Raw genomic sequence first — 72,089 nt, 5'->3', positions numbered from 1 at the left:
CCTGAGTAGATGAAAATACTATCAACCGAGAGAGAGCATGGCTCGGTGGAAAGAGCCTGAGTTGTCAATCTAATATACCTAGTTCAAATCCCACTCCCCTACTCATTAATTGTATGGCCTTGGGTGAGTTATTGAAACTCAGGGCCCATTCGCCTAGATTTCTTCATCTGTGAAATGGCCACAGTAACAATTGTCAGTCTCTCAGGTTATTGTCAGATTAAATGTGAAAGTGTTTTTAAAGTACCTGGCCTGTTGTGACTTTGAAGAAACCAAAGAAAATGGATAATAGTGGTAGAAGAGAATGTAGGGACTTGGAGAATAAAGAATATAGATGGTTCTGATGAGGGACAGAAGCAGAAAAATGTTCACCATTAGCCCAGAAGGCTGACCTAGGTAGGGCCCACATAGTTCCGACAAGGATCAAATACGTACTGGTTGCTACATTCTTAAAGGGTCTTGTGACTGCCTGTATGTCTTACCAATAGTTAATATCAAGCTGGATGATAAGCACCAGAGAAATCTTGCCAAGTATTTTTAAAAGTAGAAATTCGAAGAAAATATCTATGATCTAGTACTCCCTGCATGTCCCTTCCCCCTAGAGCACTAAGCATGTAACGACCAGCTTTATACAGTGAATCTGCAGCTTTCTGCCCACAGGTCCTGTCCCCGCCCTACTGAAATAAACTTACTAAGTTGCTGGGTACAACATCTCAAGAATTCTCTTGCCGGTGCTCAACGGTCCCACAACAGTTTGAGGCAAATTGTGTTTAAGATGCCTGCATGAGAGTCCCCACAGTAACTTTTATTTTGGTATGCTTTTCTTTTTTTAAGAGACCTTGAGGTAGGAAAAGGAGTAGGGAAGAAGGGACTGCGATCTTGTTGCCCTTAGGGGAAACCGGAGGGCAGTGGTGCAGTTCTCAAGTATGACCGCAAGGTGGAGTCTGTTTTGTCTCAGAGAGTGTCACAGACCGTGGACTGACTGGGTGCAGTGTTGGTTAGCAAAACAGCCATAGAAGGTCTTCTCTGTGCTGGAGTCTGCCTTCCAGAAGCTCCCTGACATGTATGGTGAGGTCTGCCCCTTGGCAGGAAGCAGTGAGTTCCTGTTTGCACGCTTTACCCGATCAGGAAGGCTTTCCCTGCAGGATGGCCCCTGCTGTGTCTGACAGGTTCAGACTCAACAGCAAAACTTAGTTCCATAAGAGCTAGAACTTTTCTATTTCTGAAAATGCACTTAGGAAAAAGAGAACATTGAACAGAACTCAAGAGATTTCCTGGGGCTTTTTACTAAAGCTCATCCCCACTCTCTTTTTTCTCGCACACACACACATAAAATGAGGACATGGACACATTTGAACAGGGCAAATCTGACTAAAGGCACAGATCTTTCCTGCAGAGAATGCTGGGGGACAACAAACCTCTGCTAGCTAGACAAAATAAGATGCTGTATTAATAGGAATTACCCTGTTGTCAGCATTATTATTTTTGTTAAGATTTTATTTATTTATTTTTGAGAGAGCGAGAGAAAGAGAGCATGAGCAAGGGGAGAGGTAGAGGGAGAAGCAGACTCCCCCACTGAGCAGGGACCCCCAATGTGGGACTCCATCCCAGGCCCCTGGGACCATGACCTGAGCTGAAGGCTTGACGCTTAACCGACTGACCCACCCAGGTGTTGCTGCAACTTTAGTTTTAAATCCCATCCCCTTTAGTAATTCTTCCCCCTCACCTGCACCAAACCCTGCAAGCCTCATTACTTTTAAGTAAACAGAGGTCATAGCTTTAAATCATAACCGGTCTCAGTTTAGCCATTAAGATGTCAGTCCTAAGTATTCAGAACTCCAAATCTGATTCTATATCTTCTCCCCCTCCCTACAAGGGCGTGCTATGAGGTGTGTGTGTGTATGTTAGGGGGAGAAGTAATAAGCCTCCACCTGCTCCCAGCTCCAAGAACCCACCCCCACCCAGTGTTCTAACTCTGCTTTTGGACCGGTCCGGATTACAGGAGTCAGGGTTAGATGGGGCCAAGTATGTTTTGACCTGGTACTATGGTAGGAGGGCTTCATGCTCTCCAGGCCAGGAAGAGTTTAAAACTGATTTTTCTGGGGGCATCTGGGTGGCTCAGTCATTAAGTGTCTGCCTTCGGCTCAGGCCATGATCCCAGGGTCCTGGGATCAAGCTCCACATCGGGCTCCCTGCTCAGTGGGAAGCCTGCTTCTCCCTCTCCCACCACCTGCCCTCCGCTCGCTTGTGTTCCTGCTCTTGCTGTCTCTCTCTCTGTCACATAAATAAATAAAATCTTAAAAAAGAAAGAAAATGATGTGCATAATTAAAAAAACAGCTCATTTTCTCATGGGGTTCTCTTTCAAGAACCCTAATACTGCTGGCTTCACTTGAGTTCTCTCCACCTAGAAATGCAGCAGTTTCTTTGCTCCACACAGTCCCTAAAAATCTACTTTGACCTTCTCCTGTGCTCCTCCATTGTTCCTCTAGATGGGCCTTTTGCTGGCTGTCTAAGACAACCCCGCTGGCTCCATCTCTCTCGTTCAGCCACCATTATGTCCTTGAGACATACTCTTTTGTTCCATGCCCTGAGAAATGGGACGTGCAGGGGGTCACCCATCCTCCTTCCAAAGCAGCTCATCAGCCCACCTCTTGCCTGTAGATTTCCTGAGTGATGGGGAGACACTCATCCACTTGCCTCCAAAGCTGCAGGGGACACAGCCAGCCCTCCAAGACCTCTAGTTGACGCCCCTCTCACTCAGCCTGGGTGAGGACAGGCACAACCCCACTCCATCAGTCAGGGTCCAGTCCGGAGACAGAAACCACATCAATTATTTTAACCGAGAAAAGTTAACATAAGAGTTGTTAACTGGGCAAAACTGAAAGGCAAAAGAACAGTCAGGTTCCATGGACATAGCATCTGTAGGAAGCCACTACCACACCACTGCTGGGAGCAGTTGGAATTCTTTACTGTAGGAGTTTGTCGAGGGGCCCGTAGAGCTGAAACTCAGGTGTCTGGGGACAGGGTGCCAGCCAGATGGCTCTCCATGCCGAAGTGGGTGTGAGCAGCTACGTCAGAGAGAGGTGGGAAACTAAACTGCAATCAGCTGATGCCATTGGCATGAACTGTTGCTGCGAAAGTGAAGAAGCGTTGCCAGGGTGGTGGAGACCAGAGGAGTACACAGACAGGAAGGAAAAAGTCCTTTTGCTTCCCCTTGTGTCCTCCTCTGCTGCCCCCTACTGGCAGAGCTTATATGGAGCCGCAGGCCAGGGAGAGAGCCCCCCAGAACCATGAAATCTAGTGCGGAGGGTGGGTTCATAGCCGAGGGACTGCAGCTCAATGACTGCCAAACCCCTTCTTTATTACTCTAAAGAAATGCTGTGGAAATTCTCTCCTCGTTTCCAACCACGAGAACCCTCTGCCAGCCTCAGTCTGGGTAATTTGTCTAATAGATCTCAGCCCTCTGTTTTGAAAATCCTACAAATTAGTCTAACTCACTTACATTAGTACATTAGTACCCTAATCTATTGTATATTGATATCTCCATTGACACTTCTAAGGTAATATCCATTACAACAATAATAGCTAACATTTAATGGACATTTACTATGTACCAGGCAATGCTAAGAAATTCACATAGTAATTAATTCAATTAATTTTAATTAAGTTAAAATAATTTAATTATTAATAATTTAGTAATAAATTATTAAAATAAATAATCTCACCAATATTAAAATAGTTAATCTCACGAAGGTTTTATTATCAAATACTGTTATTGGCATTCATGTACTTTTTAAATCCCCATTGTATAGATGAAGAAACTGAGGTGCATAGAGATTAACTTGCTAAGGCTATAAAACTAGTCGGTGATGAAGCCAAAAGTTGAACCCAAATAGTCTGGTTCTGCAACTGGCCTTCTTTCCCCCCATACCTTCTTTTTGACTCTTCATGTCTTTCTATTCTTCTGCATGCTGTTCAGTGACCTTGGAGGCTAACCTGGATTACATTGGTGCACTCCTTTGCCCTCTGCCTTCCGCTTGGGGGTTTGGCCAGTGTGGAGCACCAGGAGAGCTCAGAGGATGGTTGGGAGTATTTATTAAAGTTCTGTCTCTGTTGGGGCTCACAACACATTGCTTTCAGCCCTCCCCTGTGAGGTAACCCTCTCCATACAGACCTTGCTGTCTGCATTCTGGTCATTACTCTCCCCAGAGGTCTAGAGTGGGAACAGTCCCAAGATGCTTCACTATTCTTGAGTTTTCCCTACATTTTGCCATGATTGTGGAATGAATATATATATATGTGTGTATATATATATATATATATATTTATTTATTTATTTATTTAAAGATTTTATCATTTTATTTATTTGAGAGAGAGAGCATGAGATAGGGGATGAGGGGGAGAGGCAGAGGGAAAGGGAAATGCAGACTCCATGCTGAGCAGGGAGCCCAATGCAGGACTCGATCCCAGGATCCTGGGATCATGACCCAAGCTGAATGCTGCCGCCTAACCGACTGAGCCACCCAGGCACCCCATATATATTTATATATATTCATTGCTCCTCAAATTGGCTGTAGCAGCTGTTTCCTGCTGGGACCTTGACAGGCTTTCACCTTGGACAGTAGCAAAATGTTTTGTAGCAGTCCCAAATCATACATTTTCAAACCACATTGCTCAAGGGAAGGGAGAAGTTCTTGTTTAGTGGTTTGAAAGTTTTAAAGAGCAAGGCAGCGGTGGTATAGGGGAACATAAGGACTAAGACATACCAATCAACTGCAGTGTGGACCTGATACAGATCCTAATTCAGATAAACCTTTTAAAAGTTATAACTTTTGGGGGGAGGCATGTTAATGATCAGAGACTGAGCAGGACTTTGCCAGCAATTTACAGTTGGCCCTTGAACAACGTGGGGGTTAGAGGCACCAACCCCCATGCAGTCGAAAATTCACATGTAACTTTGCCTTCCCCACAACTCAACACTAATAGCCTACTGTTGACTGGAAGTCTTCCTGATAACAAACAGTTGATTAATATGTATTTGGTATGTCATATATAGTACATACTATATTCTTACAATAAGCTGAAGAAAATATTAAGTAACAGAAAATATATTTACAGTACTCTACTGTATAGAAAAAAATCTGTATAGAAGTGGACCCATGCAGTTCAAACCCATGTTGTTCAAGGGTCAGCAGTGTTTAACACAGGTTCAGTGTGGGAATGTCACAAGCCAATAGCATACAGGATAATGTCTCAAGCCAGTAAATAACACACTCCAAACCAATGAGAGATTAATCACATAATTGTTCCAGACAAGGTAAGACAAACGGAGTAAAGTCTAAATTTAATTGTGGTATATGATTATGTTTAGTTGGTACTCAAGAGAGATGGTTTAACCAACTCAGGGCTGCAGTCCTGTTGCCAGTGCAAAAGTGAAAATCCCTGGTTGCTAGGGCGCGTTGCTGGGAACGCGGGCCAGAGGATCTTCTTTACGGCTGCTGCTCAGCTTTCACGACTGGAGGAAAGAGTCACCTTTAGGGCAGCCTTGATCCAGGTAGGAGCTGATCGCCCCAAGGTCTTCCGGGAGCTATTTACATTAGCAAAGTACAGCTGAACTCGGACAAACCCTCTCTGAGAGTCCTCACCGTCTCTCGCTCTCGCTATTTATAGACTAATTTGCCATAGTTGCTTCTTACATCTTTACTTATAAGCCCCAACAGGGCCCCCACCCCTGCACTGAGCTCCCCGGCTCTTCTCAGTGAGAACAGATGATACCATCCTGACACAACTTACCTCATATCAAAACAACTTAACTTCTAAGAACTTTTTTTGGGGGTCTTTGTCATAAGCAAGTGGATTAAAACAACTCAAGTCGTAGACAAGTAGAGTTGAAATCATATCAAACTAATACACATTGTAACTTTACAAAGCAAATGAAATTCAAACCGACCAGAGTTTGATTTTATTACATAATTACTGTTAATTTTTTAAGGCATGATAACGGAGCTTGGGGGATTTCTTTAAAGAGTCCTTACCTGGGGGCGGTTGGGTGGCTCAGTCGGTTAACCACTTAACCACCTTCGGCTCAGGTTGTGATCCCATGGTCCTGGGATCAAGACCCCCTGTCAGGCTGGGTTGAGCTCCCTTACTCAGTAAGGAGTTGGCTTCCCCACCCCGTGTATGCGCACTCTCACCCAAATAAAATCTTAAAAAAAAAAAAAAAAAAAGAAAAGAAAAAGAGTCCTTACTTGTTAAAGATATTATATACTGAAACATTCATGAATAAAATTATATGATGTCTGGGATTTGCTTCAAAATAATATAGGAGGGGGATGTGAGTGGATGTAGATGAAATGAGATTGAACAATGAGTGATGAATATATGGAGGTTCCTTACGCTATTCTATTACTTTAATGTGTATTTTATTTTTTTTTATTTTTTTTTTTAAAGATTTTATTTATTTATTTGACAGACAGATCACAAGTAAGCAGAGGGGCAGGCAGAGAGAGAAGGAAGGAAGCAGGCTCCCCGCCGAGCAGAGAGCCAGACGTGGGGCTCGATCCCAGGACGCTGGGATCATGACCCGAGCCGAAGGCAGCAGCCCCAACCCACCGAGCCACCCAGGCGCCCCTTTAATGTGTATTTTAAAGATTTTTTTTTATTTGACAGAAAGATCACAAGTAGGCAGAGAGGCAGGCAGAGAAAGGGGGGGAAGCAGGCTCCCCGCTGAGTAAAAAGCCTGATGTGGGGCTTCATCCAGGACCCTGACATCATGACCTGAGCTGAAGGCAGAGGCTTAACCCACTGAGCCTCCCAAGCGCCCCCTTTTCTGTGTATTAAAAAAAAAAAACTTTTATTATGGGAAATTTGAAAGAAAGGAAAGAACCCAAGGTAACAACAACTTAGCAATTGCTCCCCAGTCCCAGTACATCTAGCCCGTAGCCCATTAATGTGAAAAGATCAAACTAGTGATGAGGGAGCAGGAGGCTGGCTGAGGACAAAGCAAAAGCTGGCACCTTGCACCCCCTCTCCACCCGCTCCCCTCCCCTCGGTACTATAGGTGACATTCCTCAGGCACCCCTGACTGCCATAAATGAGAAACAAATAGTTAACTTGCAGAGATCACAATCCTGCAAGGCAGGAGTCTCCCTTGGTTTACAAATGTCCTTGAGATTTACAACAAAGAAGTTACCTTATCAATAGCCCAATTTCCAGAGGCACATAACTCAGTTCCTCAAGCCCTAACATCACCCTCCCCTCCATAAAAACTGAAGGAGGCTGAGATAGAAGGATAAGTAAATAAAGTTAAATTGCTTCTAAACCTAAATCTCACTAACAAGGACGCTTGATAGCAGGAATGCAACATTCCACCAGGAGACTCCCAATTGTCTTTATGTCAGTGCCTCATTAGAGGGAAAGCGGCCTTGACTGGATAGTAACAAGGACTTCAATATCCTGACAGTCTTCTTTACCCTGATAGCCCTTCTGAACACCCCCTTTGTCCTCACCTACCTAACTCCTGTGTATATAACCAACCACTCCTCACATCCCCGGGGCAGCTGCATCTCTGCCTGCCCACGGGTCCTGTCCCCGTGCTTTAATAAACCACCTTTTTGCACCAGAGACGTCTTAAGAATTCTTTCTTAGCCGTCGGCTCCGAACCTCACCCCACCGAACCTCACCCAGGTTCTAGAACTTCATCACTAGCAGTCTATTTGGCCAGTCAATATACAGTTTTCAAATTCTTCCTTAATAGAACATTTCAGGTACATTTACAATACATTTACACTTAATTAACATCCTATTAATTCTAATGGAAAGGAGATAGTCCAAATTTAATTAATCATTTATGACAACCAGAGAAGACCCTTTAAGTTAAATGCTAATTATTTTGGTTAAACGTTTTCCAAAATGTCTGTATCATTTCCCAGTAAGAAATTAGATTACTAACAATCGTTTTTCTTTTTAATTTTACAACTCATTGTCGTTGTTAGGAAAGCTCAGGCACTGAGCTTGCTGTAATTTAGCCTAGGGAGCTCTTTAATTATCTGGTGTTATTAGTGCTGAATCAAAAGCTCTGAGACTTCTTTCCTAGGTGGTGGTCTTCCCACGTTCTCTCCTCCTTGCGCCAGCCAGCGGGTCTGCTCCCCTCCGCCCCGCTCCCCCTCCACGTGATTGTACTCTGTTCTCTGCTGTCCCTTCTAAACTCCTCATGGCAGCCTGACAGGGTGCCCTGTGCACAGTAGGCACTCAATAACCACTTACTGAATTAGATTAAACCTGGGAAGAATTGAAGTTTGCCAGAGGAAATCAAATAATTAAGCTTATTAAACCATTAACCCTAATTTTAGATAAATCACTTAAGCTGCTGAGAACAGTTTGGGAATTCATACCTGAGTTCCAGATGGTTAAGTTTGCCAGGTATCTGGCTGCTAAATTAAGTGGGGGAGGGTATGGCTCTATTAGATATTAAAATATATGTCTGCAGGCATGCATAATTGCTGCTAATTTTCACCGCAGGAAGAACAAAAGTAGCAAATTGGTAAAGGAGTTGTTTCTACTTCTAATGTGAAGAATAGCCGCTGATTACTTAAGTACAACCTCTGTGTTCATTGTGTACAACCTCTGTGTTCATTGTAGATACAAGTGCATGAAAGTATTGTCTGTGACAATCCACTGAGTAGCTTATTGAAATTAAAACATTTTTATAAAAGAAGAGATATATTGACTAAAACAAAGAACTGGGTAAATTATGTGGAAAGAAAAACAACCCATAATCTTCATTTAATTGGTCTTGCCTACTAAAACATTTGATCTTTATGCAATACATCTTAAGTATATCTTTAGTAGGCACTTAATTATTTCTCACTTAATATGTTTTGCTCAGGCACAATACCTCGGAGTCCACCTAGATTCCCTTCAATCTCATCTCACATCCAATCCATCTGTAAATCCTACTGGCTCTACCTTCAAAATGCATCCAGAGGACTCCTGGGTGGCTCAGTTGGTTAAGCGACTGCCTTCAGCTCAGGTCATGATCTTGGAGTTCAGGATCGAGTCCCACATCGGGCTCCCTGCTCAGCAGGGAACCTGCTTCCCCTTCCCCCTCTGCCTGCTGCTCTGCCTACTCCTGATCTCTTTCTCTCTCTGTGTCAAATAAATAAATAAAATCTTAAAAAAAAAAATGCATCCAGAACCAGCCATCTCAACACATCTGCCATACCCCATCCAAGTCACCATTCCCCTCTCCTGAGTTTTGTTCTAGCTTCTTACCTGTTCTTCCAATGACAATCTGTTCTCCATCTATAGCCAAACTGATTATTTATAAGACAGCCTTCTCTCTTCCCTTAGTTCCCTCCAGCAGCTCCCATGACCCATCAGTCCTCATTGTGGTCTATTTGTCTATACAACCTGGCCCACACCTGCCTCTCAAACTCCTTTCCTCTACTCTTCCTCAGCTATTCTGCTCCAATCACATAGGCTTTCACGCTAGGTATTTGTTAAATGAATGAAATGCAATGGTTGCTGAATGAATGACACAATAATTACAATCAGCAAGTTAGTACAGCTGCTATGCTAGCCCTGCCCAGGGAGATGATCTTTTACCTAGATGGTCTAAACTGGTGGTTCTCGGATTACCTGACATCAGAATCACCTGGGGGAGGAGGGTTATTAAAACTCAATGGCTGGCCCCACCCCTAGTTTCTGATTCAGTGGGTTTGGGGTGGACCTAAAATCTGCATTTCTAGTAAGTTCCTAAGTGATGCTAATGATGCTGGTCTAGGCACATACTTGGCCTAAATCTTCTAGCTAGGAAAGCCAATAGAACATTCTGAACAGAAACTTAGCAAATATTGTCTTGGTGTTCCTGTCTGCTCTTTAGGATAAAAAGATTAGTTGCAGAAATGTAGGTGGGGGGACCTTGGACCTGATTTTTTGACACTTAGCCACAGGATGGCCCCCTAGCTCCAGTAATGACTCCATTGGTCCCAATTAAGATGGTTTTGTTTCTTTGGTGAAGTTCCAATCCATTTCTTTTTAAAAAGAAAAGAAGGGGTGCCTGGGTGGCTCAAGGAGTTAAAGCCTCTGCCTTCAGCTCAGATCATGATCCCAGGGTCCTGGGATCGAGCCCCACATCAGGCTCTCTGCTTAGCAGGGAACCTGCTTCCTCCTCCTCTCTCTCTCTCTCTACCTGCTTGTGATCTCTGTCAAATAAATAAAGAAAATATTTAAAAAAAAAAAAAAGAAGAAGAAAGCGAAGGAAAAGAAGAGAATTTAGTCATAGGACCAGTACTAGGACCAGTCGTTTGCTGTTCACAAAAAGAAAGTCTCAGGAGCAGGCTAGTGGCTACCTCAGGAACGAGCAATTTTGGGATCTGTTGGAAGACACCAGCATCCCTAAGGTGGGAATGATACAAGGGGAAGTATGTTTTTAAGTGGGAGAAGGTATGAGTCAGAAGGCGAAAGGGGATTTCACTATAGCCAACAAGGAAGCAGCATACACAGGACAAGTGTTTAGCTCTGTGTAGCCCATGGAGCCCTGACCATGATAGACATGGCATAGACTGATCAGCCCCTGACACCCCCTCAAACCCCTTGCTGCTGTGGTGAGGAAGGCACCTTTCTCTCAGCTGCCCTTCCCTCATGTCTTTACTTCACTCTCATCCAGATAAGTGGCTTACCTAATGATACTTTGTCCATCAGACATATTTTTCAATGATAATAGTTTTAGTGGGGGCGCCTGGCTGGCCCAGTCAGTGGAGCATGTGACTGCTGATCTCAGGATTGTGAGTCCGAGCCCCATGTTGGGTATAGAGGTTACTTAAAAATAAAATCATTAATATATATATACATATACACATATGTACACATGTGAATAAGCAACTCAACTTTATTTCCTCAGTAAGGGTCTCATTGAGGCTATGGGTTGACTGCTTTTGGTACTCCTGGTAATCTTTCCCTCAGTTTTATTAAACTTATGAGACCTATGCTTAATATCACAAACATTATTCCTCTCAGTTCTGCTTTTCTGCTCATTTGAGGGATAAAAAAGAAGTGCAAGTTCACATAACTGTCAAACGAAAACTGATGAACAAAGATGGTGATACCACAGACAGAGATCCACTGGCTGGTGGCCAGTAGCACCATGAGAAGGTTTGAAGTGTTTCATTCACTCGTATGAAAGTCTGCATTTGTCCTAACAGGCATTTAGGGAACTTCTGACCTTGTCTGGAGCAAGGGCACATGTCCTGTAAGTGGGGGCTATGGCAAACTCATTGGCTCAAGGCCCATTCTAACCTCCCTCAGGTGTAGCTTCCTGATCTGTGAGGGCTAAGAAACTGGAGACCACCTTCCTGGATTTCCTCGAAGCCCTGCCAAGCAGAGGCACCTGTGTGAAACTCAGAAGGCGAGGCTGTGAAGGTAGCACTGAGGAATACAGGGTAGAGCTACACTGGGAGGTTGTGGTTGCTGGCGGGAGTGGGAGGCGGGGGGCGGGGGTGGGTTCTACGCTGGTTCCTAATGTCCCAGGTGTGGGGGGGCAGGCAGTGGCAGCGATGTAACTTCTGTTAAAACAGTTTTATAGAACTCAGAACCCTTATCTGCATTGTTCCTGGCTACTAACAACCCACCTGTTTCCCTCTCCTCTGAAATTCAGTGTACTCCTAATACTGTGTAATCAATGCTTTTTTGCTTTTTGCCAGTACAGTGGATGCTGTTGTCTGCAACTTAGAACACTGACTAGTAGGGCACTCTGTCCGGATTAAAGCTATTCAGCCTGGTCTCAAGGAGATGCATTGGGATATCCTTCTCTTCAAATCCCCTAAAGTTGTGACAAGTCTCCTGTGACCCTTCCTTCTAGTTACTGTTCAGTTTCATATGCTCATGTGCTCTGATGTTCATTAGAGGGGTCCCGGCCTCCAGGCCTAACTGCCGATTTTTGTTTTGTTTGTTCATCCAGTTCCTTGAAGGGGCTCATCTGGACATCCAGCTGGACACTCTTCCTTGACACATTTGTGGCACTTCCCGCCCTGTCACTTGGATGTCTTCTAATAGCTATTGCCGCAAGAACAGAAACACCATGGGGAAATACACACTTTGACTTCCATGACTCAAAATGAAAAAGTAAACACAAGTGATCATCGATCCAGAGCTCACAATAGGGAATGCCATGAGAGCTCTCACTGGCCGAGGACACAGGGTAATTCTTCATGTACTGACTAATGGGTATTATTAAAAAACAGAAAAAAGAAAAAAAGAACATCTATGTTAACTCTTCTTCAGGACTCTAATTCCTCATGTGAAAGGCACTATCAGCTTTGTACAGAACAACACTAAATGTAGTATACTTTTATTGTACAAAAAGGCAGATGGCAGGAAGTTTGAATATAAGTACTAACAGCTGCCTAGAGAGGTTTTGTGTCAATAGCACTAACTAGATAGTGAAAGAAGGCACGTGTGCTAAGAAGAGACCCGAAGTGGCTAGCTCTGATTCTAAGACCAAATTCCAGTGTGTCTATGTGTGTGTGTGCGTGGGGGGGGGGGGTTTCCCCACACCACCAAGCACCTCCCCGTGTTCACCAGCCTGAAAGCTCTCAGCTCTCTGAATCTTGCCCTTCTGGGTTTTTATGCAGGCTTCCTTACATAGGCATGATGGATTAAATCTCTGTCCGTCTTTCAAATGACTTAATATTCTCCCTCTTGCTATGTTCTCACTTACTGGCAGCCCCAAGTAAAGGGGACTGCAGGTCAAAGGCCCTGAGACTGGGAGGCAGACCAGAACCGCCCCCAACACCAAAGCCTGCCTGTGCCTCCCCGGAGCAGGAGGAGGAGGGGTTGAGCTTGACCAGGAGAGCAAATTTCTATCTAGATGACAGGGTGTTGCCATCATTCTGAGTGGCAACTTGGAAGGATACAGCTAAAGAGAGAAAGCATAGTAGAGGGTTTCTGTTGTGAATAAGAGACATTTGAGTGCATCCTGGCAATTGTTTGCAGGGCTGGTTCTTTTTAAGCATTTATCCAAATATTTCTAGAACACATATTCCAAATGGGCACACTCCTCTACTCTAAAGCCACAGACCAGCTGAAAGAGATCTTATCTCCTCAAGAGAGCAAGGGATCAAACGCCAGCATGCTACTCGATGGGCCCGCACAGAAAGGAACATGGTGGGCTGGTCGGGAACTTTTTCTGCCATTGCGTGTCTGACTTGAGAGCCAACACTCCAGAGCACGAGGCATGTGCTAGGCCCCTTTCTGAGCCACTTTACATGTATTAACTTCTTTACTCTTCACAATAGCCTATGCCCCTGGTAAGATTATTATCCCCATTTTAAAGATAAGGAGGCTGGGGCACCTGGGTGGCTCAGTCGGTTAAGCATCTGCCTTTGGCTCAGGCCTTGATCCCAGGGTCCTGGGATTGAGTCTTTGCCTGGCTCCTTGCTCAGTGGGGAGTCTGCTTCTCCCTCTGCCTGCTGCTCCCCCGGCTTGTGTGCTCTGTCAAATAAATAAAATCTTATTTAAAAAAAAAAGGAGAGGAAGTAAGGAGGCTGAGGCTCAGAGGGGTTGTTGCGCCTGGGGTCACAGAGAGAGCAAGCAGCAGAGCTAGGACGGAGCCCAGACTGTGCACACTCCTTGCTGCGTCACTCATGTCCTTCATGGATGCTGTGGGAAGTTCCCCTCAGGAGGCTCAGGTGAGCTCACAGAACAGCACATTTTCTGCTCACTTGGGAAGAGGTGGCTTATGGAACTGCTCCTCTTGATTTGCAGCTATATTAAAAAGCTGAAGCACTAAGCACCAATCTCAACCTTCACACGCTCTTCAAAACTGAGAAGCAAGACAGCTGTCCTCCAAGGTGAGAATCCGGTCATTTAGTAACGGGCCCCATCAGGCCCTTGGTCTGTGTAAACTCTGTCCTCATCCCCTTAAGCCTTGGCCAGAAATTAAAACCGGTGTCTGTACGATATGAAAAGCTGGAAATGTCCAGGTCAGAATGGGACTTGTTTCTTCAGAGGCCCCAGAACCTGGAAACTAAGGCTTCCAGTATGAGCTTGTCGGATAGTCTTTCATGAGAGGCTTCTAAATTCCCTAATTGTGCTGGAATGTGGTGTCACTGAAAATGAGATTATATAAAAGAAAGGGCTGGGTGTGGTGTGGATGATGGTTGAGGCCTGGGTAAGTGCCCCACGCAGGGACTTTCTCAGTAATTCTATAGACTAGGGCATTCTTCCAGCATGGGTCTTGGTCTATAGATGCTCAGTTAAGGCCTGTAGACCTAGTTGTTCTAAGAAGACTTAATTTTATGGAAGTATATAGAAAAACTACCCACTTTTTCCTGAGCCTTGCTAGTGTTGAATAGGAAGCATCCAGAAACAGCTGGACCTCAGTGACTGCCCTGCAGCAGCTTGGCCCACCAGAGCGGGCCTACCCTGCCTCAGGTCAGGCTGGCTAAAAGCTGCTAGAACAAAATCCATTCAGACCCCCCTCAGGTGATCCCCTAGAAGAGCTCCGTAACCTGGAACCACCTGGAACCACCAATGCAGAACACAAGAGAGGAAGAAAGGAACATGCAGATCCTAGCAGAAATACTGTATTCATTTTGAGGACTGCTATGTTTTAAGGCAAATGTCACACACACAAAACAATCAGAGATGAACAGTATTTACGACAACATGTTAGAAGAGTGGGGGAGATGGCTTCAGACAGTGAGAAAGTGGGATTTTCCCCCAACCGGGTCACTCTGGTCTGAAAAACAAGGAGGCACACAGTACCTTCTTCCTCCCAGAGGAAGGGGAGCTGTCATATGGGATTTCATATAGAATCGCCCCTCTTGGGCCCAGCCCTCTGCCTACTGCCTTGCCAGGTTTTGGACAGAGGAGGCGTGCTCACAAGACGGGCAGCTCTAATTTTTACATTTTGTGAAACTTACTTTTAGACATAGGAAAATCAGTTTGCAGAAGCCACAACACTGTGGTTAGGTCACTTCTATCCAAATTCAAAACTTGCTTGGATGAAAGCTAAAACAACATGGAGACACACATACATATATGCATTTGTGTGCAAATAGAGCCATAGATATGCGGGAGAAGGAAAGATAGCAGAGGCAAAGGTAGCAGAGGAAAAGGCAGAAAAATAGTGAAAGTTCATTTGCAATTTGGGATCAAACAATGTGGTTGTTTCCCCTTTCTTTTTTTTTTTTATTTTTTTTTTATTTTTTTTTTAAAGATTTTATTTATTTATTTGTCAGAGAGAGTGAACGCAGGCAGACAGAGAGGCAGGCAGAGGCAGAGGGAGAAGCAGGCTCCCTGCTGAGCAAGGAGCCCGATGTGGGACTCGATCCCAGGACGCTGGGATCATGACCTGAGCCGAAGGCAGCCGCTTAACCAACTGAGCCACCCAGGCGTCCCGGTTGTTTCCCCTTTCAAAACAGAAGGGGGATCAGCAATGAGCCAGAGTGTCAAGGTTTCCAGGCAGCTCTCGGCTCAGTTCCTGGTCCCTCTTGGCCTCACAGGGGATGGGAGCGGCTTGGCTGGTTTAAAGAGATTTGGAGGGAGCTGGGCCACTCCCACTGGCCAGGCCAGCTCTAAGCCCCAGGGCTCTTCCCCACTCCTTCCACTCAGGCACACACCCCAAAAGGAGGGGCTTGACTGCTTCTGTCCCTGCCCTCCCATTCTCAACAGCACCAGAAACACACCTCCACAGCGTGTTCCTCTTCTGCAGGACCTGGGTGACAGCCATGTCACAGCGACAGGGAAAAACAAGAAAACGCATGAGGTGGGACGTCCGGGAACTGTTAATGGCCTGTTGTGAGGTGGCCGGCCAGTGCCTGGGGTCTGGGAGTCACGGGGAAGCCAGGAACCCAGAAATGTGCTACAGATGGCGTGGTTCACTCAGGAGGAGCTGAAAACATCAGGAAGAGGCTGCACTCGAGAAGAGAACAAGCTGCATGGCAGAGTGGTGACTGCACGCAGAGAACAAAGTTCCGCTTGGAGAAGCTGTCTTTACCAGGAGCACAAGGATTCCATGAAGAAAGGTCTCACTTGGGTAAAACATAAGAGCGTAGGTTGTTAGCACTTGCCATCCAAAAAATGAATGGGTTAACACGGATTCACTCAGTTTGCCTCACCAGATCCCTCTGAGGTAGGTAAGAGGCAGGTGACATCCGCCCCATTTTACAAATGGGGTAAAGTGAGGCCCAGGACTCACGGCAGCTCACATCACAGAGAACCACCAACAGCCACAGTGAACGAACATTCTTGTGCCTTTCAGTCTCCCCATCCCTGGCAACACTGGTCTTCCGGATAAAGCCCCCTCTCCTAGATTCAGACCAAGTCAGCAGGTATCTGCAGGAATGGGGGACATTTGTTTTCCAGTCTTAAACTTTTGATCTACTGGCAGGAAAAGAAACCCAGCCCACAGCAAATTAGCCAAAGCCAGGAGACCTGGGGACCCGGGAATGGGGCACCCCACCCCAGTCAGTGAGTTTTTCATTTGTTTTTGTTTTGCAAAGTGCAGCATTTTAGGGGGCTAGCTGAATTCTTAGAATGGATTAAGGAGCCAGCAGGTCCTGAATGTGAAGATCATGGAGGAAAAGGCCCCTCTTGGGTCTGGATGGGGATAAAGCTACAGTGTTGTCAGAGGCCTGGAAGGTCCTGGAAGGGTCCTGGAAGCAGAATACTTCCCTGGGGATGGAACGAGATTGAGGATGACGTGTGTGTGTGTGTGTGTGTGTGTGTGTCCGTCTGTCCTGACAGGGTGCTTCCCTTACCCTTGCTGGCTGCATCCCCTCTGCTTTCTCTGACCTCAGCATTTAAACTGTTCACTTAATGCTACTGACCAGAGACCCCCACAGTGCTAATGGGGTCTGTAGTATTTCCAACTGAACAATGTGCAGTGCCTCCAAGCCCACCAGCAACCAGTGAATTAGAATCAGCCACACCTCCAAGTTAGAAATCTCTCAACACCTCAGGTACCAGCTCAGTGAATTCCAGCCACAGATAAGAATTTGGGAATTTTTCCAATCACCCTGGGTCCCGAGGCTGCATGACAGAGGCCTGTAAAGCTCTCTAGTGTGCCCAGAAAGACCGCCAGGGCAGAGCTGCCTGCGCGCAGTGAAGGGCACCTGTGCATTGTTCCAGGCCATAACTACCCGGTCCCGGGGAGTCCGATCTGCCCCCAGCCTGCAGCTCCAGGACGGGTTTCCAAAGCACACACAGTTGCACCTGTACACGGATCAAGCCACATGGCAAATAGCCCTGGTCTCCGGTAACTAGTTCCCGCTGGGAAGCGCAATGCCTGCACGGAGACATAATCCTCGAACCCTAGACGGGGCCAAAGCATTGCACGGGGCTAAAAGTCGGTGAGCAGGGGGCCCGCGCCCCCTAGCCGCCCTCACACGGCGGGGTGCCACCGCCGGCGGGCAAGCCCGGGGCCAGCACCCTCACAGAACCGACTCCTTGGATTCCAGCTCGGGGGCGCTGGCTGCGGGGCCGACAGGGTTCTGGTGCGTCACCAGAGGCGACGTCTCCTCCTCCGATTTGCAGTTGGGGATGGCCTCCACCTTCACTTCGCTCAGCTCCTGCTCGCCTTGCTTCCCGGCCTTCTGGTTGAGGTGGTGGAGAATGCCGGCGCCCAGCGCGTCCCCTTCCACGTTCACCACGGTGGTGGTGCGGTCCCTGCGGGGGAAGAAAAGGCAGGCCTTGCCGCCGCTGCTGCACGGCAGCCTGGGCCTCACTTTACTCTAAACTGTTTCCGTCAGTATTTCTTATTCTCAGGAGAGTAACAGACCCTGATTGTGGAAAACCTGGAAAGAAGAGAAGTATCAAGAAAACGAAAGTCACCCACCCACACTTCACAATTCCCAGTGAGTCTAGTAACACCTTTCTATGGATGTATTTTATGCGGAGTAGACACCATCCTGTGAGGGTCACGCACAGCTGGGACAGACAGTGTAGACTGAGTTTCAGACCCAACTTCTCTCCAGCTTAGCAGTACACTGTGGGAACACCCCTTCTTCTCTCAACACTGTGTCTCTGCTGAGTGTTCAACTTTGCCTGTATTCTATGGCAGTTGGCAAACACCATCTCATAGCACTGTCCTTTCCAGAAGCTTGTCTTCCCACAGGTTAGTCCAATAACCACCCTCTCTCCTGAGGCTCAGAGCAAGTACAGTGCCCATTTCGCAGAAAGGGAGAAGAGTGTGAACTTGCCTGCCAGCACCAGAGAAGCTAAGGGCTGTGTGAGCAGAGGCTGCGGGGTGGTGGACGGTTCACGTGACTTCAGGTCTCGACTAGGCCATCTGCCTGGTGCCCTGTGTCCCTGTTTTTGACTAACAGTCTCTTAGAGGCCTGCCTTCCTCAGACAGAAGCAGCTGGCTCTAACACTCTGCTCCGGTCCTGCCCAACACACCAGCTCAGGGACGGAGTTCCCTCTAATGAGCTGTGTAGACAATGCGGGTCTCCATTTTATCCTCCTTGTTCTGAAGGATTCTGAGAAGTCCCTGAAAATTTCTGGGGCTTACACAAGAAGTTGGAAACCACCATTCCCAACCACAATGGGCAGAGCCACGAGCCCAGGGCCAGACTCTAGTGTTTAGGTGGTGCCATGCCTGGCTCGGGCTAGCCTGGCAGGCAGTGTCTTTTTTCACTAATGTTTACTGTATGCTTTACCACAAGCCTGGAACTCTTCCATGCACTGTGGATATGCTAACTTATTTCATCTCCAACCCAGCTCTGGTGTAGGTTCTATTATTATTCCCATTTGACAGGTGAACGGATCAAAGTCCAGAACAGTTCCTATCACACAACTAGTAAATGGTAAAGCTGAGATTTGAACCCAGGTACCTGGACTCCAGGGCTCATTTTCTTACCCATATGCTCTACTGTCCAACATTAGCACCTCAGGTGACCTTCCCTATAAAACAAGTATTATTTATACCTAAAGAAGGTATCAAATGACTCAAGGAGTCCACACTCAGAATCAACACTCACTGTTCTGTGCCTCTACAGGAGCCCTGGTGATGGTGGCCTGAATCACATCTCCTTCCTAACTCCTCCTCCCCTGAGCCCAATCCACTCACATCAGCTGGGTTCATCTCCACTTCCCTTGATGAAATCACTCCTTGCATGTTTCAGGCCAAGGACAATCATTCCCAAAGGCTCACTGCTCCAATGGCTATGACTCCTATGCAGCCTTTAGACCCTGGTCCCTGCCTTGGGCCTGCACTGGGAGCCCAGCCTGGGTCTTGGACTCCCATTTTCCTGGATGCTCTAACCAAGTTCTCAGTAATGACATTTTGTGGTCATTTATGGGCCTTTGACCCTTGTACTGTTTAAATTTTCCTAAATTTTGTCTTGCCTGGGACACCTGGGTGGCTCAGTTGGTTAAGGGTCTGCCTTTGGCTCAGGTCATGATCCCAGTCCTGGGACCGAGGCCTGCATCGGGCTCCCTGCTCAGTGGGAAGGCTGCTTCTCCCTCTGCCTACTGCTCCCTCTGCTTGTATGTGTGCTCTTTCTTTTCTCTCTCTGACAAACAAATAAAATTATAAAATTTTGTCTTGCCAGCTCAACTCCTTCACAAGGCATGTCTGAAGTGTCTCTTCTCCCAGACACAGCGGGATGCCAAGCTCCTAGGGAAGGCACCACAGACTTTCTTTTATTCACTGCCCTTAGGACTTGCTACTTACACAATCCAGTCCACAGCCAGGATCAGAGAAAGGTCATGAGTGGGCAGGCCGATGGCCTCCAGGATAATGGCGATGGTGAGGACCCCTCCAGCTGGTACGCCTGCTGCCCCAACACTGGATGCTGTGGCTGTCACTCTAGGGGATGGCACAGAAGACTAGCCATTAACACAGAGCATGGTGTGGGCACAGAGAAATGCAAAATACGGCGGCTATGGCTTCGAAACCAAAACCACACAACCCTAGATGCTGCCAGCTGAGCCCTTCAGAGATGATTCACTCTCTTCAAGTAATGAATTCATGCTGTCATTTTCCAAATGGGACCTCCCCAAGTCATGGTGAGATTGGTATTTGTGACGTGTTTCAAAGGAAATCACACACACAACGAAAAACCCCTCAAGTTTTGACCCAGACCTAAGGATGAAGAATAACGAACTTACAGAATCGTGAAAATCTGTCCTGCCTTCAGCTCAATGTTGTTGAGCTGGGCAATAAACACCGCGGCCACACACTGGAAGATGGCTGCCCCGTCCATGTTCACAGTGGCTCCGATGGGGAGGATGAACCTGCTGATCCTCTTGTCCACACCGTTGTTTTCCTCAATGCACTTCATCATGGAGGGGAGGGTTGCTGAGCTGGAAAGGGAGAAACAGCCAACCGTGACAACAGTCCTTTCCAGCCCAGCTAAGAGACTACTCAGCACAGACCCAGGAACAGAGCAGTTAGCATCATCCTAAAGTCTGGCTTTTTTCCCTTGAAGAAAGAGAAAAATTGGAATTGTTTCAAAGCTTCCGTTATAGGCACCTGGGTGGCTCAGATGGTTAAGCGTCTGCCTTCGGCTCAGGTCATGATCCCAGGGTCCTGGGATTGAGTCCCGAGTTGGGTTCCCTACTCAGCAGGGACCCTGCTTCTCCTCCTGCCTCCCTTTCTCTCTCTCATGAGTAAATAAATAAAATCTTTAAAAAAAAAAAGTTTCGGTCACAATGTGCAGTAATGTCAAGTCCTGAAGTATTCAAAATCGGACCCTCTAGATTTACCTGTTACGTTATTTACTTGGATACACCTGTTCCAAATATTTCAAGAAACACCACATTGCCTCATGGTGCAAAATGTTCTCAAGACAACAAAGAACTATTTATTCCATATGTGCATCTCCTCTCTTGAATTGTTCCTTTCCCTGCCTCCCTCCCCCCACTCCCCAGAAGTAAAAGGCAAACTATGACTTTTTTTCCTTTTTGGCCAAGAAGTGGCAATGGCTGTGAGAGCCTGGAGAGGGACTGTGTTCCTGGATAACTGGAAGAGTAAGTCCTACCCTCTCCAGCCAGCCCCGTGGGAGGCTGCCACAGCTGAGAAGCAGATTTGTTTCTAAGTCACAGAAACTTACCTCCCTAATTCTTTTTACCACCCCAGCACGTTATCACGGAAATAGCCACTGAGAATGGGAGGAAACATGCAGTAGAGAGGCAAAAACCAAATCTGTGAATGCAATGTGCTGCCATCCTTTGATAGTCTTCCTTCTTTCTTCCTTCCTTCCTCCCTTCCTTCCTGCTTTTCTTCCCTGCTTCCTTTCTTTCTTTCAGATTTTATTTATTTGTTTGAGACACAGAGAGAGAGAGGACAAGTAGGGGGAGCTGCAGGCAGAGGGAGAAGCAGGCTCCCTTGCTGAGCAAGGAGCCTGATGCAGGGCTCCATCCCAGGACCCTGGCATCATGACCCTCGCTGAAGGCAGATGCTTAACCAGCTGAGCCACCCAGGCGCCCCTTTGAAAGTTTTCTTTAACACACCTGGAAAGCCCAATTTTTTGGAAGGATTTCCAGTAATGACAAAGTGCATCTTTTGTACTAAATTAGATAATCCACAATACTGTGGACTCCCAGAGAGCTAATCACCTGTTCCTCACCATGATACCTTGGTCTTATTTTGTGATTCATGCATTTAGAGGGAGAACTGGGCAGGCATCATTCTAGAAACTTCCCTGTAAGGAGTTCTGAGGTAAGTGATTGCCTTCTTTCACTCAGGCAAAGGTCTTAGTAATTAGGGTGAGGACGCACAATTGGGTTAAACAATGATCTGACCTCTAAGGAGCAAGAAGGAAAAGGGAATGAGACGATCCCGCATTCTGGCAATCCCAGAAACCCACTTCCATAAAAGTATGCAGCTGGTAATTCCAAAAACCAGACAAGACCAATTCAGAGTTTCCAAGAAATTAAAACATGTCAAGATGCTGGTTGTGCATCTACAACTGGACTCACCTGGTTCCACATCACTATGGCTCAGAACAGCTGAGAGCACCCGACTCACCTGGAGCAGGTGGCAAACGCTGTTGCAAATGGTGTGAGGAGGCCCAGGAGGAACCTGAATGGGTTTTTTCGTGTGAAAACAAAATAAACAAGTGGCAGAACAATTCCTCCATGAATAAAATGGCCCAATATAGATGTGAAGATATATTTTCCAAGGCTGGTCACCAGCACGATGATGTCCTTCATTTCCAAAATCTTGCTTCCAACCAGGAACATGATGCCCACAGGTACATACCTAGGGCATAAGCACAGGTACCTGTCAGTAAGAGTGATGTGATGATGGGCCCAGGAGATCTGGGCCCTTCCTGATACCCAGCACGGGGCCTTTCAACTAAGTGGTCTTTGTTTGTCCTTAGGATGATTCTAAGGGTGCCTGGCTGGTTCAGTCAGGAGCGCACATAACTTCTATTCTCATGGCGGGGAGTTTGAGACCCAAATGGGGCATGGAGCCTACTTAAAAAAAAAAAAAAAAAGGAAGATCTCTCTAGAATGATCCTGAGGAACTGAAAAGGATGGGCCCATTTTATAGGCTGTGAAACTGAGTAAAATTAACATGATAAATCACCATGGGTCATAGAGTCAGGACCAGAACCCAGATTTCTTTCCCCTTGGATATGTTATGCTCTTTTAAAAAAAAATTTTTTTTAAAGATTTTATTTACTTATTTGAGAAAGAGAGAGAGGGAGAGACCACAAGCAGGGGAAGAGGCAGGGGGAGAAGCAGACTCCCTGCTGAGCCTGACGTGGGGCTCGATCCCAGGACCCCAGGATCATGACCTGAGCCGAAGGAAGATGCTTAACCAACTGAACCACCCAGCCGAAGGCAGATGCTTAAACAACTGGAAATATTATTTTCTTAAGAGAGGGATGCTACTAACCACATGGGCTGCCAAGTGGAAAGCCGAGGAACTCAAGATCAAAGCCTCTGGGACTGAGGATTTGACTTTCAGCCTTGGTCAGTCTTGTTCTGAGAACTTAGAAACACAAAAGACTAACACCTATTTTGCAGAATTGCTGTGATACAGAATTGAGCCAAAGCTGGGACTTTTGTTAAGTTTTCAGTTCTTTGTGGTTTGGAAAACATGATTCCGTGGGAAAAAGTCATTAACAATGACCCTCAGGGAACACTCCTCGAACGTGAAGATTTTTTTAATGGTGAGACAGGAAGAAGAAAGGGAAGGAATGAACTATGGGAGCTACAAAACCCCCTAAGTCAGCTGTTTTGAATTTAATATAAATTTAGGAAGAATTTTATAACCATTGACTTTATTTGTAAGTTTCAATTACATAGATATTAATATCACAAATTTGAAAGAGTTCAAAAGGACAAGTCAAGTGTCCCTTCCACATTTGCCTCCCAAGTACTCAGTTTCCTTCCCTGGAGATAGCCACTGTCACTGGTTTCCTGAATTTTCTTTACAGAGATAGTCTAAGCAGTGTTATAATGTTAAATTTCATAGCAGCTCATGAATGCATTCTCCTTTCAAAAAATTAAAATACAGGTTAGGCCCAAATCCTCTTTCGGCACTCATGTCAGACCCCTCCTTAGATAACTATTCCCACTCTCTATGCATTTAGGTACATCTGTATGTATATGAATATCTAATACATCTATATATATATATATAATAAATATCTAAACATCTATATGTTTATTTTGAACCTCACATTATATCTCTGAGATCTTTTCATGTCAATACATGGAAATCTACCTCATTTTGTCTTTTTAAATTGTGGAAAACATGCATGACATAAAATTTACCATTTTAACGTTTTTTAAGCGTGCACTTTAGTGGTTTCAAGTACATTCATATGGCTGTGCAGCCATCACCACTATCCATCTATCCATGTCCTGTATGCTTCCATGTCCTATACTGAAACTATGTATTCACTAACAATAACCTCTTGTGTCCCCAAGTGGTTCCTGGGATAACCCCCAGTGGTTCCACAATAACCCCACTTGCGTCCCAGTGGTTCCTGGGAACCACTGTTCTATTTTCTGTGTCCATGAATTTGACTATTCCAGGTACCTCTTGTAAATGGAATCATACAATATTTGCCCTTTTGTGACTAGCTTATTTCACATAGCATCATGTCTTCAAGGTTCATTCATGTCAGAATTTCATTCTTTCTTAAAGCTGAATCATATTTCATTGTATGTATATATCACGTTTTGCTGATCCTTTATCGATGGACATCTGGGTTGTTTCCACCTTTACCTTTTTCTTTTTAAATATTAGCCTCAAAACTGAAATACTATAGATCATCTTGCCATTGTTCTGCTGATGGACCTCCAGACTGTTCCCAGGTTTGCATCATTACAAACAATGTTGCAAGCAGTCTCTTTGTGCCTACCTCGCCACATTCTCTAGGTAGAGACACCAAGAAGTGAACTGGTGAGTAATGGTGTGCGTGTATATTTTAAATTTAGTAGATTTCAACAAATTGTTCTCTAAAGTAGCTCTTCGAATTCATAGTCCCACCAGCTGACCAGGAGAATAATCTTTTCCCTGCCCCACTGCTTCTGATCCAGGGATGACTTTGCCCATGGGACATTCGGCAATATCTGGAGATATTTTTGGTTGCCACAGCTTTGGGGAAGGAATCACTGGCATCTAGTGGATGGAGGCCAGGGATGCTTCTAGACATCCCACCCTTTGCTCAAAACTATCCTCACTCTTATTAATGCCTGATAAGACCAAACTTCTCATTTTCCTAATCCTAATAAGTTGGGCATCTCTTAAAATGTTTATTGGTCATTCAGGTTTCCTCTTCTATGAATTGCTTGCTCACATACTTTGTCTACTTTCTAATAGTATATTCAGTCTTTTTTCTTTTTCAACAACCAGAACTCCTTGCATTAGTGCTTCTCAGATGATCTTTGGTGTATTTTTATCCAGCTGATCATGGACCAATATTCTTATAAAAGACAACAGAAATAAAATATTAGAAAAGTGGTCAGGTGCTTGGATGTTGCAGCAATATGAAATTGCTACAAAAGTTTCTGAACACTTACTCTTAATTTCCCTATAAATCTCATTGCAGACTGATAAATAGTTTGTGAACTGGTACCAGTCCTCCAGAAACTGATGCTTTCAGATATGTGTCTGTGTGTACATATATACATTACATGTAAATATATATATTTTTTCCAGTAATTGTCTTCTTTTGTTCAGTGTATCTTTTGTAGGCAAACATTTTGTATTCTGATGTAGTCAGATTTAGCAGCTTTTTATGGCTTTTACTTTTTGCATTCATTTAGGAAGAGTTTCCATACCCCTATGTTTTCTTCTAATAATTTAGGATACCCTCCTCTTCCCTTCTTCCTTCCTCCTTGGATAGTTTAATGTGTGAGTTGGCACCCTGAGTTTTATTGGAACAACCATGTTCATTCATTTATAAATAGTCTATGGTTGCTTTCATCCTATAATGGCAGGGTTGGTAGTTGTGTCAGAGACCACATGGTCTGCCAAGTTTGCTGAGCCTGTATTTAAGCCATTGAGGCATTATTTCTGTGAATAGTGCAGGACAGGCAGGTGCTTTGACATTTTAGTGGGTAATGAGCAAAGGAAAGAAAGCAAAAAGAGCTGCTATTGGAGATCCCTCTCAAACCTGGTTGAGATCCTTTAACCAGGTAAGTCATTTTACACCCCAATTCTGTGTGACATACACTTGGCTGGGCAACAGATCTCCCAGGGGCAGTCAGACACACAGCAGGGTCTGCTTGACTGAACACCTGCTTATGTAACTAGTATATCGAATTGAAGGAATGACTATAAATTGGTTTTCAGATTGAAAACAAATGTCTTAACATAGGAACATCACTTTCTTGCATAATTTCCTTTAATCCAAACTTTGGGAGGATTTTAGACATAAAAAAAATAAGACAGGAAAAGAACCTGACATGTGATGAAAACACTTTTTCCTTTCTGAAAAATATTTTTCTGCCCAGAACAACAACAGTCATATGAACAGTCATGTTTGCAAATGATGGAGACAGACTCTGGAATTTTTGACTGAGGAAGATAAACACCACCAGTGGGGGCTCTGGACTTGGCTTCCCACTCAATTCCAAACTTTACTACTAAATTCCACGCTTCTCTCCTGAGATAGTTAAGGGTTGCCAATAAGGAAAATGCTTCATGTATGAAAGGATAAACTATGTTTCTGGACAATATACAAGTAGAAGCTAAAATGCACGGCAGTTTGGCCCAAGTAAAACAGCAAGGTAAAGCTTATAAGGGATGGGCATTGGGATTGGTAGGCTTTTTGAGAAGTCTCTTTGAGACCTCTGGTCAAATTTTTACTTGTTAGCCAGAAATCAATCCATTGGTTTTTATTAAACAACTGTGCTTTTACTGATGTTCCATAAAGAAATATTTATGTAAAAGGAGACCATTCCAAGTTTATGTATGCATGGAATGAAAATGCATTTGTCTTCCATGCTGTGAAATATTATAGGAAGGGGCCCCTTTGAAGCTTGAATTTGACTGTTTTAAGATAAAGAAACCTTATTTTATGCAGCAAGTAGCATACTTACTGAGTTCATTGCCCCACAAGATGATATGGGCATCCTATATGATATGGATAATGGTGGAACCTCATAACTAAATCGATTACCAGGGATAGAACCATAATGGGTCACTGTGGGTGCTGAAGAAGGGGTGGTAATGATGCCACATTCCTGATTCTCTGAGGGGCTGGACAAGAGGAAGAACTGTCTCCACCTCCACCACCCCCTGTATCAAGTCTGGCCCATGGTGCATCAACCACAGGCTGGGTGGCCCCACAGGGGTGACCTAGGACAGCAGACTTGGGTTCTTTTCCGGATGGCAAGAGAGAGGAGAGGGAGAGTAGCAGGCAGGCCAAACTTACCACATAATCCATGACACCAGCACCATCGTTGCCTCGTTGAAGGCATTAAAGAAACGGATGAGCTCCTCTCCTTCAGAGCCAAGTTTCTTTAGGGCCACTCCTAATACCAGTGCAAAGAGGACCAATCCTAAAATGTTCATCCCTTCGATCTCGGTGCCAATGGGGATCTATAGGATCGCAGGGAACAGAGGGTCTAAGTTTACAGTGGATGAGTGAGAATTCAAGTAGAGGTTAGACAGTAACTTCAAAGGGTTAATTTTATTTTATCAGGTAGCATTTTAAAGGCAGGACTTGAATTCATGACCCTGAGATCAAGACTTGAGCTGAGGTCAAGAGTCTGATGCTTCACCGACTGAGCCACCCAGACGCCCCCAAAGGGTTGCTTTTAAAAGAAAAGCTGGTTAATATAACATTGTATGTCAACTACACTGCAGTAATAACTATAAAAAATAAATTAAAAACATTAAAGAAGAGCTGGTTGGTGAAAAGTTCTTTCACATCGAGATTGTAACTGTGCCTCCCAAATGTCAACAAATATTTTGTGGCTAGACTGTTACGGTGGCCTCCTACCTGACAAATTTCACAAAAGGTTTTCAGGATATTCTTTCCTGAGTCACTGACTTAAAATAAAATATATAGATATACTATATTCCTTATTTTTTTTCCATAATGCTCAATCTCACTACTATAAGCATGTATTCGACAAACATTTTATTCCATCAAAGCACATGAAATTCTGAACGGGAAACATACATCAGCATGGTAAAAAGAGAAAGAGCATTTTTTACTATAGATCTGAGTTCTAGTCCCAGCTCTGGGACTAGATAACTTCTCTGACCTTCAGGTTCTTCATCTGCAAGATGAAGTGAGTTGGACTAATTAGTAGCTTTCGACTTTTTTTTTTTTTTTTAAGTACAATTTCTCCTCAAAGAAAGGCTGGTAAAGCGCTGAGCCCCTCAGCCCTGAGAAGCTGTCTGTGTGGGGTGGGGAAGGGGCAAAGTACCTTCTTCTTCCCATGACAGCTCTGTAGCAGAACCAAATAATCCTTGAGGTCCCTTGTCCCTTCCAGCTCTATTGTGAAGGCTGGGACTTCACCCAGTGTCCAGCCATTAATAGCTACTCAAAAAATATGTGTGAGTGAATGATGGCTATAGTGAGTTAAGCCTCTGAGACAAGTTCTATGTGTAGAGATGGGTTAAATCACCTATTCGTTACATTTCAGGACAGCAGAAAGGGTGTTATAAAATATTTTTTGAAGAAAGGGACATCAGTTCCAATCTGATGAAATGGATCCGCTGAAGATTCCAATGCTGCCGATGTTGGCCTTTGGCCATGTTGCTAAGTAACCTAAGGAGCAAACCTAATCTGTTTTTCAGATAGTTCCTCCAAACCCCAGAGTTTTCAGCCCTGCTGAGAAGAAGATGCATCATGTATGCTCCTTCAATTAAAAAGCATTATTTGCTTTGTAAGTTATTTGCCACAAGTGATCTTATAAAGAGCTTTACCTTCTCACGGGTTATATTTCCAGAGCTGGTATTGTGGGTCACTTCTCTATAATCAGTTGCATACTGGGAACAAGAGGAAGAAGAAGACATTGTCAGTTCATAGGTAAAGGCCAACCAGAGAAACTGAGGAAGGACTGTTGGACCTCTTACTATTCTTTTTTTTTTTTTTAAGATTTTTTTTTTAATTTATTTATTTGACAGAGAGAGATCACAAGTAGGCAGAGAGGCAGGCAAGAGAGAGAGAGGAGGAAGCAGGCTCCCCACGGAGCAGAGAGCCCGATGTGGGGCTCGATCCCAGGACTCTGAGATCATGACCTGAGCTGAAGGCAGAGGCTCTAACCCCCTGAGCCACCCAGGTGCCCCGGACCTCTTACCATTCTTATTCACTCCGAGTGTTCTAGGAATTCCTCACTTGGTTGGCCTGACAAGGGCCTCTAAGAATTGCACAAAAGTTAGTTAAGACCAAGGCAGCATACACCCCAAGAGGCCTCTGAGTTATCTAGGGACTCACACCATTAGGGACAATGGTTTGGAGAAGGTCTGCACAATTTCATGCTGATAGTTTGATATTTCTAACAGCTGACATGTTATACTATTTGAATTTTGGTATTAATTTCATAATGTTCCACTCTGTTCCAGAATTTATTTGAGCCTGAATGCTTTTCAGCACCTACTTTTTTTTTTTCAAAGATATATCTATTTGAGAGATAGAGAGCAGAGCATGAGCTGGGGTAGGGGCCAAGGGAGAGGGAGAAGCAGACTCCTCTCTGAACAGGGAGCCTAATGCAGGGTGATCCCAGGACCCCATTATCATGACCTAAGCCAAACGCAGACACTTAACCTACTGAGCCACCCAGGTTCCCCTCAGCATCTACTTCTGATCTTTCTAATCTGCTTGGTTCCCACTCTCCAAAGCAAAGGATATGAGACAAGATGGTGTTTTCTGGTTAAGTCTTGTGGGAGACTCACTTATCAGAAGTGAAATGACTCTCCAAACTTGGGTCCTACAATCAACCTCACATACTTCTGCACAAGGCACTCAGGGGTCTACCTATGGCAGAATGCATGACTGAATGGAGTCTCTTAGAAAATGCCTTTCCTGACCTGTTCTAAGGACACCTGGTTCCGGAATGTCAAGAGGAGCCCATTACGGGGGGTTTGTGCCTGCCTTTGATGCGGTCTGGTCCCTCTCACCTTTGATTTATCAGGCTTTCAGACAAGCAGAAGTGTTCAGCTGTCCTGTGATTACCAGTGACGGGAAACAAAACCCACCCCATGCCTTCTGTGACAGGCACTGAAAACCCCATAAACCTTTTATTTTTTTTCCTACCTTACATTATATATATAAGCCACAGCTGTGCTTATATGCAGATTTCTTAAAAAAATTATTTATTTATTTATTTATTTGAGAGCGGGCACAAGCAGGGGGGAGGGGGCAGAGGGAGAGAGAGAAGCAGACTCCCTGCTGTGCAGGGAGCCTGATGCTGGGCTCTATCCCAGGTCTCCAGGATCATGACATGAGCAGAAGGCAGCCACTCAATCAACTGAGCCTCGCATGCACCCAGCAGAATTTTTTTTTTTTTTTAAAGAGAGAGATTGAGGGAGCAGCTGTAAATAGAAACAGAAGAATCTGCTTGGAAAAGGCAATGAGATTAGTCCATCTAATCTAGACCTTTACACTCCTTCTCCTTATAAAGCATGGCTACAGGGACGTTACTCGCAGTCTTGCCAAAATTAGGTAAAATTAGAAACAACTTGAATGTCTATCAATAAGGGACAGACAGAATAAAATTATGATATGCTCACACAGTGGAACAGGGCCATTAACATTATGCAGAAGGGTATTTACCAACATGAAAAAATGTTTATAATATGCTGCCTTAAAAAAGAGGTTAAAAACAATGTGTAGTATGTGTACATACCAACAGACATGTAATACAGTTGTTTTTATTTCTAACACGTGTGTGTGTGCACATGTAGAGAAAAAATGTATCTGAAGGATGTGTACCAAAATGTTAATGGGTATCTCTAGGCTGTGATGATGAGTGATTTTTAATTTCTTCCATGTTTTTGCACTTTATTTTTTATTTATTTATTTTTTAAAAAGATTATTTATTTATTTATTTGACAGACAGAGATCACAAGTAGCTGATAGGCAGGCAGAGAGGAAGGGAAGCAGACTCCTTGCTGAGCAAAGAGCCCGACGCGGGGCTCGATCCCAGGACCCTGGGATCATGACCCGAGCCAAAGGCAGAGACTTTAACCCACTGAGCCACCCAAGCACCCCTATTTTTTTAATTTTTACATAAGCATATATTACCTCTATAATCAGAAAAAAGATAAAAGTATATTTTTCAAACATTATAAAATATTTAAGAGACCCCAAAATGTGATTTAAGAGTATTTCTCAGGTGATATGAAAAATGGTGGAACCAGTGGGATATTTTAGAAAACCTTCTTGGTTTTTTTTTGTTGTTATTTCACTTTGTTTTTTACTCCAGGGTCCACGCTATAAAAATTTAGGCCTGGGTTACCAAGTTTTGTTAACAATACTACCCCTCTCTGACCCACCTTAAATAACCCCATAGCATCATTTATACACCACCCCTGTAAGTTTCCTAGTTTTTTGCAAAGCATCAAGCCTTACCGTACGGAAAGCGGCAACCACAAGGTTTGAGGGAAACAGGTTTCTGTTAGAAAAAAAAGCACTTTGTCAGTGTTCTTAAAATTCAGTGTTCAAAGTGTCCACTTTCGGGTGCCCATTCCTGACAGCCCAACACACAGTGTTTCCTCTCCCTCTCCCTCCAGCAGTTACTGTGGTCTCCGCTTGATCCAAGAACCCAGCTATGCCTCAGCTGCTGGGTCACAATACTCAGAGCACACCAATTTTTACCCTTATCTCCACTGTGGTTCTCTAGGAAAACTGCATCACTTTCCTATCCCCTAGAAGTTAAGCCCTACTGCAGTGGTTTTCAATGGGAGTGGTACTGCCCACTGGTGGAATCCAAGGGAGCGCTTTCATTGTTGAAATAATTGGGGGGCATTCCTGCCATTGGGGGAGTGTTATAGGGGGTGATGCCAGGTCCCAGCCACTCATTCTACTGAGTGTGGCCCTCACACATCCCAAATGTCCCACAAGACGTACTTGTTGATGAAAACCTTATTCATAAAGACCTCAGCCTAAACTCACTCCAAAACAAGGTTTTATTTGTTTTTTGGTACAATTTGAACACACACTGAATTTTCTAGGAATGTAATTACTGTGTAAAACATAGAATGAGTTTTTACTTTGTTTTGTTCAGAATGTTTCTAAAAATTGCTCATCCTCCTGGAAAATCACATCACCAATGGCAAACTGTAGGATCTGGGTTCCTTAATTACACACACCAGTGTCAAGCAACAGCCTGCATTTACATCTGTCTCATTAATGGTGACTGTAAATTCAGAAGTAAGCACCTAACCACTTCATTTCAGGACCTCTACATATGGAAACACATTATTTTTATTATAAGTTAACTCTCTTTTTATCCTTCTGTTGAGTCACATTGATGCTCTGAAACTGAAATGTATTGAAATTCTATTTACGGATTTCATTTCACGATGAAGGATTTCATAAAATATTTGTTGTAAAAGGCGGGCAATAGGACGGGTCAACTTAAGCTAGATTTTGAAACCAAAATCTCTTCATGTGAAGTTTTTACTGAGGACCTCCTTTGCAGGCTCTATGCAGGATGCTGGTCTTGATATATAACAAAATCCCAGTGACAACCCATTTGTAAAAGACTGAATCATTTACAATTTGTGCCGAACATACCCATTAATACTTATTTCTGTGAGTTGTTTACCTAGCACTGGAATCTCCAGGCAACCATTTGCAGTGCCTTTGGTTTCAGAGGTAGGCAGGACTGACTGCAACCCAGGTTGGCAAGCAATCTAAAATGACTCCTGGTAGTCACACTTTGTACAATACCCTCCCCTTGAGTGTGGGTGGGGCCTATGACTTTCATCTAGCCAACAGAATACAGCAAAGCTGATGGGATGTCATTTTCATGATTAGGTTACATAAAATTGGGGTTTATTTCTTGCTGTTAGAATTTCTTTATTACAACTCATTCTTTTTTTTTTTTTTAAGATTTTTTATTTGTTATTTTGACAGACAGAAATCACAAGTAGGCAGAGAGGCAGGCAGAGAGGCAGGCAGAGAGAGAGGGGGAAGCAGCCTCCCTGCTGAGCAGAGAGCCCGATGTGGGGCTCGAACCCAGGACCCTATGATCATGACCTGAGCGGAAGGCAGAGGCTTTAACCCACTGAGCACCCGCAACTCATTCTTTATTAAAACTCATTGACCTGTACATCTAAAATGGGTGCATTTTACTATATTTAAGTCGTATCTCATATCTGCTTAAAAGGCTAAAAAGTGAGATACAGTGCTAACTGCAAAGAGTTTACAACCAAAAAAATACATACGTTCAAAGGGATGACCGCACTTTCTATAGCTCAGCTCTCGGATATTAGTCCCTGGGAAGGCACCACCTGGGGGCAGTGAGATGTAGCAACCATAAAATCATCCTCCTTTCCCCTGGTCCCTCTGGTTGTCACAGAATAGGCGCAGTCCCTCCTGCCCATACTAAGGGCAAGGAGCTGAGGCTGTAGAGTAAAGCAAAAACACTTCTCTGCACTCTTCACAAATTACATCCTTGGTGTTGTATCTAAAAAGTCATTACCATACTGAAGGTCATTTAGGTTTTCTATGTTTTCTTCCAGGAGTTTTAGAGTTTTGCGTTTTACATATAGATCTGTGACCCATTTTGAGTCAATTTTTGTGAAAGGTTATAGGTTCTGTGTCTAAGGGTCAGATGTCCAGCTGTTCCAGCCCAATTTGTTGAAAAGATTATCTTTGTGCCATTGTATCGCCTCTACTTCTTTGTTAAAGATCAGTTGACTGTATTCACACAGGCTCTCTGTTCTGTTCCATTGATCTATTTGACTGTTCCTTCCCCAACACCACACTGTCTTGATTACTGTTGTTTTATGGTAAGTCTTATATAGTCGGGTAGTGTCAGCCCTCCGGCTTTGATCTCCTCTCTACAAGCTTTTTACCCCTCTTCCCTTTGGCTTTTAAACACAGATACTGCTATGAAGGAACTCTAGCTTCCCTACTCCAGAGCTCTCCTGCATTCAGGGATCAGCTGCTTGTCATGCAGGTAGGTTTGCCCCTCACAGCTCTGTCTTTAGGCTCACATTCACACAATAACTCTGTGTGCTTTCAAAATAAGAAACATTTGAGCTGGAGGAGATTTTAGAGGTGGTCAAGATCGACACCCTCATTTAACACATGGGGACACCAAGAACCCGGAGACATTAAGCTGGGGTTACATCTCCCATTCAGGCTCCATACCTAGACTAACATCATCCAATAGGGTAGCCATTGGTTGTTGGACACTTGATATATGGCTGGTGCTAGGGAGGATCTGAATTATTTTATTTACATGTAAATGAGTTAAATGTAAACACTTGTGGCTGTGTCTATCCTACTGGACAGTGCAGATCTAGAGTTTTGAGATCTAGAGTCTGGGAGTAAGAAGGACCAAATGGTCTTTCCACGCTTCACATTTACACAGTACCCGATTTCACTGGGTGTTAGAGGGCCTCAAATCGCTGAGCTCTTCAACTTACTCAAATTCTCAAATATTTCCCTTTTCTGTTATTGGATCCCTAGAAATTTACCTAAATTAGATAATACCAGATCTACACTGGACCAGTTTCTCTAACATTAGTAGGCTGTGAAAGCAATTTACTAGTTAAAGCCATTATTTTATAAAATATGCAATACACTAGACAGAATTGAAAAAACCTGCATGTATCACATTTAAAATGCTGTTTTGTCATTTGTTTCATGTTGCGTAAGGGGGTGGGGTGGGGAGGGGGTAGATGTGTACTGAAGCCATAATTCAAAGTACATTTCTTAAAGTAGGTCTAAGTCAAAAACATCTGCAAAAATATCAAGTCCATACTAAATTCAGGTTAAGTCCACATCAGACCAAATTAGGAAAGAATGAATGGACAAGCCTTTCCAGTGCTATAGGAACCTTTGGGTACATTACTTAAACTGAGAACCTGGTAGGAGAGGAGGCTGAACTTCTGTTAGTGGTGGTGAACATGCACGCAGCTCACACAATGAAAAACTTCAAAAATGTTCCTTCTTTATACATCTGGTACTGTTTGCTCTTCTGATCCTATTTGTCAAGGGTGGTATGCATTTCCCTGTCCTATAGGAGAAGAATGGAAAACAATTTACTGTTGCTTAGGTATATTTTTTTGTTCCAGAAATATTTCCTCTTATTTAAGTTCAAAAATTCTTTACTGAATTTATGAAAATTTCAAAGACTGTTCAGAACAGGATATAGCAGGGTATGTACACCTGCTAAACATTTATTATCCTTGGTGTTTATTGTTAGAGTTGGTTAACAGGGACATGCCCCTTCAGATCTTGGTACCCCCCACAAGGCTGGGAGCAGAGGAAGGGCTGGGGGTAGTGGGCTCACACTCTGGTGACAGTGGGGGGCAGGAGAGTAGTCTATCCTCTTTTTGAGGCCCATCTCCAGTTTTAGATTCCAGCTGGAAAGGTTAATGCCAGGCCCCTGGCGTGGGGGACTTTTCAGGAAGTAAGATTAAAAACAGTTTTAATTCTTGTAACAAGTGGTCTGGGGCTATCCCTGAGGGGCAGGGACACTTGACAGTATCAGCAAGACACTCCAATATTAATTCACTTAATCTTCATAACAAATGCAGGTAGTAGATACTATTATTAGTCTCACTTTACAGATAAGAAAATTGAGGCAAAGAAAGGCTTAAAGACTTGTTCACACAGCTAGTAAGTGGTAGAGCTGGATTCAAAATCAGGTAATTGATCCCAGTGTCTGCTTTTTAATCATCCCCCGCCCCATGGAACCTCACTGGGTGTATGCTCTTTTCAGTCTCAGAACTATTCAGGTAGTCTCTTGGGTGGCAGAAGGAAAGGTGTCAAGGTAAAACCTTTTATTATTTTTTTAAATAAAATGCTGCCACTTTTTCCCTTTAGTGACTAAGTAGGCTGAGAAACCTCCATGAATTTGGATCCGTGTTAGATTTGCTAAGAATCTTCCTCTTGCCTATAGAAGAGAGACATAGGCATAGGCCAAACAGCCTCCCATGGCCAACAGTTAAAAGAATTTATTCACTATTCACTCTCTTTTTTTTTTTTTTTTAATTTTTTATTTATTTTCAGCGTAACAGTAATCATTGTTTTTTCACCACACCCAGTGCTCCATGCAATCTGTGCCCTCCCTAATACCCACCACCTGGTTCCCCCACCCTCCCACCCCGCCCCTTCAAAACCCTCAGGTTGTTTTTCAGAGTCCATAGTCTCTCATGGTTCACCTCCCCTTCCAATTTCCCTCAACTCCCTTCTCCTCTCCATCTACCCTTGTCCTCTATATTATTTGTCATGCTCCACCAATAAGTGAAACCATATGATACTTGACTTTCTCTGCTTGACTTATTTCACTCAACATAATCTCTTCCAGTCCTGTCCATGTTGCTACAAAAGTTGGGTATTCGTCCTTTCTGATGGAGGCATAATACTCCATAGTGTATATGGACCACATCTTCCTTATCCATTCATCCGTTGAAGGGCATCTTGGTTCTTTCCACAGTTTGGCGACCGTGGCCATTGCTGCTATAAACATTGGGGTACAGATGGCCCTTCTTTTCACTACATCTGTATCTTTGGGGTAAATACCCAGCAGTGCAATTGCAGGGTCATAGGGAAGATCTATTTTTAATTTCCTGAGGAATCTCCACACTGTTCTCCAAAGTGGCTGCACCAGTTTGCATTCTCTTGACTGCAGCCTAGGGGCTAAGATTAGAGCTCAGTCTCTGGTAGGTTTCTTTGAAGCTATTAAAGAAATACGTTCTTTGCAAGTTGAGAGGCATCGTATTCACACCAGTCCTTGAACAGGAAAGTCAGTCCCTCATGCCTCCCTCTGTGAAGGGAAAGGCTCAGTGTTGAAAAAATGAGCACAAGAATTAAACAATAAAGCCTAAAAAACTGGGCAACGGGCAAAATCTCACTTGTGTCTACCAGGCACAGGGCTGTGCCCTGCTACACTTTTGCAAAAGACAGTGGCCTTTGGGAGGGAGACAAACCATAAGAGTCTCTTAATTTCAAGAAATAAACTGAGGGTTGCTGGGGGGTCGAGGGAAAGGGATAGGGTGGCTGGGTTATGGACTTTGGGGAGGGTATGTGCTATGGTTAGTGCTGTGAATTGTGTAAGAGTGATGAATCACAGACCTGTACCCAAGAAGCAAATAATACATTATATGTTAATTAAAAAAAAAAAAAAAAAAAAGACAGTGGCCTTGGGTCATTCTTCCGGATGCCAGTGCAGACAGAGCCCTGGGCCCAGGAGCTGTCCCTACCTGCCACCTTTGCAGATAAGCCTCTGGTTTTCCAACTGAAAACTACAAATTTTAATACCCAAGGGAATGTTAGAAGCCAGTTCTTTCCACTTATAGCTGAAGAAAATTGAGGCTGACTGGTCAACTTTAGAGAACACAAATATGTAATACAGGGGCCAGGGTGGGGGGCAGGTGGGGGGAATGCAGAAACTGCAGTGTCAGAGAGGATACATAAGGATTTCTGCTCCCTTTTAGAATGGAAGACTCTTCTAGGTTCACTTTTGACTTTTACACATTTTCCAAATTTCCCACGTGTTGATTCTTTTTTTTTTTTAAGATTTTTATTTATTTATTTGAGAGAGAACATAGAGGGAGAGTGAGGAGAAAAGCAGACTCCCTGCTGAGCAGAGAGCCTGATGCAGGGTGCAGGGCTCAATCCCAGGACCCTGAGATCATGACCTGAGCCGAAGGCAGATGCTTAACCTACTGAGTCCCCCCACATCTTTTCCCCCCAGTGTTGATTCTCTTAGTCCAAAACATAGTAACTGTTCACTTCTTTTTCTCCAAGCTCCATGTAGTTCCCAAAATACGTTAAAAACATAAGCTTCAAGTCATCCTGAGCTCCCCCAAACATTCCCTCCCCCCAACATTCATTCTCTTTTCTTTCAGACTATGAAAAGAGGGCCATCCCCATAAGTTCAAGTGAAACAAAGCCAACTTCCCAATAGCTCTGTAATACCACTCTGTGTATAACCAGAGCAAGCAGAGTGGGCCAGCCCTCGTCTAACAGCTTTACAAACGTTAACTCATGTAACCCTCAGAGGAACCTTCCAAGGTAGATACTTTCAGGATGCTGGTTACAGAGATGAGGAAGCTAAGACACAGGGGTTAGGGACATGCTCTAGGACTCACAATCAGTAAGCCTTGTTAGGGACGAAGAAGTTCCATAATGAGTTCCTCATAATCTGTTTCCTGGTCTCTTTGGTGCTCCACCTGTTTCATTTTGGAGTAACAGTCACAGCTTGAGCACTTGGGTCCCACCCAGTTCTGAGAGTCCTTTGCTGTTCTGGGTTCCCAGGCATAAAGCTCTGGGCTGCTCAGGAGGAGACTGGGACTTTCCCACCTGCCAGTTGCTCTCCATCACCCCTTCTCAGTTCTCAAAGGGCCTGCTTCTAGCACCTGTGCCTCACAGACACTCCCTGGCCTTTGTTATTTCTAATCCATTGTGTGTTGGGAAATCAAACCACTCAGCAATGGCATTCTGAAAATCTTCTAAAAGTTATAATGAATGTCTGTGAGCTTCATTCCTTTCTGACTTGTAGTTCCATCTTGAGAAAAATTAGAAATCGTAGCAGAGAGACCAGACCCCGAGGAGCACCCCCACCAGCAAAGCCTGGTCATCAGTCTCTCTGATGAGAAGTCAGAGACTTCTCCCACTCCTTCTGGGTGTTTGAGTTCTGGGCAGTTACCCGGTGACGGCCTGCAGGATAACTGAGGTGTTTGCCAGCCGGCTCACTTCATTCAGTGCCCACAGGCAGAAAGGACTGCGCCCTGCCTTTGCCAAGGAACGTGCCCAGAGTCCCACAAAATCAGCATCTGCGGGGTTTCTTTGAAGGAAGCAAATTTAAAACTTTGACCCAGGGACCCAGGAAGCACTGAGGTTATGGCTCAAAACTCAGTTCCCTCTCACCAGCTGCTCAAGGTGAAGGCCAATCAGAGCCGCAGTACACAGGCCTTCCTTCACTGCTGGGGCTCAGGTCCTCTGTTTAGAGCAAGTGGGCATCTGCCCTGACCCAAATCACATTCTCACCTGATGCCCTTTTGGCCCAGAGCAAACATTTCTGAGATGGTTGGACTAAATCAGCACCATGACACCATTACTATAGCAAACTGACTTGGGGGAGGGAAGAGTGGGAGAAACAGAGCCCTGAATGCTGGGACACAAGACCCATATTTTCGCTAATCCCTCTTTTGATAAACCACTCTGTGACCTTGAGCAAATCACTTAATCTCTCTCAGTTTCCTCAGTTGTAAAATAGGATCATACCACCTGCCCTACCTTTATGCATGAGCTGCTGGAGGCTGGCTGTAAGAAGTCTTATGAAAGGCTGCCTATTCCCAACAGGCCACAACAAAGGTTCTCTTAGTCCTTTCCAGCACCTGCAGCCCAAGTCACTGAAAAGTCTGCACCCAGACAGACCACTAAGCCATGATGCTAGGTTACCGTTCACTTCATTTTTTTTTTTAAAGACCCCATCCATTTATTTGACAGAGAGAGTGAGCACAAGCAGGGAGAGTGGGAAAGGGAGAAGCAGGCTCTCCACTGAGCAGGGAGCCCGATGCGGACCGATCCCAGGACTCTGGGATCATGACTAGAGCCAAAGGCAGATGCTTAACCTACAGAGACAACCTCACCATACACTTCAGAAGCAACAGCTGTAGGGCTTGGTTCTAAACCTAGAAAACCACAATCAGGAACTAAGATGTCCTTCCTGAGACAGGTGGTAATAAAGTAACCCCTCACCCTATCTTGCCCCCTTTGGGGGCTACGGTCCCTCTTTCGGAGATAAAAGAATGCTACTGAGCTTCCCTCTGGGGTACCACCAGCAGGTCAGAGCTGGGCATCCATACTTCCTTTCCAGGGCCACTGACCCCTGCAAAAAAGAATCTTTTAACCCCATAACCACCTTCCCTCCTGGAGAAAGCTGACTAATAGGTGAATGTAATAAGCCAAAGGCTTTCTCAACCTTAGTAGACTTTGTTTTCAGCACCCACCTAAAAGCCCCAAAACTTTCGAAAAGTTTCGAAAGACCCCAAATATCAAGCTGCTAGATACCAAAGACCGTGATTATATCAAAGTCCTAATAGGCCACCTCCACCTGCCCTTATGGTAAGAACTGTTTGACCCCCTCAATGGAGGTGTGTGTGTGTGTGTGTGTGTGTGTGTGTGTGTGTGTGTGTTTAATACAAAAGCCTCGGACTTTTTATTTTTATTGTTGTAGTTTCAAATGAACACACTCTCAAGTGGCAGACAGTGATCACATTTTCCAGAGGGAGAAAAGGAAATAGCAGGAAGCCAAGTAACTTTGCCCAGGGTTTGCTGTTTTTCACAGCCTCAGCCATGAGGAACTCTGCCTCAGTGACTCCAGACAAAACATACCTCCAAGGCTCCGAATCCAGAATTTTCGGAAACCTGGAGAAGGAGCCAGCTGAGTTCCTCACTCAGCTGAACTTGGCCAGGACGGTAAATTCCTCCAGTCTGCAATTTTCCCATCTGTGAACTCTGGGCTAACGGAGAAACCAAGAGAGGCTGAGGCTTTGGAAAATCCAGAAACAACACCGCATTTCAAGGGATAAAATGCAACTTCTAGGAGTCACAAAAAGCAAGCAAACTCCTTCTCTAGAACTCAACCTTCCAGAAATAAAGCTCCTTGAAACTCACAGTATTCTACAATGGTCCTGACTATGGGGTGGCCAGCAACCTGTCCCAAGACCCCCAAAGAGCCATGTTTCTGAGCAGTGGGCCTCATACCACTAACCCCAGCCTCGTTATCCTTGGGTCCACTGACAAGTCTTCAAAAATTGCCACCTTCCTCTCAGCCAAAGGGCTGAAACAGGGAAGGCCAGAGATTACAGCTGAGGATGATACAGACAACATCTAACTAATGCTCCCAGAAGCTTTCGGGCATCGTGGGAAAAAAAACAGGGTGAGGCTACTGGGGTGTGGTTGGGACGTTTTTACTGGTTAAGGGCAGCCAGATGGTATAAGGAGTACAGCATAGGTGAGACACTGTCTTTTCCCTAACACACACTCCACCTAACGGTAGGCTGGTTCATCACCCGCAGCAGATTAAGAATGAACTCTTAGCAATTTATGAGGGTGGTGTGTGCGTCTACGTGTGTATGCGCGCGCGCGCGCACTGGAGTGCATTAGAGAGCTCACTGTGCACTTGGCGAGGTGGGGGGGAGGGGGGGCGTTACCTGGCCAGGTCGAGGAAAGAGTCCACTGTCTCTTTGGGGACCGGAGGGGACCCCGACTCCTCCAGCCCCAGGTCGCTGGACTGGAGGGTCTGTGCGCCAGAGCCGGGCTTGATGATGAACGCCAAAGCGACGGCGAGCGCCGAGGCGCCAAGCGTGGTGAGGCCGAAGTAGGCGATGGCGATGCCGCCCAGGCGCCCGAGAGAGCTGGCGTCTAGGGAGGCGGCGCCGGACACCAGGCTGCAGACAACCAGCGGCAGGATGATCATGCGCAGCATGCGGAGCAGCATCTCGCCGGGGAAGGACAGGTAGGCGACTTGCGTGCGGGTGAGGCCAAGTCCGCGCAGCGCTGCGCCCAGTCCGGCGCCCGCCACCACTCCCGACACCGTGAGCAGCACCAGCGCGTGCCGCCGTAGGAAGCCCGCGCAGCGCCGCGCGCGTCCCGCCGCGGATCCCGGCGCGCCAGGCTCTGCTGCAGGCCCCGCCTGGGCGCCGTCCAGGTAGCCGTTGGTTTCGCTACTCTTCTCCATGGCGCTGCCCGCGGCCCCAAGCTGAAGGAGGCGGGGGACTTGGCCCTGGGATAAGCTGGGAATCTCAATGAACGGATCTGGCAGAGCGTCCGCCGGCTGTACCTCGCGGGTTCTGGGAGCCGGCCCGCGGGGAGCTCCCGGCGTGGGTGCAGAAGCAGGTGGGGAAAGGGCCAGGAGAGGCGAGGGAGAGCAGGCTGGAGCCCCGGCCTGAGCGGTTCGCGCCGCGCCCAACCTTCCCACAGCAGCCGCGGGCTGGAGATGATGCAACGCGGGAGCAGCGAGAGAGGACGCAGATGGGAAGAGGGGAGGGAGCCGGGAGCAGCCCAAGCCCGCCCCCTTCACACCCGCCGCCCCGCCCCCCCGCTCCCCCGCGGCTTCGGCCAATCAGCGCCGGGAACCGCCGCCGCGCGCCCCTCGCCAAGGCTGCCGGCGCGGGGGGAGGGGCGGCAGGGCTGGGGGCGCTGCCGGGACAGCTGGGGGGCCGGCCAATCCGGGCGCCCGTAGCCACCTCCCTGCCCCGCTAACTGGGGCGGGCTCCGGGTGACCGCGGCTGTGCACGGCCTGAGGGACGGCCCGGGCTCGTTGGCACCTGCCAGGGCCTCTCGGGCTGGCCAGGGTCTGGGCCCTCGGAGTCAGAAGGCCCGGGAGAATGTGGAACCCAGCTATGTTCTTGGTCCTGAGGATTGGGGGAGGGGAAGGGTTCCCTCCTGGGTGGGTGTCTTCGCCCCCGCGGTCTGTCCGAGAACGCACCGGTCTCTCTTGCAAAAGGGCCGAGTGCGGCTAGGCCCCCACCCCGGACGGTCCTCCGGTCGTGTCCTCCTCCAGCCTAAAACCCCTCCTCCAGGAGTCCTGTACGAGAAAGCACGCCGGGGTGCCCAGCGCGGGCCTGGTCCTGAGATGGAAGATGGGTGATGGATGGATGAATTAGAAAAACCTTATCCCACGTTCAATAAGGGCTCTGACAAAGCCTCAGTTGTAAGTGAAACGGGGTCCCAGGTGGTACCAAACCCAGCTCCCGGGCTCGCCACTGCGCGCGCTCGCGCTCTCCAAGGCAGAGGGGCTTAAAGCCTCCCGGAAAGGCCCTCGGTTGCCCGTTGCCCGACAGCTGTGTGCTGGCTGTGTGTGTGGCGGTATGTAGGCTGAAGACGCAAAACTCCTACAGAATCAACGGCTCTCTCGCCACCACATCCAGTTGCATTTCTACTGGGTAGTAGACAAACCACAGGATTTTAACCTCTTCCATCACCCGGCCCCCAGCCGTGGCAGGAAAACTGTACATACAGTGGTTAGCCAGCCTGCAAAGATGGTTTCTTAATGTTAACATTCGATTCATTTCCTTTTTATTTCAACTTTTATGTAGTCATGGCAGATATATGAGAGACCTCTGCAGAGTCGTTTACTACCTCTGTCACATGTATTAGTTTTTTTCATATTTTCTCATGCTGCGCTTGAAAGAAATTGGTCTTTTAAGACTTCTGTGAAAAAGAAGTCTTCTTACATGTGGCTAAACTGAGTTAAGGAGGAAGGCAAATATTCTAGATCTCTTGCTGAAAAGGAGTCATCTTAGAACATGTCATGACAGATATTCATGCAAATCAAAATGCCTTCCTAAGGAACTTTAAGGAGCTGTCCAAATTTTGAGATCAGGGAGGATTTCCTTGCTTGAAGCCAGCTAGCCAGCCAGCCACTGGCTGGAGTTTGCAGGGTTTTTGTTTGTTTGTTTGTTTTTGATGGAGGGAGGGGAGCTTGTGAACATATTTTTATGTTTTCAGAACACGGTTTATTTCTCTGTGTGCACTGAAGAAAGGATTTTCTACAGATATACTCTCTATTTTGCCAACCAGCCCCTCCCTTTGTTTTAATGACCACTTTTACCCACAGGACTCTCAAATCATGTTCCGGAAATGAATTTTCAATTACCTGCTTTATATCTCCACCTGAATATCCTGCAGGCATACCAACACAACATGTCCAAAACCAAACTCATGGTGGCATTCCTCAAGGCTGCTCATCCTTCTGGACCCCCTATTTCTGTTACTAACATTACTGACCACCTAGTCATTACTGTATGAAGCTTTAGGTGACCTTTGGTTCTTCCTTCTCTAGTGTCTCTTCTCATCTGATCAATTGGCAAGTCCCACAGACAGTCCTTTCGCAATATTTACCACATCTATGTTTCCCATCCATTCCCACTGCTACCATCCTGGCTCAGGTCTTATTTCCTCACTTGTTATCTCAGCTGCCAAAATGTTCTCCTAATCAGTCTTCCCATCTCCAATGCTCTTCTTGTTCCAGCCATCCTATATTTTGCCTTGCCCCAGGCCAGTCTTCCTAATGAATAATATACATGTTAGGATTAAGTTCCACTTTTCCAGTAGGAAAAAAAGAAGTAGTGATGTCTTCTCCCTTTAAGAACATTTCCTAGAAGTTGTTCACGCTATGTGCTTTATATTTCATTAACCAGAATTTACAACATGACTTTACCTGGCTGCAAGAGAAGTTAAGAAATGTCGTCTTTATTTTGCACAGGCATATCCCCCGTTAAAAATTGGTGCTTCTGATGAGTAAGTTGTGGGAATAATAAGGACAGTGTAGGGAATATAGTCAATGTTCTTGTAATAGCATTGTATGGTGACAGTTGGCAGCTATACTTGGGGTGAGGACAGCTTGACATATAGACTTGCTGAATCACTATGTTGTACACTTGAAACTAATGTGACGCTGTGTGTCTACTGTACTTCAATAAATAAATTAATTTAATTTTTTTAAAAAAAGACTGGTGCTTCTGTTACTAAAGAAGCAGGAGGGGATGGATTCTAGGGCAACTCCTCCTTACCACTTTTTGTTCAAAAGCTTTCAGTGGCTCCCACTAAATTAAGAATGTGCTCTTCATCCTGGCATTGAAGACCTACCAGAATCTGACATTGGCTCTCTCTGCCAGGCTTGTACCTTGTAGGCATGCTACAAACACAGGGCTGTGGCTGCTTCCACATTTTTCTCACCTCTGCACATAGCCCCAGTTCACTTCTCTCCCAAAGCCTTTCTGCAGCCCCCTTGCTCCCACTATGCTTGCTGCCCACACTTTTGTGCACCCCAGAGCTGTGTTAACAGTTAACCCTCCATTGGGAGTGAGGAAAGCCCTGCCTTAAGGAACGCCCTGCCTTGCTGGCACTTTCCCTGGACATAAGTGTGGTGCCCAGTGGGAGAGCAGTGTTGGGAGTGCCGTACGCCGTGCCTCATGTTTGAACTAGAAACCCCTCCCTTTAAGTAGGAGTTGGTGTCTGGGGGCTTCTTTTGGGGAATGGCTGCCCTGGAGCTGCTCTGCCTCCATGGGAGACAAACCAAGAAACAGGTTATCGGCTCCTAACCTCCCCGACAGTTGCTGAAGGGTTTAACTTTCTCCTTTCTTTTTCTCTCCCCCCTTTTTTTTCTTAATTCCTCCCCTTCTGCACTTCTATTACATTTCTTTCATCTTTTCATAATTTTACATGCCTCCTCCCTGTCAGTATTTAGTACAGAAAATCATTGATTCTTATATTTAGACACATCCCCCTACAACACTTACATGTGTTTTCTCTGGATTTTAGATGTGTAAGTACCACATTACAAAATACCTTGCAAGTGGTGCAGTCTGATACCACTCACCATCACCACCACCACCATCATTTGGTGCTTGAAACTCTCAATAGGCTGGAATACTGCTCAGTAAGTATTTCCTCTCTTGTTTCTCCCACTTGGATGGGAGTATATTTATTCACCCTTTTGATTCTGAGCTTGACCATATGACCTACTTGGCCAATGAAATAAGTGGACGTAAAGCAAGCAGAGGCATCGACATGTTTTGTGGAGTTGCACTTAGACTCCTGCTGACGTGCGAGTCAGCACGTCCCAGGTAGATGCTGCCCCTTTAGCCCGGCATCAGGACAAAGATGCCAGGACAAAGGTGAGAAACGTGTCTGAATCCAGCCTGCCCCTGCAAATCCAACCACCTTGCTGCCTAAAGACATCCCAGGCAGCCCACGGACCCCTGAGTAAGAAAAATAAAATGCTGTTGTTGAAACCTACTGAGTTTTGGAGTCATGTGTTATGCTGTCTCATTGTGGCAATAGCTGAGTCATATAAATCCTCCCTTCGACATCTGTTCCAGTTATGTTTTTATAGAACAAACCACTCCAAAACATAGCAGCATAAAGGTACAGCCATTTTCTGATGCGCATGAATCTGTAGGCCAGAAATTCAGACGGGAGCCTTCGCGGGGGAAGCTTCATGACTGGACATGGCTACTCCAGCTCGACCCAAGCCACATGCCTGGCGAGATGCTGGGATCCTGGGTTCCTTTCCACATTACGTCTGCCAACTTGGAATGTCCAAGATGGCTCTTCATTCCCACCACGGATGCCTGGGCTAGTGTGGCTGGAATAGCTGGGGCTGGCAGGTCATCTCTCGCTCTCTTCTGTTTGTCTGTCTGTCTCTTAGTGTGGCTAGTGCGGGCTTCCTCACAGCATGGTGATCGATCTCAGTGTAGTCAAACTTCTTAGAGTGGTTGACTTTACTCCTTCCCTCCCTTGACCACCTTCTGGTGGTCAAGCAAGTCACTAAGACCAGCCCTGAATCAAAGGAGGAGAATTAGACTCCACCTCTAAAAAAGGGAGTAGCAAAGAATTTGCTGCCATCTTTGATCCACATAAAGCTTAATCACGCATGCATTCTAGATCCACACACATATGTCAGCTGCTTTTAGAAGTGCCCTCGCTCTGAGGTCTCTTTGGACGACTCTGTTAGAAAGTTCCTTTGGGATCATTTAGTCATGTTCTTAAAGCCATGGCTGCATCATCTGTCATGAAGAAGAATTTATTTCCCTCACTAAAGGGATGCTATGGGTTTTTTTTTTAAATATAAGAAGTCATAGATATGGTATTTTTCCTACATTGTCAACAGTGACTGTTTATCAGTTCTAATATACTTATGTATTGGCTAATACTTGGTATTGTACACACTTGCAGACTTCTGCTAGTCAAGAGATATTATCAGTTCTGATTTCACATCTGATACCAGTTCAGTATTTTCCTCATTATTTCACTAGAATGATAATGGCGTCACTAGAATCACATAGTAGGAATTATCTTCTGCCATGAATGGACTAAAAAAGGAAAATGGTATTCCACACAGGCCAATCTGGATTCCAGAATACGTCTTTACCTTTGCTGAGAGATAACAGATAGTTTAACAATTATAACAACTATACTTAAAAAGTTAAACTTTAGTCTCATTCTTTCTGTGTCAGCAAAACACAGCTTTGTAGAAGATGCAGTGTGATTTTTGAAAAAGATTATTTGCCTTTCGCATAGATCAGATTACTTAGCAAACAAAGCAAGTGAAGTGAAAATCCAAAATAATAAATAAGTATTTTTCTTGTACAGTGGACAACTTCGTGAGCAGGGGCATTGTGGCGTCAAAGCACTGGTGACTTTGTACTCGGTGATCCTTTCTCAAGCCTCCCCTTAGTATCATCTCTAGCCACCAAAAAGAAGGAAAAGGAAAAAGGGGGCCATAAAGATGCCCCTAGAACCAAAAGGTCAGGTGCAGACTCAGATAAACACTGTGAGTCAACACTAAAAGGGAATTTGGTCGGAGTGGGAGTAAAAGGCAGAATGAAACAGAAATAAGTCTGTTTCTTTGGTTTTAGAGAGTAGCTAAAGCTATGTTAGCTGACATGTACTTCTTAGAGAGAACAGTGAACCAGAGCATCAGAAGAAATGAGTACAAGATGGGAATATAGGTTAGTCTGGTATCTGTGTTCTGTGGACAAGGGTTCTACAGGTAGGGATTTGATTCACTGACACAATCAGATTCTTACTGAGTTGCTTAATGAGTGTAAATCATTCTGCAAGGTCCATTGAGTGAAATACAAAAAAAAGGAGTATAGATTACTTGGGGAGCTGATCAAAGTGCATATCCCTGAGCCTGGAGGGTGGCCTAGGAGCCTGCATTTCAACAAGCCAATCCTCCTCCCCTGCATTACCCCACCCCACGTTTCAATCAAAAAGTATTTACAAGGGCATTGAGTTAACAGAGTTTAGAATTAAAGGAAAGGTCTAGGGTTAGGTGTTTGAAGCCTATCAATGAAATCCTTCTTCCTGAGGAGGGATCTTCCTCAGCTTATAGGGTTATGTCCCCAAATTGAAAATATCATAACTTGAAAATGCATTTAATATACCCAAACTATGGCCCATCATAGATTAGCTTAGCCTACCTTAAGTGCACTCAGAACATTTGCATTAACCTACAGCTGGGCAAAATCCTCTAACACAAAGCCTATTTTATAATAAAGCATTGAATATCCATTGTCATTATTGAATATTGTACTGGTGAAAAAAAAATGGAATGATTGTGTGGGTGTAGATTGGTTGTAAGTGTATCAGTCATCAGCCCTACTGATTGTGTGGTTGACTGGGAGCCGGGGCTGCCACTGCCCAGTATCATGAGAGAGGATCTTACTGCATATCACTAGCCTGGGAAAAATACCCAAATTTAAAATTCAAAGTACTGTTTCTACTGAATGCACATCAATTTCACATCATGGTAAAGTCAAAAATCATAAACCATACCACCTGTACAATGCTAAGAGAAGAAGCAGGTGGAATTAGAGGAGAAGGACATTGGATAGGGTAGAAGAGAAATGGACATCAATCAGAATGGGTTATGGTTCTCCCAAGAATTTAGTTTAATTTAATTTAAGCCTGGCCCTAGAATTCTCTGAGGTCTGTTTGGGAAAGAGTGGCAGACTTCTGAAAAGATAATTAACCTTACAAGTAGAACTCAGTGCTCATCAAACTTGACTCTCATTAGAGTCATCTAGAAAGAGTTTAGAAAAAATAGATTCCGGGGCTCAAGTCCAGGAAATTTTATTTTTGTAGCTCTGGGGTAGGACTCAGTCATATATTATTTATGTTTCCAGTTAACAGATTAACCAGATATAACAACCCAATCCAATGGAATCTGAATTAAAAGAAAAGCAAAGTAAAATTTTGAGACCATTAGGGAAAGTTCATGTATGTTAAACCTAATGTTGAGTTTCTTAGATGTGACAATAGTGTTCTGGATAATAGGACAATGTCCCCATTCTTGGGATAGTGCTGAGAAGTATTTAGGGATAGTGTCATGGTGTCTGCATACCACTCTTGGATGGCTTGGCAAAGGGGAAATGTTTGTACCTATACAGAGACCAATGTGACGGGGGAGGCAAGATGTTACTGGCTGTTAAAGCTAGGTGAGGAGTATATGGATGATAACTGTTTTGTTCTTGAGATTTTCTTCAGGCTAAAAATTTTTTTAAATTTAAAACATTAATTATTTTTACAAGAGAGAATAAGTGATGGCAAGGGGTGGTGGTGCGTGGGGTAGGAAGGCTCCATTCTTGATTTTGTTGCACAGGAGATTTGGGTAACATTACCGGGAAGTATGAGTTACAGAAGCTTGAACAGTGAGAGAGAGGTCACTGTGGGCTTCAACTGAGGTTCTCCATGCATTTTCTTATAGGACACACATGACAAATGATGCTTATACTCAATGCCCACAACTACAGTGAACCTAGGCTTAGATGTAGTTCCTGGCTACTGAACCACAACAGATTTTCCTCCTACTTAAGAAAGAATGTTGGCCTGCAAGTAAGTGATGTTATTATATGGATAACTTTGAGTTCATTCAAATTTATTTTTAAAATAATCATACCCGAACTTCTCTATTTTTGTGTGGAAGCGTTTTGAAAATCCAACCGATCACTATAATGTACAAAGAAAATATAAATTACTTGCTATCTGTAGCTGATCTAATCTTTGTCCTGGGTAGTCACAGCACTGGGCCACGGAGGTGGGGTGGGGGGCGGCGTGGGACGGGAAGAAAATAGTCTTAACTTGACAGTGAATGTCATGGAAGTTTTCCTCCAGTTTAAATAGCTTCATGTGGATAACTCAGAGTCTCTTGGTAAATACTCAGCAGTTCAGAATTCCTCTCTATCGAGTTACTCTACAATGAGGTGGTTATAGAAAATTTAAGAGAAGTTAAAATTTTTTATAAGCTGAGAAAGAGTGGTGCTTCACCAATAGGGAAAAGGCACAGACATTGTGGTAGATTCTGAAAATAGCCTCCTTCTTCACTTCTCCCTGTATCCTGACTTTTTGTTATGTTACTTTTCAGGGTCTCCAACTCAGTCTGGACTCAACCATATGATTTTCTTTAGCCAATGGGTATACCTGACCCAAGGCAAGCAGAAGTTTGAAATAGGCTTACACATTAGGCTTTTCTCTTGTGCCACTGCCATCAGAACATGCCTGGGGGGGAGAGAGACACGCAGAGCACAGCTGAGTCCTCAGTCATCATAGCAGAGTTCATCCTCGATCAACTACCAGCCAGACTACCCCAAACGTGGAAGTGGAACCAGCCAGTCAGCTGAGCTGTCTAGCTGCCTCCACCACCACTCCGAGAAATATGAGCAATAAAAACCACTGTTGTGTGCCATGAAAGTTTTGTGGTTGTTTGTTACAGTGTTAGTCCAAATCCACTAAGCAGCAGATGCTGAGATGGAAGAAAACATACAAGGATTTTATGCAGGGAGTAGCAATGTGAGAGAAAAAAGGGTGGAGGGAACTGCACCCCAGGACAGCTGTCAGAAGGCAATGCAAGTCTGACCCAGATGAAGGAAGGAGAGAAGGAAAGTTGGATAGACGAGTCTGCCATGCAGTCTAAGGGAAATTCAGGCTCAGCTATGGTGGCCACCATGTGCAACATGCAAACATTGGATTATTTCATTATATTCCCTGTGTGATCATTCCCAGGTATTTACTCACAATAAAAATATATATTATTTCATTATATTGATCTTCCTCAAACTATGCAGTAGGTAAACTTTATTTATTTATTTATTTGGAGGGGTGCAGGAAAGGCAGAGGGAGGAGAGAGAATCTTAAGCAGGTTCAATGCCCAGTGTGGAGGCCCACGTGGGCCCCGATCTCACGACCCTGAGGTCATGACCTGAGCTGAAATCAAGAGTCAGACGCTTAGCCAACTGAGCCACCCAATCACCCCTATTTTCAAACTTCATTTTTGGATGAAAGGAAGTGCTAGGCCTGACATGGTTAAGAACCATACCTGTAGAATGAGGATCAAAACGCTATATAAGGATTATCAAAGAGAAGGGAAATGTACCCATGTTCATAGCGGCATTATTCACAATAGCCAAAAAGGTAGAAGCAACCCAAGTATCTATTGATGGATGGATAAATAAAATGCAGTGTATATATGTGTGTACCTAACAAAATACTAAAAAACCTTAAGGGGTGCCTGGCTCTTGATCTTTGGGTTGTGAATTCGAACCCCATGTTGGGTGTAGAGATTACTTTAAAGTAAAATCTTTTAAAAAAAGGAGAGAAGGAAATTCTGACATATGCTACAACATAGATGAACCTTGAAGATATTATGACAAGTGACATAAGCCAGTCACAAAAGGGCAAATATTGTATGATTCTACTAAAACCAGTTACCTAGAGTAGGCAGATTCATAGAGACAGGAAGTAGAATGGTGGTTGCCATTGGCTAAGGAGAGGGAAATTGTGAGTTATTGTTTTATAGAGAAAACAGAGTTTCAGTTTTGCATCATGAGAAGAGTTCTGGAGAAGAGCTGCACAATATGAATATACTTAATACTACTAAACTTGAAGATGATAAATGTGTATTATGTATATTTTACCACAATAAAAGAAAGAGAAAGAAAGGGAGTGCACTTCCAGTCCCCAGGTCAGACCCTGAGTAAACTCTAAACGGATACCAGCACGTGATAGTGTCCATTAATGTTATCCTGATATTTAAATACACAGTTTCATGTAAATGTGTGTGTGTATATATATATATACACACACACATATATTCAATGACATTAAATTTGATAAGAAATATGATATATGGAGAACTGGTAACTCAGGAAATACTTCAAACCAGAACAAGATTTTTTAAATTATTTATTTATTTATTTATTTATTTATTTCAGGGGAAAGCGTGAAAGATTTTTTTTAAATATGACTGAAAGAAGTTAAGAGTTTAACTGGAAAGTCCCGGTGACCTCACGACCTCTGTGCTATTTATCCAGCTATTGTTGCCCACACCAGGCTCACCCTTCTCCGCTTCTGGGCATGTTGGGGCTGAGCCACATTTCCCACATTTCTCGCATTCCCTTGCCAGCCTGTTCCTTGAGGTTCTAGGAGGCAGTGGTGGGAAATGGGTGAGCTGAAGCGAGGGGAGGAGGACTTCCTTCCTGTTCCTCCCTCCTTTTGGAAGATGACTGGCAGCAGGAGACAGCCCTAGCTCCAGCTTCTAGCTTCTCTCCACAGTCCCCACCGCAGTCCCCAGCCTTGCACAGCCCTCACAGGTGCCAACACCAGCCGGCTACATCTTCCTCAGCAGTGGGAGCTCCCTCGGGTCTGCGCCCTTCAGGGAGGACGGAGCACGCACCTGCTGAGAGAACTTTGGGCGCCAGCCCTACCAAGCCCTCCTCAAAGACTTCGTTTCTAGAAATACCACCTCTTCCCATTTGCTCCCCAGCCCAGGAGTAGCTGCTAGGTTATTAATCTCTGATTTACCTCAGCATCCCTCTTTCACTACACCTCCCCACCACCCCCCTTAGTTGACACCTTTGTAATCAACTGCTTATATTATCTTTCATTTAGTGGAAATTCCTTGTGTGATTGCTGTTTTCCTGCCTGGATCCTGACTGATGGAATCTTTGAAAGATGTACCACTTCTGTCAGTAAAGTCATCTGTTAGTGATGCTGCCTCCACCTGTGTTCGTAGGGAGCAGTCTGCTATGGATCCCTATAGCAGCAAGATTTTCAAATACTTTAATACTATTTTCAAAGTTTTCCATTTGTTTGTTTTGAGAGAGAGGGTGAGAGTGAGTGTGAGTGGGGAGGGGCAGAGGGAGAAGGAGAGACAATCCCAATCAGGCTCCACACTCAGGGCAGAGCCCGACATGGGTCTCTTTCTCATTACCCTGAGATCATGACCTGAGCTGAAACCAGGAGTGGGATGCTTAACCGACTGAGCCACCCAGGCACCCCTCTAATATTATTTTCTACTAAAAGGAATCAGGGCTCCTTGGAGAGTGGCTGGCTTTCGGACTCCCTGTTTGGAGCAGAAAGTAGAAATGGGTTGGAAAATCTCATTGTTGTGAAAAAGCATAAATGCTTGCAGAGATTTCAGGGACTCCCATTGGCCAGACTCTAACAACTTGAGCACTGAAAAGAAAGAAAAAATTCTGTGCAAAACAAGAGTACATAATGATACTCAAACAACTAAAATATAGTACATTCAAAAGAAAAGGCAATTATAAGACTCAAATAGTGTTTGCAGAAAATGCTCTTTGTGCTAATGCAAACCACATACATCAGCATCCGATTTAGTTAGCAGCTAAGCACTACCAGGAAAATCCAGGAAGTAGCAATTCAGCTTAGCCCTCAAAAATACTTGCTTGGGACAAGATCACCCTGGAAGGAGAACTTTGATCCTGTTTTCCCTAACTTGGGAATGTACCTGGCATGTTCAAGGAACACTAAGGAGGCAGGTGTGGCTGGAGTAAAATGAATAAGGGAAAGACGGACAGGAGCTGTGGTCAGAAAGGTGTCGTGAGAGCCGGCCTGGCGGGGCCTCGTGGGGCACTATGGTGACTTTGGCTTTTATTGTGAGATGGAGACCTGCTGCAGAGCTCTGGGGCTGTGATTCAGCTGGTTTGAAATGACCTGCTGTGTTAAGAATAAGACTGTCAGGGGATCTAAAATAGAAGCAGTGAGCCTTGCTGGGAGGCTGTTGTAATTACCCAAGCCAAGGTGATGGTGGGTTAGGTCAGGGTAGTGGCACAGCAGGTGGTAAGAAATGGTTCAAATCTGAACGTATTTTGAAGGTAGAGCCAAAGGTTTTTGCCAATGGATTGGACAGGATGTGAGAGAAGGGGAAGAGACAGGGACAACTCTGAGTTTTGGGCCTAAAAATTAGAAAATTGGAACTGACATCCACCTGAGATGGGGAAGGTTGAGAGCAGCAGGATTTTCAGGGGTCTCCTGGACACATACTGCTCCATCTCTGAGGGTTGTCTCAGGGCTAATGTTCAGTCCCTCCTACCTGTTCTTAGCTGCTGCTGTTTGGATCGGCCAATAGGCCGTGTCCTCCATCTTGATGGTTGTATGTCTTTTCTAATGGGTTGGGACTGACTACTCAACATTTTGAATATTGTTAGTTATTTTGGATCATGGTCAAATTCCATGGCCATTTCTCTTGGTCTCAAAATCACCACAGCCTGAAGTTCTTTATCCTGACCTGAGGTCTCCTTTGGACAATCAACTCCCTCAGCAGCCCTGAATCTGCTCCTGGGCCTGTGGGGACTTCTAGATCCCTTGCACTTCTGGGAAAAAGTGAAGCAACAGTGAGAGCTTTTGGGCCAGGATTCTGTTTTATTTATCCACCTATCCCCAGCACCTTGCAGGCTGCTGAGAGCATTGTAGATACTACGATACAGTATAGGGACTTGTTGAGCTGTGTAGGAGCATGGAGTAGTGGTGTGGTTTGTTGAGCTGTGTAGAAGTATGGAGCTCTGGTTTGTTAAATGGTATGGCATATGGCATGAGGAATCAGACTGTGTTTCTCTCTTTCCTGGCTACTTATTAGCTATGTGATCTTGGGCAAGTTAATTAACCTTCCTGTGCTACATATAATCATCTAGAAGACAGAGCTAACAACCACAGCATGTTGCTGAGAGTTGCATGAGCTATATATGTAAAATAATTAGCATAGCTCCTGGTACATCGTAAAATGTTTAATAAATGTTGCCTAGGGGCGCCTGGGTGGCTCAGTGGGTTAAGGCCTCTGCCTTCGGCTCGGGTCGTGGTCCCGGGGTACTGGGATCGAGCCCCGCGTCGGGCTCTCTGCTCGGTGGGGAGCCTGCTTTCCTCTCTCTCTCTGCCTGCCTCTCTGCCTACTTGTGATCTCTCTCTGTGTCAAATAAATAAATAAAATCTTTTAAAAAAATGTTGCCTAAAGTAATAATTATATAATATATGTTTATTACTATTTTGTGTGGTCCAGTTCAGTTACTTGAACGAGTTAATTTATCAGAATAAACAGAAAAGAAAAGCAACACTCAGAATCCTAATTCCATCCAAAGAAAATGAATTTGAATTCTTGTCTGATTATTGCAAGAAAGAATCCACCAAAACTTTGCAGTGTAACAGAAAGGCAGGTAGACATCGTCTGGTCAACTTGTCAAATGTAAATCCTTGTTTTCTCTTTTCTTTCCCTTGTATTCTGGCCTAGCTTCCTTGGACTCCTATTTCCTCTGAGAGTGCTGGGGGGGGGGGGTGAGTCACCACCATCAGGAAGGCAGTTGGAGAGGAGAGAGGATTGAAAATTCAAGCCGTACCATGAAAGGTCATCACCAGTGAATAGGAAGAAGACTGGGCATTTGGCCCTGTTTGGCAGCTGACCTTGGCCCTTGGCAAGCCTCCCCCATGGGTTTGGCATACTGTAGAAATGGGCAGGTCATTCTCACTCCTCTCCACCCTGTACCTCCTCCCACACCCACGGCTGGTGTGAAGGTCACAGAGCTTTCTTTTGAATCATCTATGTGTTTAGGTAGCTCAAGTCCAAACTAACTGGGAACACTCACTGTTCTAAACTGGAACCAGACATTCATTTTGATGTGAAAGACAGAAGGTTCCATTTAGTAGTATATGAGGAATGTTAATCTGTACAGGAGTCAAGGTCAACAACAACAGTGGCAAGCCACATTGATAATATACACCTTTAAAAAAATATTTTATTTATTTATTTGAGAGAGAGAGAGACAGACAGAGACAGAGATAGCGACAGAGATGGAGAGAGCATGAACAGGGAAGAGAGGGAGAAGCAGACCCCCCATGGAGCAGGAAACTCACTGGGTGGGTTGATCCCGGAACCTGAGATCAGGACCTGAGACCGAGGCAGGTGCTTAACCGACTAAGCCACCCAAGTGCCCGATAATATATACCTTTAATGCACTTTACCTCTATGGTTTTCCTTCCTGAAATCCATAACCCCTGTCTAATCATGAGAAGACAATCAGACAAATCCCCAAAGAGAGGCATCCTATAAAATACATGACCAGCACTCAAAACTGCTAGAGTCATCAAAAACAATGACCGTCTAAGAAATTACCACAGCCAAGAGGAGCTTAAAGAGACATGAGGACCAAATGTAGTGTGGTGTCCTGGATGGGATCCTGAGCAGAAAAGGATATTAGGTAAAAACTAAGGAAATCTCAATACAGTGCCAGTATTGGTTCGTTAATTGTGACAAATGTACCATTCTAAAGTAAGATGGTAAAAATAGGGGAAAGCAGATGTCGGTATATGGGAACTCGGTATTACTGTCACAGTCTTTTCTGTAAACCTAAGACTACTCTAAAATTAAAAGTTTATTTTAAAAATCCTGCATAGGAGAGGTCTGCAATGCAACACCTTAGCTCATCAACCATGGAAAGGGTGTGCTACCACTTTGAAGCCCTACTATGTGCAGGGTTAGGGATTAGAGAGATTGGAGTAGATAAGACGGGCATGGCCTGCCCTAGCAGAGTGTTCAGTCTGGCAGGGAAGGGTTTTGTATACTTTGGCATTGCTGGAATTTCTCTTAATCTACATGACCCACTTTCATAATCTGATTTTTTATGAATTAAAAAAATGTAAGACGAAGCTGAATGAAAGTAACAACTAGCACATTCTCCCTATGGATGTTAACTGGGATTTTCTAGGCCACACTGACTCTTATTCTTGGACTACAGGGTTTGTTTTTTTTTTTTAAGTTTTTTTTTTTTTCTAGTAATCTCTACACCCAACATGGAGCTTGAACCCATGACCGCGAGATCAAGACTCCCACCCTCTTCTGACTGAACCAGCCAGGTCCCCTTGGACTACAATTTTAAACACCTTTTTTAGGTTAAACTGGAAATCTTATCAGTTTAGGATAGAGTTTCCCAAACTCCTTAATCTTAACCATGGAATACACTAAAAATGATGAGGTATTGTCAGAACAGCAGCAGACGTGGATCTGCTGTAATACCAGCTGGTAACAGAGAAGACAGGGGGAAGGATCTCACAGACGAATTTCCTTAAGGAAAAACATTCAAGCACAACGTCTTTCTATTTTTCATGTTCTTATAAAACTCATAAAATAATTTTAATAAAGGTTGTGTCCTATCTGTGTTTTAACTTTTTGTATGCTTTGTGTCTTTTATATTGTTTTAAATATTGCATGTCTTTTTTTTTTTTTAAAGATTTTATTTATGGGGCGCCTGGGTGGCTCAGTGGGTTAAAGCCGCTGCCCTGGGCTCAGGTCATGATTCCAGGGTCCTGGGATCAAGCCCCGCATCGGGCTCTCTGCTCAGTGGGGAGCCTGCTTCCTTCTCTCTCTCTCTCTGCCTGCCTCTCTGTCTACTTGTCATCTCTGTCAAATAAATAAATAAAATCTTAAAAAAAAAGATTTTATTTATTTAACAGAGATGACAAGTAGACAGAGAGGCAGGCAGAGAGAGAGAGAGAAGGAAGCAGGCTCCCCACTGAGCAGAGAGCCCGATGCGGGGCTTGATCCCAGGACCCTGGAATCATGACCTGAGCCCAGGGCAGCGGCTTTAACCCACTGAGCCACCCAGGCGCCCCTATTGTATGTCTTTTAAAAATCACCTGTCTTTCTATTGGAAACAGCCTTGGTGTGGCTGAGAGGTCTATCGGGTGTGCCTCTGGCCTCTGGTTTCAGGCCAGGGTACTGTGAAAAGTCCCACCTTGGCCAGATACACTGGCGCAAAGGCAGAAAGGATGTCAGCTATATGTTGTGTGATATTTGTGTCCTCTTAAACTAGGCTACTCCAGATCGTGTTCCTTGTTTCAGCTCGGGCAACACACACTCAGATTTTTTTTTTCTCTTAGGAAGTTGAAGCTCAGTTTGTTTCTCTTCACTTTAAAGTATTCTAAATTTGTGTCATTTCAGATACCATTTAGAATCCCAAGGCCCTTCTTTGTATTTAAAGCTTTCTTATTTTGGCCATAGATTAATGTTAAACATGTTAATACTGCATAATTGTTTGCTATTGAATAAGCAGTACTTAATAACATGAATATATGCTGAAATCATGTGACCAGGGGTGTGACATTTATGGTAATCTATCAATAAATGATGTACATGGGCATACAATAGGGTTGGGTTTGCCTGCACTTAACAAGAATCTCACAGTGGTTTAACTAAAATCATTTTTCCCCCATAAGAAGACATTTGGACATGAACATACCAGAACTGGTACAGTGACTGTATGATGTCCTGAAGGACCTCAACTCTGTCTTGTCCCTTGGGTCACCATCCTTAGCATGTGACTTTTGTTCTCAGGGTCACAAGTTGGCTGCTGCACTCCAGATGTGAAGTCTATATCTCAAGCACAAGAAAGGGCAAGGACAAAAGGTCAAAGTTGCCAAGCAGGTGAGTCTTTCCCTTTCATCAAGAAAACATCCTTCCAGAAGCCCATTTAGTAGACATACTCTTACATTTCACTGCACCTGCCAAACTGTTACGGAGCTGCTACCCACTGTGAAGGAGCTCAGAAAAATCAAGTCTTATAGCCTGGGGCACCCTGAACCACATGAAGGTTCCACTGGTAAGGAAGACAGAGTGTGTGTTGTGGAGGCAATTTCTGGGAATGCGAGCATAAGCTTACACGTGAGTTGGTAAACGCTACCCCTCCCTCACAGTCCAGAGCACGTGTCCTCCAAGGATGGCTTCAGAGGGGTGTGCTAAAGGCAGATCATTAAATAATGTTATTTGTTTAGTTGATTTTTTACATATCTGTTTTTCTAGAATAAATTTGGGTAGAAAAACAAAATCAATATCAATTATTTTTATGGAACATCATTCAATTTCTTCAGAGCACAGTTCAGGAAAATTCTGGCCTAAGTCATAGAAGTAACTTACTCCATATAACAGAGTTTACATTAAGAAAACTGAAAACCAGGGCGCCTGGGTGGCTCAGTGGGTTAAAGCCTCTGCCTTCGGCTCGGGTCATGATCCCAGGGTCCTGGGATGGAGCCCCATATCAGGCTCTCTGCTCAGCAGGGAGCCTGCTTCCTCCTCTCTCTCTTCCTGCCTGCCTCTCTGCCTACTTGTGATCTCTATCTGTCAAATGAATAAATAAAATATTAAAAAAAAAAAGAAAACTGAAAACCTACCTCTAGATTTCTTTAAAGTATATCCTCCCTTAGATTAAAATTTTAATTTAATTTACAATTTAACAATTGATTTCTGTATCTCAGCACCGAACCTGTTGTATCCTCTTTAGGACTACAAGTTTTCATTTCCAAATTCCAAACGGATAAATAGTAACACATGGCTCACATCCTGGGTAACTCTTTTAAAAACAGTAATGTGTGCTTGTTAATCTGAATCATTTTTAGTCTCTGCTTCATGGTTTTGACATTCTCCTGGCTACAGCCACAAATCTTCTTTTATTCTTTTTACTGACATAGTCTCTGTCCTGAGTGAAATTGGCCCTCCTTTCTTACACTCAATTCTGAATGACTTCATTTTTAAGTATAAAAATAATCATGTTATGAAAATAATGCATGCTCATTGTAAAAAAAAAAAAACCCAAAACACATTTATGTCTTCCCTAGCCCTATCCATTTTATAGATAACTGTTAACTCTCTTCCCACCCCAATCCCTTAATCTTCACCTCAGAAGTAGTATCTAGTAGGTGGCTCTAAGAGAAAGATCTGGGTATGCTGGCTCCAGCCCCTTCCTTTTTTGGGATAGACCTATGTTCTGACATCTCTTCTGTGCAGTATAAAGCATTCACCCAGCTGGGCCCCAGACTGGGGAGTGTGTCTAATTCAGAGGTTAAGCCTTCCTAAACCCACTGGCCACAGACTTTAGACATGTTATCTTAACAGCTCTACAGACAATAAGAGGGATATTTTCATTTTCACCAGCCAGACTCCTGTGTCTGCATCTCAAATAGTTCAAAACTCAGGAGGGAAGGGGGGGAGGAAGGATATTTTTTCTTGGACTTCCTAAAACTCTAATAATCTTTATCTATGTATCAGAATGTTCCGCATCTTTTATGGCCCAGGCCAAATGCCATCCTTACTACCCCTCCTCCTGAAAGTGGACACGATCTGTCCTTGTTTCAGTCTTTTCAATGTCTTTCCTTTCCTCACTTTTGGTCACTTGCCAAATTTGGTGAGAGAGTGAGCTATGTCCTTATACATCTCAGTGCTATGTAGCATAGGTTGTTCTCAACTTTAATGGCTGGGCTTTAAGATTACCTAAACTTCCTTTTTATGTTCTAACTGACACTCCTAAACGGAGGGTTATATGCCAGATTCAGACTCTCAAGATTCAGCTGAGAAAAACTAACATTTCCAGCTATCACGCAGGAGAGTTACTTGCTAGCCGACTGCTCTGCTCCTTTATCATTTTTGTCACTGTGACACTTTGGGGATAATTACTTAAATATTTTATTATATTTGCATTGGTTCTTTTATAAAACAAATTTAAAGTGGAAAACGAGAGAGCTCATCCTGGTGATCAAAAATAAGAAATTTAGACTCAATTCAGTTAAGGCAAAGATGGAAATCATTAAGCATGTAAATGCCAGGAACAGTTGACCTCGATTTGGATATTTGTTTTGTGTATTGTGCCTGACTTTTGTATTTAACTGTGAAGAAAAGGATCAAAATGGAAAAAAAAATGTATAACATGGTGTATTAGTCTGGGTTCTCCAGAGAAATTGGGCATGATTGTACCACCCTGTAACTAGGATTGAGTGGACCAGGGAGGTCACCTGACTCAGGGTGGGCCAATCAGCTTCCCTTTTTTCCGAATATGGAGCTGGGAGTCAGAGACTGCGAGAGTTTCTCAACTTGGGAGTACAGCATGCTACGTGAACTTGGGAGCCACAGGAAAGAGGAAGGCGATGAGCATATTCCATTTTGTGGGCCCAAGAAACAGAGAAACTAAGCTGTAGAGAGAATGAGGATAAAACAGAATCACAGAGAAAGGTAGAGACGAAGAAGGGTCTCAATGGCTCTCTGTTCCTTATTCTACTCCTCCCTAAGATCTCTTAGCATTCTTGCCCTGGGGTTCTGGGATATACCCTTGCATCCTTATAATTTTCCTTTTTTGCAATCACAACATCTCACTACCAAAGAGTCTTATCTAAACACCTGTAATAATACATACAAAACCAAGAAAGTCAGTGACTCACCATATTCTTTTTTCATTGTGGTAAAATGTACATAACATAAAAGTTACCATTTTGGCCTGTTTTTAAGTGTCCAGTTCCATGGCATTAAGTACCTTCACCCTGTTCTACAACTATCATCCATCTCCTGTTCTTCTTGACATTTTCTTAATCTGGATCGTCTGTGACGTAAGACACTTCATTGTGGTTTCTGAGCGTGAACTAAGGTGGTGCTGTATTCCAGCACTTTGAGATGGCTTTGGGGCTTATTCATTTTAGTTATATTCCTAATTTGAATTTATTGTCAGGGGACTTGCTTATTCTTCATAATTTTAGAGTTTAGAAAAATACCATTACTGAAGGGTTTTAGTTCTAGTGCTCATTATAAAAACTCTGGCTGTTCAATAAAATTCACTGACCATTGCTTTGATTTCATATCCTTTTGCTAAACATCACAAATAGCTTTACACCTAGACCGACATTCATATGATCCCCATTTTACATCACACCTTCACGCAAGGAGTTTATAGACAGTCCCTTAATATAATAAAAATAAATAATGAAATTATTTGCTAAAGATTCAAAATTAACGCATAGAAGGCACAGAAATACATGACATATGTTAGATGGGATGTTTGCTTGGCTACATTTGTGACTCTCATGTTTTCACCTCTTGCAATATACTTTATCATTTACCAACTTTTCTTCTTTTAAGTTCTGGGATTTTTAGGCCTCTTCGGTTATCTACTTAACCCACAGGCTTCTCAACTTTTTTACAAGATAGGTTCACAATACGTATGAACAATAGAGGCGCGAGAGGTCCTACTGCTAGGAGAAGAGAAGGGACATGTCTATGGCACAGCCTCTGCCGGGAATTCCCGAAACCTCCACGTTGTTGATGAAGCAACAACGGTTCTCTAATGGAATGATTTTTGATTCACATAGTGAATTTTGAGTAAAAATGTTGCTAAGTTTTTATAGCAAACATTGGGAAAGAGAGTGTTCAGATGGTGCTGGGGATCCAATGGTGAAGACAAACGATGGTCTCCCTCTTTGAGAAAATCCCCTCCATTGGGCGGGGAGCCACTGGCCTCAGTTCTGGAACTGCCATCTACAGTGGGCTCTTTTCGGGGGCTCTTACTCCCAGAAGGATTATGGACACTCCCAACCCCTTCGTTCACAGCATTCTGCCAGTTAGGCCACACTGGTCTCGTTTCAGATGCAAACATCACAAGCACTTCCTCCCACAGGCACACAAGGAATTGTCCACAAGGGCTTTATCTTTTATCTTCTCTTGGGCGCTTCCATGAAGAACTGGGAACAGAAAGGAGTTAATTCACTAAATCATTAAAGAGGCCAGTAGTGTCTGAGTGTGGGAGGATGGAGATGATTAAGACTTGGAACACCGACCTCTGAGGCTTGCAGTTTGGAGGAGTCATAAGAGAAATTCTGAAAACTCAAGGCTTTTGTCTCCTGGGAAGGCTATACTCACCACATAATACCACTCATTCATTATGTGTTAAATAATAACTATGATTTAATGCATAATCGCTATAAATAATCATTATAAAGAATGCATTGCCTTCTTTGTAAAAACAAAACAGAAATTCTTGTGCTCACTGCTTCCCATAAGAAGCTGCATAGCGAGGGAGTCCTTACCTTAACACTGCCGCTTCAGTCCCTGGGGGTAAGGGACTCTGTGTATATGTGCTTGGGGAAGTTGTGGGGATGGTCCCATTCCAAGTCTATAGTCTGTGATCTGGGTGGATGCCTTCCTCTCCTTTCTGGGATGGGAAAACTCTGAGCAAATGGGTGGCTTTGTGATCTGGGTGGATGCCTTCCTCTCCTTTCTGGGATGGGAAAACTCTGAGCAAATGGGTGGCTTTGGCAGCTTCTCCTGATGAAGAAATCAATGGTGTCTATTTTTCAAGAATCACTGAGGGGTGCCTGGGTGGATTAAAGCCTCTGCCTTCGGTTTGGGTCATGATCCCAGGGTCCTGGGAACGAGCCCCACATCGGGCTCTCTGCTCCGTGGAGAGCCTGCTTCCTCCTCTCTCTCTGCCTGCCTCTCTGCCTACTTGTGATCTCTGTCTGTCAAATAAATAAATGAAATCTTTAAAAAAAAAAAAAAAGGATCACTGAGGAATAAATGGTATCCACGTTTCTACCTGCCTCCCCACCTCCATGGCTGTGTCCTGGAACTAGTAACTTCTCTTGCCTCATGGGGCAATTAATAGGCCTTTGTTTTCTAAAGCACAGGCATGTAAAACTGCTAGAATAAAACATATGCAATAAGGTTCTAGACATTGGTCTTTGCGATGATTTTCTGGATCTGACTCCAAAAGCAAGGAAAACAAAAGCAAAAATAAACAAGTGGGACTACATCAATCTAAAAAGCTTCTGCACAATGAAGGGAACAGTCAACAAAACAAAAAGGCAACCTACTGAATGAAGAAGATTTGCAAATGATATATCTGATAAGAGGTTAATATCCAAAATATATAAAGAACTCATACAATTCAATAACAAAAAACAATCTGATTAAAAAATGGGCAGAAGATTTGAATACATGTTTTTCCAAAGAACATACACAAATAAGCCAACAGGCACATGAAAAGATGCTCAACATCTGTAATCATCAGGGAAATGCAAGTAAAAATCACAATGAGATATCCCCTTACACCTGTCAGAATGGCTAGCATCAGTAAGACAAGAAATAGGGGTGTCTGGGTGGCTCAGTCGTTGGGCGTCTGCCTTCGGCTCAGGTCATGATCCCAGGTTCCTGAGATAGAGCCCTGCATCGGGCTCCCTGCTTGGTGGGGAGCCTGCTTCTCCCTCTTCCATTCTCCCTACTTGCGTTTCTTTGTCGCTCTCTCTCTCCCTCTGTCAAATAAATAAATAAAACCTTAAAAAAAAAAAGACAAGAAATAACAAATATTGGTGAGAATATGGAAAAAAGGGAACCCTCATGTCCTATTGATGGGAATGTAATGTGCAGCCATTATGCAAAACAGTAAAGAGTTTCCTTAAAAAATTAAAAATAGGTGGTGCCTGGGTGGCTCAGTGGGTTAAAGCCTCTGCCTTCCGCTCAGGTCATGATTCCAGGGTCCTGGGATAGAGTCCTACATCGGGCTCCCTGCTCAGCAGGGAGCCTGCTTCCTCTTCTCTCTCTGACTGCTTCTCTGCCTACTTGTGATCTCTGTCTGTCAAATAAATAAATAAAATCTTTTAAAAAATTAAAAATAGAAATACCATATGATCCAATAGGTTCATTACTGGATATCTATCCAAAGAAAATGGAAATACTAATCCAAGAAGATACATACACACCTTTGTTCACTGTGGCATTATTTACAATAGTCAAGATATGGAAACAACATAAACAACCCAAGTGCCCTTTGATGGAAGCATGAGTAAAGATGTGGTACACACACACATACCACACACACACACACACACACACACACACACACACACACACACGGGGGGGAATACTACTCAGCCATAAAAAAGAATGAAATTTTGCCTCTCGTGATAATATGGATAAGTCTTGAGGGTATTAGGGTAACTGAAATAAGCCCAACAAAGAAAGACAATACCACATGATTTCACTTAAGTATGAAATCTAAAAAAAAAAACAAATAAAACAAAACCCAGATACGTATATACAGAGATTAGTGATTATCAGAGGGGAGGGGCATTGGGGGCAAAGTGGGTGAAGGGGATCAAGAAGTGCAAAGTTGCAGTCATGAAATAAGTAAGTAAGTCCTGGTCATGTAATGTATAGAATAGGGAACATAGTCAATAACATTGTGTCAGCTTTGTAAGGTGCCGATGGTAACCAAACTTATTGCCCTGACTGTTTTGCAATGTTTATAAATGTTGAATCACAATGTTGTGCACTTGAATATAATAGCTCAGTTACACCTCAATAAAAAAGTAAAAATAAAATAAATAAAATAATAAAATTTTAAAAACAAAAACACCCCTAATGTACCCACTAAGGAGTTTTTTAAGTGTTAACTAACTAGGTAATTGTTAAATGCTTCCTATGAGTGGTTCTGGACCTTAGCATGCATCTAAATCTCCGGGGGTCTTGCTAAAACTCAGAATTGCTGGACCCTATTCCAGAGTTTCTGACTTCGTAGGTTTAGTTTGGGGTCTAGTTTGGGGTTTAGTTTGCATTTTTAAGTTCCCACGTGATGCTGATGCTTGCTGGTCTATAACCACACTTCCAGGAACCACTGAATCATATTATTTAGAGCTCCGTGATGGGTTGTTTATAAGTGTTGGAGTGTTTTTAGTGATTGAGAGGATGTTGGTTGTGGTTTTTTGTTTTGTTGGGAATGCATTATTTTTTCCCCCTGCATTATAACTAATGCAGTATAGACATTGGATATCCTAAAATCACCATCAAATTTTTAGGAACAGATTAGATTCACATAATCTGTTATGCCTGTGCTGCCAACTTGAGACCACCTGGGGAGTTTGTTGGAAGCCACCTTCTGGCCCAGCGGGCCCACATTCAGGACTGGACGCCTTCTGATGGGTGGGCCATGCTGGGAGAGAAGAGCAGCCTGAAAGGGATTTCATACCCCTGTGAAGAAAAGAGACAAAAGCCCCCCCCCCCCATTCTGCTGCAAGGCTAAAAAGCCCTTTCATTGCTAATGAACACAATTTGGAGAACTTGGCTGGGAGCCTGGAGCTGAGGGAACCAGAGCCATGGGCAAGTTACTAAGTGCCCTGTGAAAGCCCCACAGAGCGAGTTAGGGAGCCCAGGCTTGGCTATTGAATGGCATCAATGGAAGGGACCGGATGGCCACCAGGCTCTCGGTGGGACCTGAGGAGGTGTCATTATCCCAGCCTGGAGGGGGCTTCAGGACAGTGTTGTTTGGGATGCCAGATGGGGATTTCAACATTTTGGAGAAATGGATCCGGCTAGGGAGTGTTTATTTGCCCAAGGAGTCAGGAAGCCTTAGCTGTCTTACCCCAGTATCATTTCTCCAAACTTGCCACCTGCTTTTTCAGTCAAGTCTGAAAACTCAACTTTCTTCTTGGTATTAAATCAGGAGATCTGTACATTCAAGTTTCTCCCAGCCCATGAGAGGAGCTTGTTAGAGGTTCCAGGAAGTGAGATCTGGGTCTTTCCACTTCTGTGTGTGTTTCCTTCAAGGTTGCAATGTTCATGCTGATCTTCTCTCTCATATTTATGAATGGCGAAATGGGGCCAGGAATACCTGTATCCAATTGGCATGAGGGTACTGTGGAAATCATTTCATTTGAAAGATGAATGAATGAATGATCGGAATATTGATAAAAAGTGGAAGTCTTTGTGTTTTGAGATTGTTTGTAAGAAGTTCTGAATTCCATCACTTCTCGGCCTTTTGGCTAAGATCAAGTGTAGAAGTTCTGAATTCCACAAGGGTGAGGGTTTGTCTGATTTTTCATTGATATCCCCAGCTCTTAGTACAATGACTGACACATAAAAAAAAAAAATCGTTGAATGAATGAATGGGAAAAAGGAAAAACATAGAACTATAGAACTTAACAACAAGAGAGGTCCCAGGGTCAAGGTCAGAGTCCGATTTGCAAGCCCTGGCAAGGTTTATATTTTTCCTCACACTAGATGGGCTCAGGAGTCCAACACCAGGCACGCCTCCTCCATGGAGCAACTCAGTTCCCCCGTTCACGTTTTCTCACTGCTTTGCATTTTGAAGACAAATAACTTAAGCTCTAATTATTGGCTCTTTTTTTGGCAAGGAAGAAAAAACATTCCAGTCCAGCTCTAAGCATAATGTGTCTGGTCCTATTTACTTGTAAAAAGTGAAACAAAACAAAACAAAAACCTAAAACCTGGAAACTTTCTTGGCATTCTGTGTTCTCATTCCAGGTTCCTGAAGAAGTCAAAACATGTATCTGTGAACCCTTTCTCAGTCACAGCTAAAGCCAGCTTGGCCTCCCAGAGCTTCTCCAACATCTCTGACCCACTGGCAGGTCAGCTTCCAGCTAGGATGCTCTGGCAGACAGTCATCAATGGGAAAGGACTGGAGAAGTCTTGTGGTCTCTTCACTGTAGAGGTTACATGGCTTGCTATGGTCACCCAGCTGTCCAGAGACAGACCCTGTTCACGTCCAAGCCCAATAGCACTTTATAGAAAGGACACTGCTCATCAGCTGACCTGGACAGCCTTCAGACCGCAGGGTCCGTGGGAGAGGGTATGGATGGTGAAACCCGCAGGCTGTGGCTTAACGGCCAGCAGGGAAGTTGCACACCTCCCGCCCAACCCCAACAGCCTGATTTCCCTTCCACTCTTGGCTGCAGCACCAGAGGCAACATCTGTGCGTGTGGCCACCCCTGCCTGCTCCAGCCTGTCCTGAACCTTCCCCAGCTCTTCCTCTCGGCATTGGAGCCTTTCTGTGGGTTAGTGCAGGGCAAAGAAAAGGCACAGAAAAGCTTGTGTCACCTGTAAACAGTGGTTCCCTTGAGTGGTGAGATGGGAGGGTGCAGATGGAGACGATTAACTTTTCCTGTACTCATCTTTGTGTTGCCCAACTTGTTACAACCACCATCTACAACACATGCCATTTAAAAGAATGCAATAAAATTAAAAAGTCAGTTGTAAAAGGATGCATACCGTATGATATCACGTATATAAAATCCCAAACTACAAAAACAATCCTGTGCATTGTATATGGGGCTAAACCTACATAGTAAAAGCCCCAAACCTGCCCAGACACTACATACTAGCTGCAGAGAGCTGTTATGGAAGGGAGGTGCAGAGGGGGTGAGGGAGGCCACTTTGAGCCATGACATTTTGCTTCCTTAAAAAAAAACCCAACAACCCAAAACCTCAAAGCAAATATGGCAAAAGGTTAATGTTCATTAGAGTGGGTGATGGGTAGCTGGGTGATTGTTAACATTATTCTCTACAATTTTCCAAATGTTTGAAATACTTCATAAGCTCAAAGATTAGCTGCAATAAAGGGAGAAAATGACTGAGTTTACCTTATTTGTAACTTATCATCTTAGCAACTCCCTGCCCGTTGTCAGGATAGGAGAAATTGGGGAAGGAAAGAAGGAGAGAGGAAGGATTGCAATGAGTTTGGGTGAGCTAGTATGCTTTTCTGATTTTCCTTAATCTTTGTCTCAGTCACTTGGAGCTACTATAATCAAATACCATAGACTGGGTGGCTTAAGCAACAAACATTTCTTCCTCAGAGTTCTAGAGGCCGGTGAGTTCAAAATCAAGGTGCTAGAAGAATCCATGTGTAGTGAGGGTCCTCCTCCTGATTTACAGACAGCCACTATCCTTTGCATCCTCTTCTTTTTTTTTTAAGATTTTATTTTTATTTATTTTAGAGAGAGCAAGCAAGAGCGGGAGCGAGAGGGGGGGAAGCAGAGGGAAAGGGAGAGAGAATCTGAAGCAGACTCTTCACTCAGCACAGCGCCCGGTAGGGGGCTTGATCCCACGACCCCGAGCTCATGACCTGAGCCCAAATCAAGAGCTGCATGCTTACCTGACTGAGCCACAAAGGTGCCCTGCACCCTCTTCTTATAAGGGAACTAATCCCACTATCAGGGTCCTACCCTCATGACGCCATCTAAGTGTAATCACCTCCCAAAGGCCTCACCTCTAGACACCATCACATTGGGGACTGGGGCTTCAACATATGACTTTTGAGGAACACAAACATGCAAACTATAGTATTCTTCCACAATGTCTATTTGGCAATAAACAAGAGAGGGGCAAAATTAACATACTCTGGATAAATGGATGGATGCAAGGATGGATGGATGGATGGGTGAGTAGACATCCTAATGAACAGATGGCTTCCGGGTTCTTAGAATCTGCCTGCATCAGGATGCCTGGGTGGCTCAGTGGGTTGGGCGTCTGCCTTCTGCTCAGGTCACAATTTCATGGTCCTGGGATCAAGTTCTGCATCCGGCTCCTTGCTCAACAGGGAGCCTGCTTCTTCCTCTGCCTGCCTCTCCCTCATCTGTATTCTGACAAATAAATAAAATCTTAAGGAAAAAAAAAGTATCTGCCTCCATCATGAAGGCTCACAGAGGCCATCCCCTGCAGCTATGGGATTGCTCTCTGCTCACTTCCGAATGTGATACACAGCATTCATGAAACAAGGCCCTTGTACTTTTGCCTGTCAAACCACAAGTACCTGCATGTTATACTAAGCAGTTAGAACATAGAGTACCTACTGCCAATTATCCTCCTTGTGCCAGGGGGTGAAATATCCCTGGCGTCCTTCCCCAGTCCCAAGTTGAGACATGCAGGAGCAGGCATGGGAGTTCAAGGGGATAGTGGCTTGCCTGCTTTCCAGGCGATGGGAATAAAGTGTGTGGAGATTCCAGAAGCACTACTTCAATCTTTTTCTTTTTTAAAAAGATTTTATTTAAAAAAAAAAAAAGATTTTATTTATTCACTTGACAGAGAGAAAGAGTGTAAGAGAACACAAGCAAGGGGAACTGCAGAGGGAGAGAGAGGAGCAGGCTCCTTGCTGGGAGGAGGGAGACAACATGAGGCTCAATCCCAGGACTCTGGGATCATGACCTGAGCCGAAGGCAGATGCTTAACTGACTGAGCCACGCAGGCACACCTCAGTGTTTTCGTAAAAAAAAAAATCCCTGAGGGCTGCCTGGGTGCCTCATTTGGTTGAGCCTCCTACTCTTGATTTCCCTTTGGTCATGATCTCAGGGTCATGGGATGGAGCCCAGTGCAGAGTCTGCCTGCCCCTCTCCTTTCCCCTCTCCCCCTTGGTGTGTGTGCACTCTCTCCCTCTTAAATAAGTAAATAAATAAAATCTTCCAAAAAAAAAGTCCCCAAGAAATAGTGGGCAAGGCAGGTGTTCTTCATTTTACCCTTTTTCTTGGAGTGTGTCACCTGGATTTGGGGAGTGGAGGGCCTGGCTGGGGTCCCAGCTAAGGGCATGTCTCCTGCCTTGGAGAGCAGGGCCAAGCTCACCCGTCAGCTGGCACAGGTGGATGTTAGAAGGCAGCCTGGCAGGGAAGTGCCCAGACCCCCAGGGAAGCTAATATTTGCTGAGCTCTTACGATGCTCCAGGCGCTGTGCACAGTCCAATAGTGTTTAACTCCTGCAGCAGCTTTGAGTTAGGTGAGCTGTGTGGCTGGGATGTCAGCTGTGCCTATGGGATGGGATGCGCTGGGAATGAACCTGCTGAGAGGGGCCTGGGACCAGGCTGGAGAGGACCAGATGCTGCACCAAGGATCCATCCACGGTGATGGGAGGGATCAGGGGCTTTTCACGGGGCTGCAGCATGACCCGACTTGGCTTCTGGAGCAGTAAATCTGGTGAGAATGGCGTGGAGGGGGCAGGAATGCAAGCTGGGAGGCATTGGGCAGGTCGTGGCTGCAGTTGGGCCTGACTGTACCAGTGGGCGGGACTCATGCTGGGCCCCGGGCAAGAACAGGGAGGCTGACTCTCAGGTCTGGAGAGCATCACTGGGGAAGAGAGCCAGAGAGGAGGCAGCAGTCAGGCAGGAAGAAGAAACTATAGATGGTGGATGGCGTCTTGCTCAGGCTCTGCCCCCAACCAGCCCTGGGATCTTGGGTAAGACACAGCATCCCTCTGGGACTTGGTTTCTGCTTTCTTGAGACCGTGACGCTGGGCGCAGTCTCTCCCATCGGGATGACTCCGAGGCCTTCTGTACCTCGGCCTAGAGCTGACACCACCAGGAGTGCCAGAGAAGCAGCCAAAGTGGCCGGAGGGGTGGGCACACGGGGCCACTGGGCCTCATGGCAAGCCGAAGGGCGAGGTTAGGGCCAGGAGTGAGCAAGCACGGCCAAGGCTCTCGGGTGTGGCCAGGACACCAAAGTCTCCAATGCAGAGCTCCAGCGGGGGGGCCGTCAGTGCTGGCATGAACCACGTCCTGTCTTCACAGCAACATGTTTTCCCAGGCAGGCACTGTCTGGCCTCTGATCAAGTGGATTTTGCAATTCTCACCATCAGGTTTAAGTTTGGACTAGGGAGCAGGAAAGAGTGAACACTAAGTTGACGTCGAAATCACTCTGGTCTTCTAGTTCAGTCTCCTTGGAGGCAAGGGCTGGTGTGGACCTCCTAAAGATCCCCTTGACCTTGTCTTACTGGCAGCCTCTGGTTAGAACCCTGCCTTGGAAACCCCACACCGACCTGGGGGGCTTCCTGCCTTGGAGCTGAGCATGTGCTAAATTTTTTAGGCCCTGCCTTGTGTTAGAATTAGGACAGGTTCTTGAGCACTGTGGCTAAGTCCTCTGCCTGGTGGGGTTCAAAGCCTGACCCCTTTCAATGCATTTCTATGCACTTTCAGCTATATTGCCATGGTAAGTGACTTGGACTCTCTGTGCCTCAGTTTCCTCGTGCCTGCAGAAGAAGCATGGTGGGCCCCACTGTGGCTCTGTTTAGTGGGGATGATAATGCTACCACTTCGCTCTTAGGAATGTTAAGTGAGAAAAGACCCATAAGACATTTAGCATAGAGCCAGGCACACTGTAAGCTCTCAATTAACTGATGGCTATCACCATAATTAAGCATTTGCCATCAGTACTGAATACCCACCCTGCTCCAGGCTTGGGGATACAGTGCTTACCTATGAGCCTGGCAAGCAGGGTCCCTGTCCTCAGACTTACTGTCTGGAGGGGAGGCAGACAAGTTAACCACAACACATTAACTAGTACACATGCACTCCACTAGGGACACAGGAGGTATGGTAGGAGCACATATTGGGGGCACTTTCCCCAGAGCTGGGGTTCCCAGCCCTAGCAGCCTCCCTCTTGTGGTCTGGAGTGTTCTCTCCTTGCCTGGAAATATCTTCCCACAGAAATCTGCATGATCCATTCCGTCATATCATTCAAGACTCTGATCAAATGTCACCTCCTTCCAAGGAGCCTTCCCTGATCTTTCTGCCTAAGATAACTCCCACCCACCCCATCCCCTTCATTTATTTGTCAGAGAGAGAGAGGGAACACAAGCCGGGGGAGTGGGAGAGGGAGAAGCAGCCTGCCTAATAAGCAAGGAGCTCCGATGTGGGGCTCTATCCCAGGAGCCTGTGATCATGACCTGAGCTGAAGGCAGATGCTTAACCAACTGAGCCCCCCAGGGTCCTGATTTACCTTCTATAAAGTGAGCTTGATGAGAGCAGGGACTCCCCATTCTTTAGCCCCTGCGTATCCCTGGTGCCCAGAAAAATGCCTGGATCACAGGGAGCCATCAGTAAATGTCTCTGATGAATGAAGTGACCTCCATGCTGGATCCTGAAGGACGGACAAGGGTTGGTTAAGGAAAGGATCAGGGAGGGAAAAGATCTTCCAGATGGAGGGAACAGCGTGGCAAAGGCTGGTGGAAGGTGAGCAGAACATTGCAGCAAATAATTCAATATGGCAAGTGTGTGTTAGCCTGGGTGTGCTGAGAAGCAGAAGCCAAGAAGAGATGAGATGTGCAATGGGTCTGACCCAGAGGCCTGCTGTGCTTGGCCCCTTGACTGGGA

General features: G+C 44.8%; 1 protein-coding gene and 1 long non-coding RNA gene across 2 annotated transcripts; one reads left to right on the top strand and one right to left on the bottom strand.

Annotated features, from left to right (window-relative positions):
- Window positions 1–14,571: 14,571 nt before the first annotated feature.
- Window positions 14,572–41,655, bottom strand: SLC1A4 (solute carrier family 1 member 4). Its single transcript, XM_080813524.1, has 8 exons — window positions 40,773–41,655; window positions 31,000–31,042; window positions 28,353–28,415; window positions 26,848–27,014; window positions 21,975–22,208; window positions 20,114–20,308; window positions 19,677–19,811; window positions 14,572–17,668 (listed from the first exon to the last, which is right to left on the bottom strand). Exons 1-8 carry the CDS (start codon window positions 41,297–41,299, stop codon window positions 17,434–17,436), a joined length of 1,599 nt encoding a protein of 532 aa, XP_080669650.1. The 5' UTR covers window positions 41,300–41,655; the 3' UTR covers window positions 14,572–17,433.
- On the top strand, window positions 40,752–49,818 carry LOC308348992. Its single transcript, XR_013967412.1, has 3 exons — window positions 40,752–41,077; window positions 48,839–48,966; window positions 49,496–49,818. It is a non-coding gene; the product is annotated as an uncharacterized lncRNA (long non-coding RNA).
- The last annotated feature ends 22,271 nt before the right edge of the window (window positions 49,819–72,089 follow it).

Source organism: Martes martes (assembly GCF_963455335.1).
Source record: "Martes martes genome assembly, chromosome: 9".
Lineage (NCBI taxonomy): Eukaryota > Metazoa > Chordata > Mammalia > Carnivora > Mustelidae > Martes > Martes martes.
Note: the sequence above shows the minus strand (reverse complement) of the source record. Positions and strands in the feature narration are given on the sequence as shown.

Bases quoted from the DNA above. Each gene is read 5' to 3' on its own strand.
- SLC1A4 (XM_080813524.1), bottom strand. From the start codon at position 41,299: ATGGAGAAGAGTAGCGAAACCAACGGCTACCTGGACGGCGCCCAGGCG. The intron at 31,043-40,772 runs GTAACGCCCCCC...TTTTTCTAACAG, and splicing joins TCTTTCCTCGACCTGGCCAG to AAACCTGTTTCCCTCAAACC. The intron at 22,209-26,847 runs GTAAGTTTGGCC...CTTATGCCCTAG, and splicing joins CTGGTGTCATGGATTATGTG to GTATGTACCTGTGGGCATCA.